Source organism: Xylocopa sonorina, chromosome 3 (genome assembly GCF_050948175.1).
Source record: "Xylocopa sonorina isolate GNS202 chromosome 3, iyXylSono1_principal, whole genome shotgun sequence".
NCBI lineage: Eukaryota > Metazoa > Arthropoda > Insecta > Hymenoptera > Apidae > Xylocopa > Xylocopa sonorina.
The window spans coordinates 995,597-1,067,685 of NC_135195.1; the positions used below are offsets into that span (position 1 = coordinate 995,597).

The following is a 72,089-nucleotide window of genomic DNA, read 5'->3' on the forward strand; positions in this document are numbered from 1 at the left end:
GTATATTTTTCAACTCATTATAAAAATTCATGCTGACAGAGAGTATTAAATACGATGACAACATATTGTTTTAGGTTTACTTTCTAGTGTATTACAATTTTCGGGTGAAAATATTGAACGTAATTATTTCTTTTTCTTTGGTATATATATTCTTGTGGTATATAGTTCCATTGTTTGTAGAAATTATTAAAAATAATATAACCGTCTGTTGCATGAATTTTTAACGATGAGTTGAAAAAAATATTTATAAAATAAGTGTATACATTCTAACGATAAAGCAATTAACGACTTTGTGGAAAAAATCGCCGTATCAAGTTAGTTTATAGAAAGTAATAAAAACAAGTTATTATATCTTTGTTTCGTATCAGTGTATCTATTTTAGAATCAAAATAAATAATCTGGTTAGTTTAATCAAATTTATTATTTGTTTATAATTTTAATGGAAACAACTTCCCCATTAGTAAATGTCAGTCTCTAATAGTGCCGTGACACGAGTGTCGCCCCAATGCTAAGCCTGTGCCGTTACGAAAGCTGAGTAGTACTTGAGTTTACAGTTTTGTTAACAAACTCGCTGTTTAAATTAACTTGGGTGACAGTTAATATTTGCATGATCTTTTCCTCTGATTTATCTGTGCAATTTGTTCCTTCTTTTCAGTTGTCATATATAATTATCCAAATCTATCTGTTCCAAATTCTCCTCTAGAAAGAAATCAGGCATCAATTTGTCTTATCAATAATCTTCCCAGACAACACAAGATAAGATGGTGGCGATACCATATCGGCACTGTAGCGACACTTCCGAGGAGTGTCAGCAGATCCGTAGTCATCTGCGTCCGTATTTATTAGCTAAAATGCCGGCACGCAGTGGCAGCACGTTCTAGTCACCAACGTAGCACGCGTACGAATGGCACTGCGCTAGCACCAACGTGATACGCGTGTCATCGTTCCATTCAAAATTTTTTCTGCATTGGCGTAGGCGTCACATTTGTTAACGGGGAACCACCTGTTATTCCGTACATATTAAATACGTAAGAGTTTAGATATCCGCATACGAGTACTGACAGACGTTTTGGTAGTTATTTGCCAACATTTATAGTTACTGAGAGAGCCATATATATTTTTTCAATTCGTCAGAAAAATTCATGCCAATAGAGAGTATTAAATACGATGACAGCATATTGTTTAAGGAAATGTAATAAATGATACATTTACTTATAAAATGTTGAACTGATTAAGTTACGTTTACTTTACTAGCTTATCACAATTTTCAGGTGAAAATATTGAACGTAATTGTTTGTTTTCCTTTGGTACATATATTCTTGTGGTAAATGGTTTTATCGTTTGTAAGGATTATTAAAAATAATATAACCCTCTGTTACATGAATTTTTAACGATGAGTTGAAAAAAATATTTATGAAATAAGTGTATGTATTTTTACGATAAAGTAATTAACGACTTTACGGAAAAAGTCGTCGTACTGAGTTAGTTTCTAAAAAATAATAAAAATAATTTCTTATATCTTTGTTTCGTGTCAGCGTATCTATTTTGAAGAATCAAAATGAATAAACTGGTTAGTTTAGTCATTTTTAGTATCCGTTTATAATTTTCCTGGAACCAGTTTTTCCATTAGTAAATGTCAGCCTACACCACTGCCACTGCATGTCACTATGGCGAGCTGATAGTGTCATTGTCACGACGATGTTGCCCCTGTACCATGTCGCGGTGCTATAATAGTGTCATGACAGAAGTATCGCCCCAATGCTAGCCCTGTGCTGTTACGAAAACTGAGAGGCAGCACCGTGCTAGCACAGTGCTTAGAGTTCCAACCGGTGTCATTAGCGCTACAATCGCTGGTTGTCTGGGTTTGTATGCTAAAAAAGAAATTGATTTGTTTATTAAAATACATTCATATATTAATTGTAAACCTTTATTTAATTATTCACACCTGAATTACATGTATAATGGGTAGAATCAGACATTCGTCGATTATTTTAATATTTTCTCATCAATTAAAAATTGATCAGTAACAGATTTACTATCTTTGTAAAATAAAAGCGTACACTGCATCACCCATTATTTCCAGCTTCCAACTGTAATTTTGTGATTCAGAACCAAATAACATCTCTATCACAGCTGTATATATAGCTGAAACAATGCGCGTGTAAAGGAATCTTAAATTGTGAGAATTATTTTTTTTTTTAACAGTGAAATTAGAAATATATATAATTTACTGCAGTCTTTGGCAAGACTGCATTCACAGTGTGGCGGCCTTCCGACACTCGCCACTAGAGGGACAGCACAGCCTATAGTTTCCTGTAAATACCCGATGACCTATCCATTCCAATATATAGAAGTTCTGACCTGCCCCTAATATCCCAGCGTCTAAGACAGAGCTAGGTAGACTTACTGATGAGTCCACTAGCAGGCCCAGGACAAAACGTTCTTTTCCTCTTTTTTCCTCCCTTCTTTCCTTTTCCATCTCTATAGAAAACTGAAGCACCTCGCTTCAACAGCAATACCGTCACTTTTAAATTCATTGGCCATTCCAAGAGCACACATTAATATTTCAAACTTGGATATTATATAAGTGACACGAGTATGAAACCATACTGGTTTAACTGTTATACTTAATGGTGGGTTGATATTCACTATATGAGGATTTGTGCCTTTCTTTAAATATGATAAGCATACCTTGGACCTTAAAATAAGTATAGTGTCATATTAGTAAATTTTATTTCTACAACTAAAACAGAACTTCTATACTTACACTAGAAGTGTTCCTCTAGTATTGATATTATTCACAAGATCATAATTTTTCATACCTATGGATTCTCTGCCTGGTTAAAGAAATAACGTTAGCATTATTAACCCTTTCAGCACTGAGTTGTACGACAAATGGTTTTGTGAAAACCCATATGTGGTGTTCATTGTTGTCAGACCGATGGAGTCATCTCTGTGAAAAGTGCTCAAACTGTTCGCAATTTTGTTTCAGCAGTGATTGAACAAATGGCGAAACGAGTCAATACATTGTGGCAACTGAAGTAGGATGTCACACAGGATGACATCTACACTAAGTTAGCATAGGTAAAATAAAGTAAAATAGAGTAGTAACGTAGGTAAAATAGAGTAAAATAGCTTCAATTTTAAGATAGTATAATATTATAATAAGAAAAAGAGATCTAGTCCTTAGCTAGTAATTCTAAGATAAGATAGTTGGTAAGACTTATGTGGATCCAGCGGCTGCCCACGAGAGCCCAAGAAATATTGGCGTTATTAGAAGATACGCCACTGGAGAAAATGGCGAAAATAGCAGACAAGTCCAAGGAATGGTCGGAGCCACCACATGTTCCCGCCATTTCCGACGCGACGCGACCACGCAGGGTCGCTATCCCCAATACACAAGATGGCGACCTCGACGCCATTACGAAGCGATTGACACGAATCGAAACGCAACTGGCGAGGAGACACCAGCAGTACAATTCTACAGGCGGAGAAGCAACTCCAGGTCGCAGGAAAAAAAATGGATTTTGTTACTACCATAACCGATTCAAATCGAATAGTAACAGATGTTGCCTGCCTTGCACGTGGACCGCACCGGACAAGAGGACTCCGGAAAACTGAAAGCAGCGTCTCGAACAGAGGCAGTTGGAGACGCGCACCGGAAACATCGCCTCAACGTCATGGACGCACGAATAGGCGTCGAGTATCTAATAGACACGGGTGCAAATGTTTCCGTGGTGCCATGGTGTCTGGAAGGTAAGAACCTGGAGGTAGGCGCACCGAAATTATATACAGCTAACGGGCAACAGATCAGCACGTACGGAACAAAATTAATTTCTCTCAACTTAGGATTACGTCGCGAATTCTCCTGGCGGTTTATAATAGCAGACGTATCCAGACCAATAATAGGTGCTGATTTTCTCCATTTTTTCAATTTAATTGTAGATCTAAGACATAAAAGACTATTGGTCGGAAATACTTTGCTATATAAAACCACGACAGTCAGTAGAAATATAGACGTGCCGACAGTAACGACAATAGACTTTAATAACGAATTTAAAGTTTTACTGACAGAGTTCAAAGACGTGACGAACCCATCCGCTAGAAAAAACGTCCAATATTCAGTAGAATAACAAATTCAGACTACAGGCCCCCCCATTGCAGAAAGTGCACGCCACCTACCTCCAGAAAAGCTGAAGTTGGCTCGAGCAGAATTCGAGCAGATGATAAAAGAAAACATTTGCCGCCCATCAAAGAGCCAATGAGCCAGCTCTCTCCACATGGTACCCAAAAAAACGGCTGGTTGATGACCATGTGGAGATTATCACAGGCTGAATGGTATAACTAAACCAGATAAATATTCAGTAGTACGTATATACGATGTGGTACATCAATTTAACAGATGTCAGGTATTTTCTGTGTTAGATTTGCACAGAACATATCATCAAGTCCCCATGGCGGAGCCCGACATCTCCAAAACTGCAGTAATAACCCCATTTGGGTTGTATGAATTCCTGGTTATGCCATTCGGTCTGTGCAATGCAGCTCAAACTTTCCAGAGGCTCATGTACTCCATATTGAAGGGATTAGACTTTTGTTACTGTTATGTAGATGATATTATTGTAGCATCCCCGCATATGAAGTCACAGCAGAAGCACTTGCGCATTGTTCTCAAAAAATTATCGGAGAACGGTATTAATATTAATACGGAAAAATGCGTTTTTGCAAGAGCACAGGTAGAGTACCTAGGTTATCTAGTTACAGATACTGGGATAACCCCAATACAGGAAAGGATAGCCTACAGCAGTACTCGAAGCCACAGACTATAATGGAACTTCGACGTTTCTTGGGAATCTTAGGTTTCTATAGGAGATTCCTTCCAAAAGCGGTTCATTGGCTTGCTCCATTAAATAACCTGACAAAATCGGAGCCGTGCTAGAACAACTGCACCAAGATAAGTGGGAACCACTCGGTTCCTTCTCTATGAAATTAGAAAAGGTCCAGACAAAGTACAGTGGCAGTAAGGCTACCTGGAGAATTCTTCACAAATACTGAAGATTCCATAGACACACACCATTTCCTAAACAAATTTCGCGAACATATTAGACACATTAAGTCACAGCCAATAGCACACCACAGTAAACACAGAATATTCGTACACAAGACATTACACATATGTACACATGTGTTTGTTCGAACCGTCTCCACCAAGAAGCCGTTGGAGCCGCCGTACGAAGAACCCTTCGAGATTATATAAAGAACAACTAACAAGGTTTACAAAATCAATCAGAATGTAAAAATAATAAATGTGTCAGGAAACCCAAGGAACGCTGAAGACGTACAAAAACAAGAAAACAGTAAGATTTGCGAGTTTGTCAACAAACTTACTCGGAGGGGAGTGGTGTAGCGACCGAAGTAAGAAATCATACACAGTGACATCTGGACTAAGTTAGTATAGGTAAAATAGAGTAAAATAGCTGGAGGGTAGTTTTAAGATAGTATAATACTAGAAAAAGAAAAAAAACTCTAGTCTTTAGTTAGTAGCTCTAAAATAAAATAGTTGGTAAGTCTTAGCATAAGGGTAATGTAGGTGTTCCATGGTACACCCACGGGTCCTAGGATGTTTTCCAGATCCCTCTTCTCTGGTCACTCAGTTCCGTTCTGTCATGCATGTTTCTGGGAAGCATACGGCTAGCACTCTGGCACCCACGAACCTCAGTAACTACCTTCGAGAGGCAGTTCGTTTAGTTCATCGCTAATTGTTTGAATTCGAGTTTATGGCCTCAACAACTGAAGGCCCACTTAGTCCGCATTTGGACTGTAGAAGAAACTCCAAGCTTAAAAAGACCAGACCTAACGCCCATTGACAATGTCATGTTTAACGACACGTGCCTGACAGAACGTAGACTTCATGGCCACTTTCTCTTTTTGGAGTACCATCTCCCAAACACCAAACACTCTAGGCGGATAACGTTGAACACTCGTCACAAGTCAATGCCAACGTTGCCACCCCTAAAACAACATCCTCGTGGTCCAATGAGGCAGAAGAACTAACCCCTCCAGGGTTAGAATCTTTCATCATTTTCCAAAGGAAGTCAGTTAAACTTCAGTCTCTCGCTTGAACGTTCATCTCTGAACCGAGTTCTCATTGAATTCTTACAACTTATTCCACCAACCATCAAAAGCGATCAAGAGAAATATAGTCGAGAAGGTACGCGCTCTCCAGGAGCCGGACTCTTTCAGCTTGATTGTCTTGTTACAGCATACAATCCTTGAAAACCCACCACATACCAGGATTGATCCCCATTCAGCAGACAATCTCTGGATCAACAGTTAGTCTCTCAATACGGTAATCTCACAGCAGCATCCAAACCATGAGATCAGGAGTTACTCCTCGCGAGAAGTCGCTGCGACGGTCGGAAACACGGACTTCATCACGAATTCCTTCAATCGCTCATTTACACACCGATCTCAACAATCGGAAGCACCGAGCAGAGCCTTACAACCTCTGCTGGTCAGTTCCCTGGCCGCTGTTGAATCACGGGCATCGCGTCGCGAGTGGTGCGAAACAGTAAGAAAAAATATGAAAAGGAGCGTCCTATTCCTTTCGGGGCTTTAGAGGTGTACGGACGCCGAGAAAACGAATAAAAAGTAATTTACACGAAATACACGTGGTAATTGTTTTCGAACAAGCTCTCCCAATTCAACGAACTGCCACAACATGCCGACGGATAGGTATTCCCATGATAAATATGCAGTAAGTTTTATTTATGTACGAAAAACACGACGATATTCCTCGTTTATAACGTTCATTTTATGCTTTACATTATTCTTTTACTGCATTTTATTTATTCTTGACGTTTTATTATCCTATTAATTATCAAATATTTGGTATTGTTGTACGGTGTTTCTGGATTAAAAATTTTTTAAGTCATTATTCATTGTTCATTATTTAATTCGTTTTTCATTAGTGCGGTTTATTCCCCAGTCATATTCATTCCTGTTTTCATGCTATGTTCCTATCTATGTTGCACATGCAGAAAATATATGTATCTCTCCCCTGTGGACTCACCGCATGTATCTTCATTTTTCTTTCTCTGTCGTCCTTGCTTTTCCTTTCTTCCTCCTTCTTATTCCGGTTCCCGTTGCCGTTCTTGTCGCTTTTGTTCCTTGGTCATATTGTTAATCTCCCACCAGGACGGTGTTCGATATGCCACCTCACCCATACGGGTATATGCCAATTGGTTTGCCCTCCACCTCCTAGTTTACACCACTTCACTGGAACGGGCGCTGGAAAAAACCAGATATGCTGCGGCACCTTTCCCGCGGGTGAGTCCATTAGTTACTCCGCCGCGATGGACGAAGTCCCACTCCGACGGGGAGCATCCACGGGAATACTCGGGAGAGCGAACTCATTACGTGTACGCCTGCACGCTCACTCTGACCCTTTTTGAATTTATATTTGGACTAGCCTCTTTGACTAGCCCAGCAGTTTTATTAATTTCGCTTTACGAATTTTATCTTGGGCTAGCTTGGGCAAATTTATAGATGCACCAAGCTACCCTGCGCCCCTTTTATTCGATTTGACCAGAGCCTCGTTAACCACCGGGCAAGCGCGGCGCCCAAATTCCACCACGAGGAGGTGGAGATGGCATTTCCTAGACACCCAGGTTCTGGAACTCGTTCCATGGTCGTATATCACACTTCTTTCCTTCTACAGCCATACCATGTCGTCCTTTGTCTCATTACCACTGCCTGCTGGTGTCGCTCTCTCACTCATGGTCGTGTACCTAGGTTGTATCTCCCTCTTTTTGTCGTTCCTTCGCTTACCCGTTCCTGTCTCACTTACTCCTCTCTGTGTCTCGGCACCACGATAGATATCGTTGCGTACGACGTTTATTATCGTTGCACTAGTGGTGCTCGTGTATTTTGTTTATTGTTTAATTGTTATGTTATATTTGCGGCTATTCTACGAGTTTCGTGTTTTGTTGCAATCATTTCATTTGGTGTTGTACGAGTTTTAGTTTCTTAGATTTTAGCGAATGATATTCTTTTATTTTACAGGTGTTCATATTCTTCTTCGTATAAGCTGGATCTGTCATCTCTCGACTGGAGATTCGTGCTTCGTGTGAGTATCGTGTTCATTACTTTTGTTTTCCACCTATCTACGTTATATATATTTATTTACACCGAATGATAAGCCGAAATTAGTTTTAGATATTAGTTTCCTATTCTCTATTAATATCTAATATTTTCGTTACTTATGTTGGTTGTTTAGGCTGAGTATATTTTAGCTACACATCAAGATCGAAGGTTTTATTTTTAATTGCAGTTCATTTCATTTTTCTTTACTTCGTTCCATTAACTGGGTATGTATTGCAATTCATTTTCAGTCGCTATTGTTAGCTATTTAGTCTTTCTCGTTAGTTGGTTTCGTCTATTTATGGGTACTGTTTTAGGTTAGATATATTTGAGATACGCATCGTGATCGGGATGTGGCAGCTACGATTCCGCGATTTTTAGAGTAGTAAATTTTCAGACAAAACTGCAATGCGTTCCCACGATTCAGCGCAGGTCTGGTCACCGTGGGTTAGCACTTGGCGACCAGGCTCGTGCACTATCCTAATTCCGACATCCGTCTGGTTTGTGCCCATCCTTCAGACCAAGCATTTGTTTTCCTCAAGAATTCGTCGTGACTGAGCATTGCCCAGTTGTGTACGGCAAATCTTACTTTGGTTTATTTATGTCCAATTTCCGTCCCTTGCGTTTTCTTGGAAACATTCGCTTTCTCCGTCCTCGCATCCATCCTTTTCCTTCTTGGTTTGGCCTTTATTATGCTTGGGGTTGCGACGATTGTTTTCATCGCTTCTTCTGACTTCTTTTCCTTTTTCTTTTTGTGGAACCTCTGGCGCTATTTTAGCAGTTTTTCCAGCCGCTTCTTCCTTCTTTTCCTGCTGAATTATTTCAACTCGGATCTTTTCTATTCTCGTGTAGATAAAGGATTCCTTCTTTTCCTTAGTTTTTGCTAAGGTTTTAACTGTTGAGGGCTTACGTCACCGTTTTTCCCTGCTTTTTCCTTTTTTTTGCTGGAATTCTCTTTCGAAGGTTCTTTCTTCTCCGTCGTTGTTTCTGCTGCTTTTAACGTCTTCTCTTTGGGCAAGTCGACTTTCTCGACTTTCCTTTGAGCAATCGATGAATAATGTGCTGGATATCCATCATGTTGATACCACGTGATTTGTCGTGTAAGTAAAGGTAACTCTTCTAGCAAAGTACCGAATGTATCCTTAATAAAATTAGCATAGATGTTGCCATTGATAAAATAAGGACCAATAATTTGATCATCTATGATACCGCACCATACATTCACAGATCATTGTTTTTGATGTTCAACCTGTTTCAGCCATTGTGAATTTTTCGCTGTCCATAAATGCATATTATACAAATTAACATTTCCGTGATTTTTGAATGCTGCTTCATCACTAAATAAAACGATATAAAGAAAATAGTCCTGAATAACATATAGCTCAGCGACAAAACTTAACGCGATTCATAAAGTCGTTCCCATGCAATTCTTGGTGAAGTCTAACATCATACGGATGACATTTGTGACGATGCAAAATGCGAAGCACGCTCCTCTTACTAATGCCAGATTCGCGTTCATTTTGTCGCGAACTAATATGAGGATTTTTAGATCCACCTGCGAGCACATTAATTTCCATTTCTTCGTTAATTACTCGTTTCTGGCGTTTACTTTTACGAGCACTTAAATCACCGGTTTGCCTAAGTTTACCACACACATTTTTGTGGATATCATTCAGCATACAAGTTTTTCACCCTTACAGAATTTTGTTGGCATTCGCCATAAATAAGAAGCATATCGACTTGCTCTTCAAATGGATACATCGTGCCGGATTTTGTCAATTTTCAGATTTATTTCTCAATGGAAGTTTTTTTCGACTGCGCGTTTGTTGTTTCCTTCACCGTGCAGAGGGGTCGATATTCTTGACATTTATCGAAATGATGCAAATTAACAATCAGTTATTTTGTGCCTGAAATGCGCGTTTGTTTTAAGAGGGTGAAATATTCGGATACCGGAACTGGGACTGGAAAGTGATGTCGCTTTTCTACATTAAATTCAAACGAATAAATTTTTAACAAATTTTTATTTTTAATCAATAACGTAATCACCCTCATTATCAACAACCTTTTGCCATTTAATGTGCAAATTTTCAAAATTCGAGGGTACGATATTGGGCGAGTATAATCGGTGAGGCAATACCTCCCCAATTCATTAATTTTTTTTAGGGTTTGTCTTACACAGTACGATCTTGCATCGTCGGATTGCAGAATAACGCCTTTTCTGTTGACAATCGCCGGATACTTTTCGATTAAAGATTGGTTCACTCGATCCAATCATTCACAATAAAGGTCTGCGTTAACAGTTTCTCAAGATTAAAATTGACAATTCCACGAATACTCCACCAAACACACAGAAGCGCCCTTTTAGGATGTAAACTTGGCTTCGCAGTACTTCGTAGTGATTCATTTGGAGAGAGCCACTGCCTTTTGCCGTTTCTGATTATCGTATAGGACTCATTTTTCGTCTCCTGTGATCAAGCAATCAAAAAACGGTTCTGTATGATGCCGTTGAAGCAATGCGTTGCATATGATGTATTGCTTGACTTTGTTCTCTTCGGACAGATTATGGGGGACCCAAACACCTCTGCTTATTTTTCCAATGCGCTGCCAATGTTTTTGAATGGTCAACCAAGGTTGGTTAAGGGTGTTTAACAGTTGCTTATTGTCTGACATAGATTTGCTTCCACTTCTGTTTTTAGCATATCATTGTCTAATGTTTTTCGTTTTCCTAATCAATAGAAGTCAGAGAGATCAAAATTACCGGATCTGAACGTAGAAAACTATCTTTAGCATTTATGAACGTTTAATGCACTTGAATAAACATCGCAAATGTTTTTGGTCGCAACTGTTGCGTTACTACCCTTGTAAAACTCAAAAAGCAGACAATGCTGGATATGCTCTTCTGGTATTTGACTGGCCATTTCACCTCAATTTGCAAAAAAAAATTTAATATTATTTAATTATTTAGAAGTGAACAAGTCACAATAACCTTAAAATGTCTTTGGCACAACTTCGAAGTACACAATCAACTGACAAAGTATAATCGAATATCGGCATGCGAAGAAACGACATTACTTTCTGGTCCCCCTAATAAGATATTCAATTTAAGCTATAATATTATATACTCTATATATTGTGATGGGACGGGCTTGTTCCTGCTTTGGAGAGATTAATTAACCAACAGCTAATTACTAAACACTTAATCTAACTTTAATTAAATGTTACAGTTGAGTTACTGAGCTCCCGCTTTGGCTAGGATAACGACGTTAAGAAACTCATCAAGCTGAAAATGAAGATCGTAAAATGCGGTTTCGACTTTTAAAATGTAGTTGGTCATGATTTTATCTTTCATCATCGATTTTAGGTTGTTCGAGTTTATGATTTTACGTATTAAAGCGATCTAGTTCGTAAGTATTGTCTGCATTTTGTATTCGTCGACAAATAGTTTGTCTATGTTTTGGTTTATGAAGTCTAAATCGTCACTATCAAGTGTTCCGAATAAGTTTTTTTATATGGATCCTACGAAATTCAAGAGTCCTCGTTTGTATCGTGTATGAGTAATGAGTTTTAGGTATTGTACTAGGTTGTCTAAGTTACTTTCACAGTTTTTAGGGAAATGAGTTCCTCGTCGTAATCGCATTGATCGTTACAGTATTTCTTCATCATTTTCCGGAAGATCTTGAGCTCATTTAATCTATAAACTATATAATCTATGTCTAACCCTTTTTTTTATCAATGGGAAATTCTCATGGATACCTCGCGGTCAGGATTGACTTCCCCAGAGGTTATGTCGGACCTCTACTGATTAAAACTCGTTTTATATGTATATAGAAGGAGGCCCGACACTAAACGTTGATAACACCAGGTCCTCCGCGCCCAGAATCTCTCAGAGATTTGGAGAGACTCTCTCCCCAGCGATTAACGCGTACTTAACGTCCCGGAGTGCCGACGTATTTTGAAAGATAGATGTGATCACGCATCTATCTTTTCGTAAACTCGCAGCATACGTGTAAAGATTCAAGGGATAATCCACGTAATCCTTTGAGCCTGCGTATTTCGAACAAGTTGCTTCCTGATGAATACATAGGTGTGCACATATAGAAAGTCCGTGTCCTTGTCCTTGTTATTAAAATCAATGCGAGAGAGGAATACAATAAAAGATGTATAAGATTCTTATTCCCGTTTACCGATTGCTGTAAAGTCCCAAAATCGATAACCGGAATCTTCCAATGTCTTTTCAGTTTCCTTATTTCCATTTACCGACTGCTGTAAAATCACTAGTCAGTAACCAGAACCTTCTAATGTACAATTTTTTGGGTTGTCGGTATCACCAACTTCCTCCGTCGGTGTATGGTAATCGACCGTCTAGCGGCCGATAACTCCCTGACTCCAGGTGTTGGTCACCAGTGGTTCTTGTCCACTCTACTTCAGGATTTTTTAAATAATTTTTCTTTTTTATTTCCCTTTTTAGTCCTCCTGGACCCTTATACATGTGTCTGGAGTATAGGTTTCAAAGTAACTTGTAACATTCTATATACCGCACTTGTGCTTATCTGTTTCTACATTATATAGTATGTAATTTCTACAGATCCTTATAGTTGTATGACGCTTCTAAGTGTCTACGTGTCAAAGTAATTGAGTTCTCAAGTTCTATACACGGCAATTGTGCTTGCCTGCTTCTACACTTCAAAGAACGTGATTTCTACAGTTCCACGCAACAGGACGGCGCTTCTAAGGGTCTATGTGCCAAACTAATTGAGTAGTAATGTTCTATACAACGAGATGGCTCTCCTCTATTCTACGTTTCAAAGTAGGTGTTAATTGCCAACATTTATTTTAACGTTGGTGTGGTTGAGAAATTAACTTTGATAAAGAATGATCCTCAACGACTTGTATTTCTTATAAGTTATATTTCGATAACTGTTGGGGGGTGTAGTAATTGATGAAACGTTCGACAAGCAATTTGGTACATGTATCTTATGATGTTTCATATGTTTTAACTCACTAACTATGGATGACGAGATCTAATAAAGATTTGCCAGTGGGTGTATTCTTTAGCTAGAACATGCGAATTCATCATTGGACATTCTACGAACTTTGGTAAGGGAAGCGGCTGTCAAAGATTATTGGTTAATGGAAATTCTGATAAAGTAACCGCCCTAAACCATCGGTCACCTACAGGTACCGAGACTTATCCTCAGGTGACGCACCCGTGAATTCCGCATGTTCTAATCTTGACCGTAGCAAGCAATAAACCCTAAAAGCGCCTCGACTTGATCAATAGGACACCGACACAAAAGATACAAAGTAAACGACGAAGACCTTTAGTAGGTATGTGTAGTAGAGAATAATTAATACGACTTCGAAAGTAGTGGCTTTTTGCATTTTATTCCTGCTCTCGACAGCTGCTTGCCAAATGTGGCTATATCCGACAAAGCAAAGGACTGATCGATAGTTGCTGTTTTATGAATTAGCGGACCTGGCTGAACCTCTCTTTGCTTTAGGCTATGTTTCAAAATATAGAATTTAATAGGTCTTAACAGTAGGTAAGTTTTAAAGTTCTGTGAGAAGCAGTAATGCTAATCTGCTTCTACATTTGAAATAGTGTGATCTCTACAGTTCCGTGCAACTGGTTGGCGCTTATAGGTGTCTACGTATATAGTAATTGAGTTGTAATATCCTATGCATCATGCAGGAACTTCTCAGTTCAACGTTTCAAGGTAAGTACATTGTAAGGTTCTACGCCATACAGTTACATGGCTCTGTAGAAATTACATTCTTTGAAATGTAGATGCAGATAAGCAATATTAGGTTGTATAGAACATTAAAACTTAATTACTTTGATACCTTGAACTGTGAAGTGCCATCACGGTGCATGGAACGCTAGAACTCAATTACTTTGACAAGAAGATAGTTAGATGCTTCATCCCGTTGCATGGAACTGTAAAAATCACATTCTTTGAAGTGTAGAAGCAGATAAGCATTATTACGTTGTATAAATGGATACCGAGCAGGCCAAGTGGTTTTCCCATAATTATGGAATATGGGAAGAATATCGCGTAGGCCGAAAAAACTCCTACCACATAGACCGAAAAAAGCCCTACATGATGGGAACGAAATCAGCAGAATACAGCCTACGACGATGTCGCCATCCGCGAGCACGAGCTCAAAACTAAATCGAATAAAGAAAGCGAAAAGGAACTTTGTGGAGTATAGTTATTCACGCACCTACTACCCATTGAACTGAAGTATTGACCATTGAACCAGATGAAAATTTCACTAAATTACTTTTTATAATTTTTTGTTGATATCCTTAATGTAAACAAATGAAGTAATGAAAATAGATGTAGGAAATGTGCGTAGTTGGGTGAGAAATAATTTCCACATACATTGATATATAAATGTATACTTTATTAACTAACAGTCAGTCTTAGTCACTAGTCGCTTTTTACTCTCTACTCGTTCTTTACTCGGCGCTGCTGCTCGCTATTCATTCTTTTCGTTGTCACTGCTCGCTATTAACTGACTTCATTCACTCCTCAGATTCAACCTGTTCTCCATGCATTCCTCATGAATCCATTCCTTAAACGCTCGCGGTCACGTCCACGCCCACTCTTATCCAAACACTCCAAAGTGTCTTCTTTCGCACCTCGGCCTGTCGAACCCGATCGCATGCAGTCACTCTACTCATTCTCTTCTAAATCATTTCAATTCAAGTCATTCACGTCCTATATAGATAATAAAACCACAGGCAAGTTCATGTAATGTAACGTATTAAAATAATTTTTGTTAACACTATGAATCCCCCGAGAAGTTATTTCTTCTATTAAAAAATCCTCTTTCAGATAATCTTCTTTTCCCTTTTTCCTGTTTCTTTAGTATGTTTACACAAATTTTCCCACATTGTTGGTAAAATTTCATTTATAACACTTTTAACGATATTTTCGAATCCAGGACACTCTAGAGTTTCTATACTATTTAATTTTATGTCCCCTTTAATTTTGGCCGATGCTAATTCTATAGGATTCAGTTTGTACATGTATGTGGTAACCGTAATATCAAAATTCTTTGAGACTTTATTAGTCCGACAATTTTAAATTCCTTCTCTTGTTGAGATTTGTTACTGCCAGCATACGAAATATCATTTTTCAATAATTATCGAAGAAACGCAATGAAAATCACGTAGGCCAAAAGACCCCTTACCACGCAGACCAAAAAGAACCCTACGTGGTGAGAATGCAAGCAGAGAAAGACACAGTCGACGACGACGACGCGAACCGAGAGCACGAGCTCGAAAGCGAACTTAATAAAGAAAAGCAAACAACAAATTCTGTGTGGTGATTAGTTAACCACGTCCCAACTATCCCACAATATTATTGATGAGTATATTGCTGACTCTCTACCGGATTATTCGGTACATTCAGAAGATTCTGATATAGAAGTTGAGGACAGCGATACTAATGTGGGTCCAAGAAGAAGATCAAGAGCCATTCCACTACAGCATTTAAGCGATTCTGATGATTCCAGTAATTGTGAAATGTTTACAGAATTGCATAGTTACAATGAAGTATGGTCAGATGTCGATAAAATTCCTAACATACCAGATTTTACTGGTGAGCCCGGCCCAAACATTTTTCCTACTGATAAGAAAAGCGTAAAAGAAGTCGTCGAATTGTTTATTGGCAATGATTTGTTTCAATTAATGATCAATAAATCCAACATCTATTATAAGCAAAATAAGGACAAGATGAGTGAGAGAAAGAAAATGTCAAAGTGGCATGATATTACTCTAGTCGAGATGAAAAAATTTATTAGTATAATTATAATGATGGACCAGGTAAAGAAAGATGTAACAGATGATTATTAGTGCTCCGAATTTTACACGAGAACACCATCATTCTCCACTATAATGCCACGCAATAGATTTCATCAGATTTGGAGAACGTGGCATTTTTCAAAACAATCAAACAATAACCGGTTCTAATAAGAGAAGATTCAGCCCATTCTGAGCTATTTATAAGATAAATTTAAATCTGTGTACAGGCCTAGGACAGAACGTTCGCTTGATGAATCTAGCATACTTGATGAAGTAGCATACTTTGCCGTATGCTATGCAAAGCTAGAACCGGATATGTTTCCAATGTAGAAATATACTGTACGGAAGGCAAAAAATTGGACCAGACAATTATGTCATTACTTGATAAAAATATATTTTTGGGACACCACTTATACATCGACAACTATTATAATAGCATTAAAACTGCAGAATTGCTTATGACAAATGGTACACGAGTTTGTGGTACAATTAGAGCAAATAGGGGTATTCCTGAGTCTTTACTGCATCTCAGATTGAAAACTGCAGAATATAGATGTAAAAGAAAGGGTGAAGTTTTAGTATAGGCGTGGAAGCCGGAAGAGAAGGTCGTATACATGGTTTCCACGATACATTTGGGAGAATTAATGAAAACAAATACAATACACTGGAAAACTAAACAAGAAATTATAAAACCTTATTCCGTCATAGAATATAATAAATATGTGATGAGTGTAGATTTGGCAGATCAGTATATATTATATTATTTCATCATGAGAAAAACGGTAAAGTGGACAAAGAAAACAGTTTTGTTTCTTTTAAATTGCGCATTGTTTAATGCATTTAGATCATATATTGAATTGAATGGCAACATTATAAAATATAAACAATTTTTACATATTGTTGGACGTCCTTAGATCGAGGAATTGGCAAATATACAAGATGTATTAAATGATACTTACCCCAGAGACTTTCAGGTGATATGAAGAAACAAAGTTACCAGAATTCTTGGATCAGGAAAAAAAACCGATACGTACATCATCTGTGTAAAGTTTGCTCTGCTGATAAAAAAAAGAAGCGAGAGTAGCTTTATGTGTGCTGAATGCTTAGTACATTTATATCTTGGACAGTGTTTCGAGAAATACCAGACTTGCCTTAAATATTAAAACTTTTGTTGTCTGCTTACGTTATATATGAGCCGTTTATTTTGAAAGTGGCATAAGTCACTTTTTCAAAAAAATCGAGTTAATGGCAACACTAAATACAATTCAACGGTATCTTTTCATTTTTAAGAAATTTGCAATCAAAAAGTTGAGAACTATTGAGATTTTGTTCAAGAGAAGTGTTGGTAATTAACGGTATAACAAACATGTTTATTTTGAAAATGGCGTAAGTCGCTGTACTCAGGAAATTAATTACGAGGTTTAGTGTGAATGAAATAGAAACATGTGATAAGTATGTGTGAAGTATTGTTTTGAATTATTTTCAGTATTTTTAAAAAAGTTGTGATTATTGGACTTATTTTTATAAGTGCGAAGGAATAGTGAAGTTTTGTAAATTATATTATAGTGACATCTAATATAGTACACATAGTTAGCATTATTTTATTAAAATTACTTTTATATGATGTTATCAGACAGCGAATCAGGTAAAACATATTTATTTTAGTTATGGAATTAGGTGGCTTTCAATGCGCATTATTATTTTATAGAAAGATTTTATTTCAACACAATCATTGGAAAAATCTGTTTCAAAAAGGACAGTAAATACAGACCAAAACAAAGTGAATTGGCTAAAAATTCAATGGATACGATTTTACCATGATATTCGCTATAAAATGTTTTATAAACTATCTTTAGATGAAAAAGATGAATTTCTAACTTTGAATTTGTCACCAAAAAGAGGGAGACCTAGGCGTTATTCACAAATAGAGATGGATCCGTTATTCGCTGGATCTCGTCCAGTTTCTTCAGCAAAATACAAAGACATGATGGACTTGCTTAATTATATATCCCCAATAATACCACAGTTATTTTAAATATTTGAAACAAAACACGATTTCCGAGAATTAATCACTCCTATTGATGACGAAAATTAAATTGAACTGATGTATTTTCATATAAATTACTTATGCTTACATATGTTTCAAAATGAACTAATTATTTTTGTATTTTATGAATATTAAAATAAAAAATACTTAAATCAAACCTTTATATTAAATATGTTGATGGTATGAATTATTATTATATATGTAAATTATTCAATAATTTTAGTAAATTACTGCTTTTCAAAACATCACTTCAGTAAAATACGTCGGACAAAATTAATATATGTCAATCATTTTTCAAAACTATTTATTTTGAAAGTAGCTTAAGTCACTTTACCGTAATAAAAAGTGGTGATTTTTTAATGTTTATACGAAATTATTTATACTGAGAAAAATATCAGTATCATGAGATAACAAATACAAGTAAATCTTCTCGAAAGTTAGCATCCATATTTTTAAACGTGTTAAAACGCAAACCCTTAAATATCTCGACTTAAAAACAAAGTGACTTATGCCACTTTCAAAATAAACGGCTCATATATGTAATAATCCACCATGAAATAAGAAATTGTATTTTTTTCTATAATTATAAATAAAAACTTGATGACAAAGACACTTACATGTTCATAAAAAATGTAAAATTTGCAATTACAAAAGCAATTTATGACTTAAACCCTCAAAAACCATAGTATACATAATAATCATCGAGCAATAAATTTCTTCCTTTATAAGGGAGGATTAGCAGAATCAGCACTGTGTAAGCTGAAAAATGGCTGAATTGGACAAAGCTCATAACATGAGGACAGAAATACAAAGATTTACTTTGTTGACTTTATTGTTAATATTTACAATGAAAGAAGTGACGCAAATGATATGTTAAATATAAATGTTATCCATGCAGAGTTCAAAAATTTAAAAGAAAACAATGTCTAGAATAATGAGACAGGCAGTAACAAGCCGAAGCTCAGTAACGGTGTAAACTATAGAGAATAAAATAAAAATGTTCATGATAATATCCAATGCTGTTTCTAGCTTTAAAAATTAAATTTGCATTTGACTGACACTTTCTAAATGATAGAGTCTATACACATATCTCATCGATGTATCGCATTTATTGCCAGGGTAATATTATAATTGTCTTTAATTAATAAATATCCTACATTACAAAAACTAAATATTCTCTGTGGAAACAAGAGTTTTTCATAGATTGTCACCACTAAATTTGGTCAAATGGATACAATTTTTATTTCTGTGTGTCGACTCCATACATTATTGTGGAGGTGGAATATTATATGTATACAGGGTGGGGCAATAATTATTAGCACCCCAGATATCTTCAAAAATATAAGTTTCATAGAAATATTAAAAAAATTGCACATTACGAAAGGGGTCATGCAAAAATCCAAAACTAATTCAACGATCTATAACATAAGACCATTAAAGGTAATAGAAAGTAAAGAAAAGCGATAATACTTACGGTTTTGGTAGTAAATAAAACATACCTATTGTAAACAGTGGAGGAGTGCGTAATGTTTACCATTTACTTCACTGTAAATAAACACTGCTTGAAGGGCATTTTAATAGTTCGCAGGATAAATTAAACACGATGCGATTAGTATCGATAAATCAATCAATCTATTTTGATCGACGCCGAACAATAAACGTGGGGTCTTCGAAAGCTGAATTTATGACGCGTTCATGACATCAATGCTAATTTTATTAAGGATATATTGGGTCTTTTGCTAAAAAAATTACCTTTACTTACATGACTAATCATGTGGTACCAACATGATGGATGTCAACATAACATTATTCATTGATTGCGCGAAGGGAAGTGGGTAAAAAATTTCGAAATCATTGGATTGAACGCGGTAGTCCAATATCGTGACCAGCTCGTTCACCAGACATAACACCTCTAGATTTCTTTCCAGAAAGTACCAACTACACCTTACGACATGCAACAGCGAATTATTACAGCCTGTGCGTCAGTAAGTTCTATAATTTCGAACACCTACTATAAATGTATGCGTTATTTACTACCAAACCGTAAGTATTATCGCCTTTTTCTACTTTCTATGGCCTTTAATGGCTTCATGTTCAGGTCGTTGAACTCGTTTTAAGATGCTCTATCGTATTGCGGAAGAAAAAATATACCGATCCAATTAAAAAGATAAAAATGACCTTTAAATGTCCGACACACCTGCACTTACAAAAAAACTATTTTCGTCAATGGATGGACCCCTTTGTACTGTACAATTTTATATCAGTAAAAATTTCTGTGAAGTTTATAGTTTCGAAGATATCTGAGGTGTTAATAGTTACTGCCCCACCCTGTATATTGAAACGGAGGAGGAAATGTGCTCTTTCGGGAAACTGTAAGTAATAATGTCCCTCTAGTGGCGAGTGTCGGGAGGCCACCACAGATTTACTCGCACAATAAGCAAAGAAGTGAAGTTCTAATACTGAAAAAACTGCAAATGCCATAGTTTCAAAATAGTTATCGCTGCTTCGAACAGAATTAAAACTAGTGACACTATTTACTAATGGACAAGAACGTCTAAGACACGGATCAGCTGAGTAGCCTTTCCAACGAGTCTGCTGTGGAAGAACTGTAATTCACTGGAAAGGCTTTATTATAATACGAACACAATTAACTAGCTATTTTCGAGGACCTTTAATTATTACTTACCTTTTCTCTTATTGCCTTAATTTTGCTAAGTAAAGATTAGACTTTAAAGATTGTTTTGAAATTTGTAACGATTCGCACCTTTAACGCCTTAACTCAATAGCTAATGACCAGCCATAAACTCAGTACACTTTTGGATCGTGGTTGCCTCAGCTTTTAGTATGTAAAATTGTAAAACAGAAGGTATTAAACTAAGTCTCAACCAAACACTACGAAACTATCCAATATTAATTTAACCAATCTAGTATCCTAACTTAAATATCACAACACAACAAAGTTGTCTTTACGTAAGGCGAAGCTAGGGACGCAACATGCTTCTATATCTCCTTTATTAAAAGAGATAACACGTTCTTTTCTATATTTCTTTTTATATGACTGCACCCCCTGACTTCTCGCAAGAAATAGACTGATCATTTTCATATTCTTTTACGACGCTTCACAAACTATTCTTACCAACTACTATACATATATATAAGAATGACTTTGTGCGTAAGGGGAACCGCGAGTTATTTTTCGACATGAGACGGGTTCGAGGAAAAATAATTGAGTATAAAAAAAAAGACGAAGGAGCTCGAGCGTAGCAACAGAAGAACGTTGGAAATCGGTAGCTGTGTAGAGTACAGTTCTCGGTTCTGCGTGTTATTAGAATACTAATTATTATTAATCTACGATATTCCCATCTATGAATAAAGAAATCCTACATCTATGCTACAAATATTACTAGATAAGGAGTAGAACTATTTCTTATGCTAACCTTAAACTCTCCTAGAATTAGCTCTAAACTATTTTATTGTGGTTTAGTTATTCTAACTTAACATAGCTGGCACCTCGTGAATTCGTCTATCTCTCACTTACACACGTTACGCGTCGTATCCACGTATTTTAACACATTTTATACTCTCCTCCGTTGGTCTACTTCTTGTGTAATGACATTTTCATTTGTTACTCTCCTTCAATAAATTCATAAATTTTACCCTAGGTTTGTACTAAGAACAACATCCAGAGTGCAGACCGCCAACACGTTTGTGATACGCAGTCACTACAGCCGTTTTGAGAAGCAATGCTTTTGTTATTCTGCATCTTGTATACTATATATGTAATTCGAGTTTTTTGTCCTCCACGTTTAACGCGCATGCGCCCCAAACGTAAATTTTTAAAGAAGTACAAACTCAAATACACATCGACAGGATCAAGTCTTGGGATCCATGTCTGGTGGAAATGCCACTTTTCATTTTTACATTTTCCACCTCCACTGACGCCACTTATTCTACACGCATCGCGTTTCGGACGCACGGAATATGTCGATGTTAGTGAATCCATCATCTAATTGCTTCATACATTGGTCAATTAACTATTTAAATAGTCTAACTCCCCGATTTTTGCACCTTTTTAGAAATTCATCGACGAGTCAGTCGGAAGTACAAACCCATACATAAAACATCTACCGAAGAAACAGGGTACTCTTCGCAAAGTCACGGGAAAACAGTATATTCTTTATTGTATTCGACCAGTAGATTCATAGCGACGGTCATTTGAAAAGCCGTATCATTTTCAATTTCGCCTAGCAATTTCGCACACCTTAGAGAAACATTATAATCTAATCTCTAGTGCACTATGGGAAATATTATCTTTTCTCTGACCAAAACAAATTCACGTTACACTATTCAGTGACATGCCTACAGCAAGCTTTTTTGTCATTTCATTAAATAACTCATAACATTTTCGTCAAATATTAGAATCAATGCATTTATCTAAATACACACCCTATTACTCCTATATCCGTAACAGGTCGGAGGATCGCTCCAAGTACTTGGATATGCTCCAAGTAGTTGAGTTAAAAGACCGAGCAGGAATTTACGATCCCTGTCGACTAACACTCTCAGAAGTTTCCCAAGTTGCTATGGAATCGCGTGCACCGCGCCGCGCCGTTAACGTGCTAGAAGTACACAACGCACAGGTATTCACTTAAAAAACAATTAAGAAAAAGAATTAAATGACAAAAACAACTTTTCGAATAATCTTACACATTTAAAATTATAATATGTACCAGTTGTTATAATTATTTTTAACGAATGATAACACTGTACTACTTCTACGTACTGAAATATTTTGCTAGTTTTATTACTCTATAACAAGATAAATTTACACGAGTAAAGCGATTACTCGCACACAAGTGTTCAAGTACTAGGGTATACGTATTTAAACACGAAGTAAATATAAATGTAAATACTTTATTTCTCAACCGATTCGTGACGAACATTTTGTTTTGTTTAATTACGCGAAACTGTAATTTTACAATAATTTTCCAATAATGTTAATCTATGGATCGTTAAGTAACGACAAACAGTAATGATAAATTACCGCTTATAGGCAATGCAACTTGATTCATTATAAGTACCAGAAAGAGACAAATCTGGAATATACGGCGTTTGTTTTCTTCTTTCGTACGTAAGTGGTAAAACAGTAGGTATTCTGTTACCAATATAATTATGTGGGTACTTTGAGAGATACGATGTTGTCATTCTTGGTGCACATTGATATTTATAATGATCGGGTTTCAAAGAGGCTAGCGCATGAAAACTGCTTGTGCGGTCCTTATATTGTCTACGATGAATTTGCACTGCCTGCAAGAGAAAGATATAACGTACTTTTGTCATACGCTGCTCTATTTATAATTTTACAGTTATAGTTCTGGCAATGAGTAAAAGATTGCATATCACCTGATACAAAGCAAATACTACTTATGTTTTCTTTCTGTACATGTATATTTAAATAGTATGGTTAGTTCCATCTTACACATATTCGATTTTTATATCGTATTCTTGTAACAATAAATGAATAAAATAAGTTCATAATTTCTTTTAACCCCGCATTAACATCGAATTCATTATCATTAGTTAATAGTTAGTTAATAGTTATTAACAATTACTTTATATTAAGAATTGTATATTACGTTATATCGTACTAATAATTTATCACATATCATATCTATCGTATACGTATAATACATCTTTATATAACATAACTATTTTAACCAATAGTTTACCACTGATGTTTATGCGCTTAAAATATGCTCTTAATATATGCAAATAATGTAAAATACGAATATTACTACTAGATAATAAACTTTTCAAACTGTCCTCTTACATGCCCTTACATCCTATTTCCTTTCTTTTCCTTCCTATTTCTTCAGTTAATCGCCTGCGATAGGGATGTTACACTAACTGGTGTTCCATTGGATAGATAAGAAGAAGAAAGTAGCCAGTTGGATGTAATAAAACACCAATATGAAATTGAGGAGGAAGAGGAAGAAATATGAAATAGATAATAAAACGGAAGAATTGAAGGAAAATTTGGTAAGTCGACAAAGAAATTAATAGAAAAATAATGCTTAAAAAATGAATGAAGCAACCAGAGCCAGTAGTAATTTCTAGACTTTGACAAGATGGGGTACCGTGGAACATATGTGCCATGTGTGACCACGGTCGTCAACTCCGTCGTTTTGAGTCATGCTGAGAAGGAGAGAAAACAAGAAGTTGGTGAAGAAGAAGACAAAATAAATTTTAAAAAAACACAGCCAGCTTTGTTTATTCCTAACTCATTATTTTCTGATTATTTACCTATATACCTTTTACTACATTTTCCTTCTATTACAATTAACACTATGCACGTAAGGGGTAATAAAATTACCTTCACCTTGTATTTCAAATGTTAAAATTAAGCGTTAGTTATTTATATAATCGTTAGTTGCCTTTAAGAGCTTTTAGTTATTTTTGGTAATTCTTAATTATATTCTCACAGCTGAATCGTTGTCTAGCACATCTAATTTTATTGATTTTCTGATATATTACTCAGGCCGTCATTCCAAACAACTCTATTCTACACATGTTGGCTGTTGCTCAATTGGCAAGGAGTGTTGGATGCATCTAATGTGACTTGCATGCATGACCTGTTAAAGTTGTAAACAAGGTATATTTCAAAGGTGTAATTGAAGTAGACGCCTGAATCTAGTACGCACGGGCGGGTAAAGTGTCATTCATAGTGTCTTTTGGATCGAATTCTGTGTAGAGGTTTTGTTGAGGAAGAGAGAAGAGGCATGGCGAACGAAGATAGATCGATAATAAAGACTGCGGACATGGTAGGAAGAAAAGATAAGATGTTGACTAGAGCGAAAAGAAATAAAAACGTAAGGTACAAAACTAAAAAAGATATTAGAAAAATGAAGCGACGATGCTTCGATTTGCTATGTAGAAATAGAAGAGGAAAGAAGGAAGGAAATAGAGGGGAAGAACGTTTCGTCCTGGGCCTGCTAGTGGACTCATCAGTAAGGCTACCTAGCAGGCCCTACCTTAGACGCTGGGATATTAGGGACAGATCAGAACTGATATATATTGGAATGGATAGGTCGTCGGGTACGTTCAGGAATGTGTAAACGGTGCTGTCCCTCCAGTGGCGAGTGTCGGAAGGCCGTCACAAAAAATATTGAAAGAATGGAAAGATTGAGACAGACGTAGGCATAGTCTTAGCATTGGGGCGATACTTCTGTCATGACACTATTATAGCAGCCCGACATGGTACAGGGGCAACATCGTCGTGACAATGACACTATCAACTCACCATAGTGACATGCAGTGGCAGTGGTGTAGGCTGACATTTACTAATGGAAAAACTGGTTCCAGGAAAATTATAAACGGATACTAAAAATGACTAACCAATTTATTCATTTTGATTCTTGAAAATAGATACGCTGACACGAAACAAAGATATAAGAAATTATTTTTATTATTTTTTAGAAACTAACTCAGTACGACGACGTTTTCCGTAAAGTCGTTAATTACTTTATCGTAAAAATACATACACTTATTTTATAAACATTTTTTTCAACTCATCGTTAAAAATTCATGTAACAGAGGGTTATATTATTTTTAATAATCCTTACAAACGATAAAACCATTTACCACAAGAATATATGTACCAAAGGAAAACAAACAATTACGTTCAATATTTTCACCTGAAAATTGTGATACGCTAGTAAAGTAAACGTAACTTAATCAGTTCAACATTTTATAAGTAAATGTATCATTTATTACATTTCCTTAAACAATATGCTGTCATCGTATTTAATACTCTCTATTGGCATGAATTTTCCTGACGAATTGAAAAAATATATATGGCTCTCTCAGTAACTATAAATGTTGGCAAACAACTACCAAAACGTCTGTCAGTACTCGTATGCGGATATCTAAACTCTGACGTATTTAATTTGTACGGAATAACAGGTGGTTCCCCATTAACAAATATGATGCCTACGCCAATCCAGAAAAAATTTCTGAATGGAACGATGACACGCGTGTCACGCTGGTGCTAGCGCAGTGCCATTCGCACGCGTGCTACGCTGGTGACTAGAACGTGCTGCCACTGTGTGCCGGCATTTTAGCTAACAAATACGGACGCAGATGACTACGGATCTGCTGACACTCCTCGGAAGTATCGCTACAGTGCCGATATGGTGTCGCCACCATCTTATCTTGTGTTGGCTGGGTAGTTACTCAGAGAGCCGCATATATTTTTTCAATTCGTCAGAAAAATTCATGGCAATAGAGAATGCTAAATACGATGGCAGCATATTAATATGTAATAAATGATACATTTACTTATAAAATGTTGAACTAATTAAGTTACGTTTACTTTACTAGCGTATCACAATTTTTAGGTGAAAATATTGAACGTAATTATTTGTTTTCCTTTGGTACATATATTCTTGTGGTACATGGTTTTAAGGTTTGTAAGGATTATTAAAAATAATATAACCCTTTGTGGCATGAATTTTTAACGATGAGTTGAATAAAATATTTATAAAATAAGTGTATGTATTTTTATGATAAAGTAATTAACGACTTTTCTAAAAATAAGTCGCTGCATTGAGTTATAGTTCATAGAAAATAATAATAAGTTTTTATATCTTTCTTTCGTGTCAGTGTATCTATTTTCGAATCGAAATAAATAAACTGCTTGGTTTAGTCATTTTTAATATTCATTTATCATTTTTATGGAAACAGCTTCTCCATTAGTAAATGTCAGCCTATGCCACTGCCACGCGTGTCACTATGGTGAGCTGATAGTGTCATTGGCACTGCCGTGTCGCCCCTGTGCTATTCGCGGTGCTTTGATAGTGCCGTGACACGCGTGTCGCCCCAGTGCTAGCCCTGTGCCGTTACGAGAACTGAGTGGCAGCACCGTGCTAACACAGTGCTTCGTTCCACCCGGTTTCTCTGGCGTGCCAATCGCTGGTTGTCTGGGCTCGTTTATAGTCGTATAGTTCATTGCCAGTCACATTTCAACAAAGAAGATTTTTTCAAAAGTGTTCCCTTTTACTATTTATTTTGAATTTTGTACCGATATGAATTCAACCGGTATTTGTGTCATTTTTTTATATGACTATAAATTTGATAATAATGCTGCAAAAGCTGTACGTAATATAAACCAGGCGTTTGGGGAAAATACTGTTAACGATCGAAAAGTGCAGCGTTGGTTTGAAAAACTTCGGTCTGGTGATTTTTCCTTACAAAATGAACCACGTGAGAGACCCCAAACGTCTATAAAAAATAATGCTCTGGAAGCATTGGTGTAAACGGATCCAACTGTATCTATAGGGGAACTTGCTAACAGAATGAAAGTTGACCATACAACAATGTTGTAACACTTTACTGAAATTGGAAGAGTGAAAAAAATGGATAAGTGAGTATCGCATAAACTGACCAAGCCAAATAAGCTGGATCGGTTGACCCTACGCTCAACATTACTAACTCGATTTCATCGAGAGCCATTTTTCGATCGCATTCTTACTTGTGATAAAAAATGGGTTCTTTATGACAATAGAAAAAGGTGTGCACGGTGGCTTGATAGAGATGAGGTTTGTGCTCCAAGGCCATCATTTCATCCACGGAAAATTTTGATAATAGTTTGATGGAATGTGACTGACTGGGGAGACAATTACAGCTGAAAAGTACTGCCAGTACATTGGACGAAATGCGTGAAAAATTGAAAATTATACGCCCATCACTTGTTACTCGGCATGGCCCAATACTACGACAACGCTCGCTTGCCGCAAACATCACACAAAATAATTGCGAAATTAAATGAATTAAAATATTTTGCAGTACCCAGCTTATTCGCTGCATCTTTCGCCACCCGACTTTCATTTTCTTAAACTTTTAGGGCAGTTTTTACGGAGTAAACAGTATGAAAATGAGGACAGTCTGAAAAATTCGATATCAGAGTTTATTGATTCTAAAGACCAAAATTCTTTTAAGACAGGTATCTATGTATTAAAATCTCGTTGGAAAAAGTGTATTGAAATAAGTGGAGTATATTTTGATTAAATAAACAGCTTTTGAAAAAAGATATGGAGTTTTACATGTTCACTTAAAAATCCGTCATTGCATACCCATCAACGTAATAGTTTAATATGAAACAAAGATATATGATTACTTTTTTTATTATTTTTTATACACTAACTCGACGCAGCAATTTTTTCCGCAAAATCATTAACATTAAATCATTATTGTATGTTTGTTCTTATAACTCAGTTCATTGTTTTATAATTAAATATATCTCAACATTCCACCACCGTATTTAATATAAGCAGTAACAAACAAACCATGGACGCTGTGGAAGTGTTACTTCCCTTGTATTTTATAAAATATAAATACTAAATACATATTGTGCAATTTGAATACGAAAAGAACTTTTAATCCCCTATTGCATGCTATTTTATGACAAGTTAAACAAAATATACATGGCACAACATACTTTCAGTAACTATAAATGTTGGCTAACAACAACCAAAATGTCTGTCAGTACTATATGTTGGACACCTGGTGACATCTGACTGTGGCTATGTGCCAAAGTTGTATTCTTTGGGCATTTCTGGGCAGTTATTGTCCGTAATGGTATTGCTAGAGTACTTTGTTAAATTAACTTGAATAACATATGTATATATATTATTCAAGTTTGCAGTTAGAGGTAGGACTCCTACCATGTCTAACGATACTTTCTCAAGGGCACCAAGAGTTGTGTAGCAGTTATTATCATGGGTCTTTTATTTTTTTACCTAACCCAACTTCACCAATATGATTTTTTAACAACTGAGACATGATTTGACAAAATCTGTTATTTCCTTTCCTATGTTTTTTTAATAATATGTATATGTCCTTAATCCTTAGGTATCGTCTGTTTTATTCCTTTATGTCCTCTTGTAGGTATCTCTCGTGGTTTTCTACTGGGAGTAAAAACTCTAAATATTCTGCGTTTTCCCGTCTTGATTTGGATTAAGTCTCCTATATTCAGTAGAGTTGACAAATTTTGCATAGTGTTTCTTTTACGTTTACTTATATTTTTTGCTACTTTTTGAAATAGTTTTCCATTATTATCTCTTAATCTTATATTCTCATTTCCAATGTTAATATTATTAAAATAATATTATAAAATTCTTCTCCATACACGCATGGAGTTCTCGTTCCGCCGTTGAATACCATGTCTCAACATTATGTATTTAGGATTCTTGAACCATAAGTTACTGGTTAGATATTTGGCTTAACACTGCGCCTATCACAATTTTTCTAGTCTTTATCACAAGATTCTATTACAATCTGCAAAATTGGTTCTTTGCAAAGGGAGCTTTGCTCTTGCTCTTGGGAGTTTAAAGGCGTATTGTTTAATCTTGTAATCATTCAAATTTCTTATCTTTTTTTTGTTAAGTCTGAAAGTGGTCTTATCATTTTAGAAATGCCTGCTATAAATCTTCTGTAATATAATTGTTCACAACAAGATGAGTATGTCACCCGCATTGGCGCTACTTATTAAAGGGTCTTTCGACCCCTAGTAAATAGCCATTAGTTTTAGTTCGGTTCAGATTTGCGATAATTATTTTGGGATCATGGCATTTCTAATTTTCGGTATTAGAATTTCACTTCTCCGCTTATTATATAATCCACTTATCCGCTGATTTATACTTTCGTCGTCCCATGTATTTCACAGCTGAAGTGTATCTTAAAGTTATCGCTGATTACGGTCGTTGATGGAACCACGGAATTTCCGCGTGCGTCACTTAAGGGCAACTTGGTACTTGAGAGTGACCTTCGATTTGGTGGCGGCCCCATAGTTCACATTTTTGTCCAATAGCGTAATTCGGCCGTTTCCCTCTCCACTTGGTATAGTTTGGTTTTGGACCTATCCGTGTGTCTCAACCCCCACAACGATGTCGTTGAGAACTATAGTTTTTTGGATTTTAGTACGGATTCATCAGAACTAACTTAGAGTTCCAGCGCCCAACACGTGTAAATAAATAGTAGTAACTGTCGCAGCTATCACGCGGAATTTTCCCGTCGTTGATTCCTCTCCGAGGTTGTAAGGCTCAGATCGAACGCGGTTGCTTGCGACGCTGTCCGCCAACTTAATATTGGACAGCTTGTTCTAACTAAGTTTCGTTCGTTTACGTTTCTCTCACAATTCGACCGTTTTTGTGAGATGTTGTTGAGCGACTGTCGTTTCGTTCGTTACTTGAGTGTGACTGACGTTTTACTCGTTAGTTTTTTGGGAGTTTGTCCGCTGCTCCCTTCACCGTGCAGGGGGTGGACACTGTTGGAATTTGCCGAAACGATGCAAATTACCAATCAGTGTTTTCCTTCAAGTATCGTCCACACCCTCTTGTGCGTCCGAGGCGCGCATTCGTCTAAAAAGGGTGGGAAGATACCTGCATGGACGTGGAACCTTCCAAGTCCCCCGGTGACGTTTTGGGAATTTCCTAAAGGTCAAGATTTCGGTCTGGGCCCGTTAAGTGCACGGTTCGATGTCCCACTGCGTGCACATGTTGGACCGACTCTTGAGAAATCACTCGTTTACAACACACGATGGCTATTGAGGACGTTAAAATTAAATATTCTAAAAACCATTCTGTCGAAGGTCGCGAATGTTCACGAAATTACTTAAAACGTCTTAATCTCAAAAATAGCCTTTTCGTCACGAACGTGTAATAAACGAAGTCTTCGAAGACCCCACGTTTTATTTGTTCCGTCGATCGGAACAGTAACTTGGAATTCTTAGTTTATTCCTTCCTCCAGCAGGAAGATGGTCCTTTAACCCTTAGAATATAGTTTTTTAGCGACATACCGCTGTGCGAAATCGGCCAAGTCCGAAACATCGGTATTCAACCCGTGGACAATACCGAACAATAATATTCACATAATCCCCGAAATTGTTTTATGTTTCTTACAGTTTTCGGTATCAGGAATTTTGCTACAGTTTTTGATTTCATTTATCGCGTGTTCTGAATATGAGAACTTTTTTTAATAGAATATACTTAGCTATCTGGGGTTAAAAATGTAAATTAGCTTCAACAAATTTTTTTGTTAATCTTGAAAATTTAATTTTATGTTCTTTGACTGCACTTGCATTATTCACTATATCACTATTTGTCGAGATAAAGGAATAATTCCATTTCTTACGAGCCTATCAGAACTTGGTCTGTTAGGGGTTGAAACGTAACTGATGTATTCTTGAATTCGAATGGCATTCGATTAAATTCATGATGCCCATATGTTGTTGAAAACGTTATTTTGTACTTGTCAGTACAACGGTAAATAGAAGTATGGCACAAAAGGAAACAAGTGCGGTGCATATGAAAAGGGAAAACAAGTGCAACGATGAGCGTGTTTTATTGTATGTAAACGTGCGTGCAGAGATTGCAGAGAGCAAAAAAATAAAACTAAACAAGCGATAATTATAAAAATTTGAGATTACATTATTATTTGTTTAAACAGTTGATATACTAGTTTTGTATTAATATCTCTCTTTATTGAATATGTACTTTTGTATATACATTTGAAAATATTCTTTTAATTGTTTCTTCAGTATCACATACATATACGTAAAGAGTAAATGAAGGGAAAATATAACAGCTAGTGAAAATTTTCAAATAATCATATCAGAAGAATGCAAAAGAAGGAAAATGTGGCAGATGGAACAAGTTATTGGAATAAAGTAAAAACATTGCATATACCTGAGATATATATATAATATACGTAAAAATACCAAAGAATGCATATAATAAGTAATAAGTACCCTAGTATTCTGCTATGACCTTAAAGGAAGAATATTTATAGGCAGTATTATGAATTACACAGTAGATATATCAGAATAGAACGCTTGGAAAGAGTCGAAGAAAGTGCAAATGAAATATACAGAATGACGGTTTGGATTTAATAAATGAACGTTAATTTACAAAATAAAAATAATAATAAAGTGGTCATATTCGAGAAGAAAACAAAAGTAAGTAAAAAGCAGAAAAAGTAGAAAAAGACGAAAGGTAACCGCGAGAAAATAAGAACGAAGGTCAGTAAGAAAGAAGGGTGTGGAGTGTCAAAAAATAAAAAAGACAGTTACAAGGGGGCTAATAGAGGTCGAGAATAGATGTAGGGAAATAAAAGACTAAATGGATACGCGATCAAACAGTAGGAATAATTGTTTCTGAGATAGGTGGAAGAGTTAGAATTGGTAGGAAGGTGAGAAGGGAGATTCGGAAGGAGGATAACAACTAGAGTAAACGAAAGAGGGAAGGATGATTACAAGGATAAGAAGCGGAATCGAAAAATATCAAAGAAAACGGACGAGGAAAGCAAAGAAAAGAAGCTCATCAATGCAAAAGGAGCAGGAAAAGAGGTAGAGGAGACAAAGAAATGTGAAAATACAAACAATTTGTAAATTGAGAAAAAAAGTACTGCAAACATTTATCTTAAAAGGAATACAGAAAGAGTAACAAGAGAGTGAAAAGATAAGAGAGGAGTTTAATAAAAGGAAGGGAAGAGAAAATCTGGAGAATAGGATAAAGCAATAGAATGGCAGAATTGAACTCATGGAGCAGGAACGAATAACAAATAATAAGACAGACGCACCAAAGACTACTAGAAGGCATAAAGTTAGTAGAATAATTACTACATAAGAAAGACAGGAAAAAAAACAAATATAGTAACATTGTGATAAGAACACTGGATATAAAGAGGTATAGAAGGGATGGAAAAAAATCGCGTAGGAATAAAACACGTGGATCTTCAGAGCAATCTCAAAACGCGTATAACCGACAAGTCTCTATAGCAAACACATATAACTTCAGAGAGCAATTATTCAAGCCCACTTCCAATCATTCAGGAAACAATTAGCGACTTAAACAATTATTCAAGATTATGTTATCAGGAACAATATCATAAAGAATTCCGTCTCGACGACACGTCATACATATCTAAATGAGTTAAATATTTATTGTAAATTTAAATGGGTGCAGAAAGCAGATGACGAAAAAATTCCAATGGTGATAGCTCAAGTTAATAAATGAAAGTTAATAAATAAGTTAATAATAAGACGAGAGGAAAAGAAAATTTGTATTTATCACGAGCAGCACGACGAGAGAGGAAAGTGTAGGAGGAAGGTAGCTTTGGGACAAATGGTAAGAGATCAGAAAGGGTAAAAGGAAAAATAGGAAGGGAGAGTAGTGTAAGAGAAAAATTCAGTATACTTAACTTTTTTGGAATGCATCAAGGATAATAGCTAAGGATAGAGAACAGAATTTTGTACGCTTAGTAAGAGCATGCATGGACCAAGAAAAAATTTAAAGAAAATTAAATATTAAATGCTTCAACCGACAAAGAGAAAGTGGAAGAAAGGAAGAGCAATAGGGGGAATAGTAATAGGGGTAAGAAACACATGTAAGGCGAAGAAGACAAGAAACAAGAGAAGAGGAAAGTTTGGTAGGAAGGTAAACGGAAGGTCAAAAATAAGTAGGGTCACTGGATTCTAAAAAAAATGTATAAAAAGAAAGAAATAGGGGTTACGTTATGAAAGAAAGCAGTATTAGAGGAGCAATAGAGTAGCTAAACAGAAACAGTTATAGTCCAGTAGAAATGGATCAGAGAAAAATAAAGTGAAATAACGAGAATCAGAGGCGATGGGTAATTTAATATACATAAACAACATTAATATGTCACGCTACAAGCGGGAGATAAAAATGGAAGAGAGTCAAGACTTAATGACGAGAACAAGGTACAAGAATATTGACGAGATAAACAGGAGCAAAAGTATGCTATATGCGAATCAGAGATAGGACCGATGAAACATTTGGTCGTAAATTTAATTAGTAGTAAGTATGGAAAAAATGAATTTAAATGTGAGCGAATACAAAATAGTAATGAAACAAAATAGTAGATATGGAAAAAGAGTGAACAAGGAAAGCAATAAAGTTAAAGAAAGGGAGAATCAGAAAAAGCGGCGGGTATAAATGTATCGAAGAACTAAGAGTGTACAAGGGAGTACGCATGCGAGATGCGTGTGTAAAGCAAGTTCAATTTCTAGATCGTGATGTAGAATAAGTAATTACAAATAAAACTAGAGCGATAAAATTATAGAAATTAAAAGAAAAATTACAAGAAAGGTTACGTTCTATGGGTAGAACGTGACAAGACCAGCTGAAATCGACAAAAAGGATAATGAAAGCTGAAGATAAAAAAGAAAGAAACAATATAATAGTAAGAGAGTTATTAAGCGATACAATATTAAGAATAAATAAAGAAATCAGGAGTGAAACAGAAAATGTAAGAAAATTCATAAAAAATGAATTAAACATGAATTGTAGGATAGAGTAGACAATGATAATGTGAAAGAAGGAGAATATAATAATTCGAAGAATCGAAAAAAAGAATAAAAAATAATTAATGAATAAACAGTACTGGTAAAACGATAGTAAAATATTTGTAAGAAGTGGTACAAAAACAATAATAAGAGAGTAATGCAAAAAGAATGAATGAAAACAACAACGAAAAGAGAGATAGGGGAAGACAAGCGAAAAAATGTTATCAGATAGTTATGGATAATATTAAATGAAGTGTAAGATAAGAACCAGGAAAAAATTAAAGGGAAAAAGGTAGTACTGTTCTTTTATACGTAACACAATGGTGTGTACTTAACACTACTGACTGTTGACTGTTTATACTATTTCATTAGAAATGAAGGTAACCAATTCCTACGATAATATTTCAGAACAACAGTTTCAAAAATCAACCCAAAACTAATTTCATTTTCAGTTATAGCGATCTAAAATATCTCCGAAAAGACAAAGTCGGACGTAACATTTTACTTAGTGCGAATACACAACACTTTATCCCCCTTTTCATGCGTATACTCACTCGACACTTCCAAGGATATCAAGTGTCAAGAAAATCGTCGAGGAATCTGAGGCACGGTGATTTGATGAATCTGCGTCCGCTTAGAATAGAGAACAGCAGTTAGGATATAGTAAAATATTAGTTGAAACAAGATTATGGCGAGAGAATGTTGGTTGTCAATAATCGGCAAGAAAACTGGCGTTGATGGCACTGGGGAGAATCGGAGGCTCCACCACTGGCGTCGGCAATCACAGAGAAAAGAATCAGGATCAATAATATGATGCGTGCAGTTTTTGTGCGTCATTCTTTTCGTTTACGATCTTCCATTTCCCATTCTCGTATTGCGTATCAAAGCAATAGTAAAAATAATTGTAAAAAGCCGTAGCGATCGGGAATGTTACCGTTGTACTCCCTTCTGCATCCCCCCTGTCATAGCCGTATGATTCTACTCCAGACAACAGTAAACTGTGCAAATTTTGTGTTCCTTTTCCTTTTACGCAATTTCCTTTGTGCAATTCTAACAGTCTTGTTTCTACTTAGTATCATTTTGTTATTGTGTAAAATCTCTATATCGAGTTACGTATATCCGTGTACTTACCTTCTTCTTTTTTGTTTGTACGAATAAATAAAGCTAAGAACAATTTTAGCGTTACAATATACAGTATGTATTGAAAGCATGTTAAAAATAATATGGTAATGCTGTATGACTAATGAAAAACACTGCAACACAGTTAGTGCAGTGACACTATATACTTTGTAAAACCCTGTTCGATATAAAATAAAAATACTAGTACTACTACCATTACCACTTATATTACTGCTATTGTTACTAAACAGTACAATTATTATTAAAAGAACAAAATTAAAAAACGCAATAGTTATGTTAAGAAATAGAAGGAATTAGTACAAAGCTTTTTTAAAAGCATAAAATGCAAACAGATTTGGGAACTTGATTACCTCAAACAAATCATCTACTTCTTTCATACGTATCGGATTTATTGTTGAGATATCATTTGAAGAGATGTTTAGATCACGATTGATATTACAGCGATTTATATTGACAGGAACATCAGATTTTGGACTATAAGGCGTACTTTGCATTGCCCATTTGTATGGTAATATCTAAAACAAATGTGTTAATGTGTACACTTGTGTGTAAGAAATTAGCTACAGTACAGTGTGAAATTTTTAGTTTGTAAACAGTATAAAATTCATATGTAAATTATTTGTTATTTTATGTTATTATATGAGTTAAACAATTTATGAGAATCAGCATATCTTCTTAGTAGTACAATATATAAAATATTAATTTCTTTAATATGGAACTAAAATCAGCAAAATCGGCACAAGAGCTATAAATTGTATAGACATTTATGTAGGAAGAGGTAGTAATAAGGTTGAGTCTATATGTATTATATGAAAGAAAGACAAATATTGTGTAAAAAATCCGACCCGGCCAAGGGTCTACAAAATTCTGAGGCGAGCATTGCAACGGACCCTGGCTCGCTGGCGACGCAACCTCTATAAATTTCCGAGGCCCACTTGACTTTTCCGGGAAAGGCTGAAGATCGTCGTCTCGGAATTGCGCGGAGAATACGGCAGTATTTAACGAACACCGCTAAGAATCGAAACAAGCGTTGGAGCTGAATTAAAATAAATAAAGCCTTTATTACTTTAATTTTGACTCCGTTTTTTGTCGCTATTCTGACAAATTAGAAGTAGGATTATTAGCCACATGTGCTAACACCGTGGCGGGATTACGACTAAGTAACTACTAAGGTGAATACAACTGAAGGGAATAAAATAAATATCGATGAACAATTGAACCGTTTTCGTTTTACTGAGAAATTTCCGGTACTTTTTAAGATATGAACCTTAACACACAAACCTATCCCCTTTTCTTTAATGGTATGAATAGTTTCGGTAGAAAGCTGCTCTTTCACCATTTGAGTGGAATGAACTCCCACGGCAGGGACATTACATTACTTCCTAAAATAAACAATAATATCGTGTTGTAAATATATGACGTTACACTACTGAAACGTATGGGTAAAATAAACACGCGCAACACACGGTTTTCAACACTCAATTTTAATAAATACATCACGTAAACAACGAATAAAAGCCGTGATTGAACAATAACGATAACAGAAATTGGTGCTGTTATCGGTGAAAACGGTGCTGCGACTACGACACTTTCGCTACACTAGTCAGCTGAACGCTGTCACTAGCTACGCGTAACTTGTAACTGATTGACTGATTGAATTGGTTGAATTGAACTCAACTGACTGCTCTAAACAGACCTGATTGACGTGAGTGCGAAAAAGGCGCTTCTTAAAAACGCGTATGAAAAGAAAAGGAAAAGTTGAGATGGAAGGGGATGGGGAATGTTAGGGACCTGTGGAACTTGGAGTACAATTGAAGGATTCTTGAAATTCTTAAGAGCGGACAAGATTCGCGATAAAATTCGGGAGAAATTTAAAGTGATCCAAGAAACCTAAATATAATAATTGCATGGCTGCGGAGCTGTAATTGCCACACCGCTATTCGGTGGACCGCATGACAAGGAAAGACCGTGACGCAGATTTGTGCCCTTCATTGGCTTGATCAGACCGAAGTACAAGACACGAACGACTGTAATTTTTAGAAAAAAATTCTTTGGACAGACGACTCAAGCTTCGATAACAGTATGATGCTAGCTCTTCTACGAGTAATTTGGAAATACATAAAAACAGTTGAATAAAGAAGAAAAACGAGATAAATATATGTAGGAAAATCTCACAGGTGTTCGGAGGAAAAATGATTTTTTATTGTCACTAGTAAATAAGTATATATTTTATTAACTAATAGTCTTAGTCACTAAATACTTTGTACTTGCTCTTTATTTAGTCGCTACTCGCTAAACACTCCGATTTTTACCTTATCACTGCTCACTAAATACTGCTTACTTTCGCTCCTCAGATTCACCCTGTTCCCCATGCATTTCACATGCATCCATTCGTCAGACGCTCGCGGTCACGTCTACAACACCATTATCATTCTCATTCACACGATCCTGTCACCTCGAATCCAATCATACACAGTCACTTTGATTATTACATTCTAAACATCCTCTACTTTGTTAATTAATTATTCTAGATCACGATTTCCGTAATTTTGGGAGCTCGTTCGGGATCTGGTCGAATTTAGAAATCGCTGAAAAATCTAAGATTTAGAGTAACGTTTTAGAATAAACTTTTCCGTCACTGAGTGTTCCGCGAAAAATTATATATTTGTTCCATTTACAATTTTTGTTAAAAATAAAATGAAAAGTGCAATAAATGCTTATCTTGTTTATCTAATATATTTGTGTTATCTTTTATTATAAGTAAGAATCAAAATATACTCTAGTGTTTCTTAACAATTGTAGAATTTCAAAATGTTCCGCGGCAGGGTAAGCTTGATCAAGTGCTATTAAAATGAACATGGGCACAAAAAGAGGTCGGATTTCTGAGAAGAGATAGATGTTGACTGCTTTCAAGTAGGAATAAAAAGAGAGAATAAAAAGAAAAATTCACATATATCAGAACGTGAAGATTCGTGGTAACAGACTACGTAATGAAGATGAAATTGACCAGGAAGAAAATGTACTGAAATGAAGAAAAGGCAGATCATGAAAAGAATGCAAGAATGTAAAAAGTAAAGTAAAGAAGGTATATATAAAATGGAAAAGTAAGGAAAATGAAATACAGGATTATTTAAATCAGAAGAGAGAAGGAAGAAGTTCATAGAAAAAGATAAAGGAAAAATGAGAAAAAAATTATAAACGGAAACTAAAAATTCAAGGATACAGAAAAAGCTATGGAACTGAGTTAATAAACAAAATAGTAAAGGGAAAGTGATGTATAAAAACATACCTAAAGAAGAATGATTGAACTATTTTGTAAAATTACTAGAAGAAAACAAACGAAAGACAACAGGCCAACCTAAGATCAATGGATATTTATAAAAGCGAGGATAAACAGATAAAAGACGAGGAAATACAAGACCGAATAAGGATTTTGAAACAGAATAAACATTGTGTATGAAAAAAATACTGAGAAAATATAAATATGTAGTAAGTAACGAAAGCACTGGACAAAGACTAAAAAATATAATAAAAGTGGTATAAAACGGAAAGGTTTCGACAAAAGAAATGGGGAAAAATGGTATATAAGTATACCGTTCTTCAAAAAATGTGATCTAGAATCAACAGAAAACTATAGGGATATTATACTGTTGAATATCGCACATAAAATACGTGCAGTAGTAATCTTAAATGAAAATTGTAGAGAATAAAGAAACAAAAATCACGCTAAATAGCACGTATACAAATTTCAGAAAATAAAAAAGTGCAATTGATAATACTTATATCTTGAAGATGAACATGACAGGGAGAGTTAGCTAGAGAAGCAAGAAAAATGTGTATCTTCTTCGTTGATTTGAAGCTTGCTTCCTACAAAATAGGGAAAAAACGTCTCAAGTTCTATCTTATTACAAATTTTAGACCTTAAGTTCTATCTTATTAAGAATTGAGAATGAAAAATATTTAATACTATCATGTACAGATGATACGGTCTAGATAGCAAATAAGGAAGAGAAAATAAAAAGAATGTTATAAAACCTAGACAGATATTTCGGATTTCTTGACAAAAGAAATGCAGAGAAATCGATAACTCTAATACTCAGGTTTTTGTGAGGAAAAGATTTCAGCGAAATTGAGAACAGGAAGAACATATAAAGGATAAAATTAAAAAGATGATCGTTACAGTAAAAGAAGTTAAGAAATAAGGGACTTTTCATAGATAATTTCATTAAAACCACAGTTCTCTTTGATGCTTTAGTGGCAAGTATTTATATTCATACGGTATCAAAATGTGTGGGTAATGGGATATAATAGAAATGAAAATGATACAGATTAAATATATTAAATGGATGTACACAATGGTATATTGTGCTGGAAGACATGAAACAAGAAAAAATAAGGGTGAGAGAAAGAGAAAACATTGTAATTTTGAAATAAATACGTCAAAGTTAACATTAAAGAATAAAAAAACAATTAAAATAATGTATAGGTAATCAATATTTAGGAAAATAAACGATGTAATAAGAAATTCAAGAAAACGGCAAGTACAAACTTCTAAAATCAAGAGCAAATGTGTAGCGGCTGGGAACGAGGTATTTATTAGTCGATGACACCAGTAACACATGCGGACTCTATAAATCTAGGATTTTCAAAGGAGTCCTGGCCGACGGTCATGTGGCCGTAATCTTGACATAAGGGGTACCTGACCCAGTTGAAACTCTGCTACATCGCCAAATGTTTATTAGGCAAAGACATCCAAGCCAAACGCGCTGCCGCCTTTCCAAAGAAACGTGCTGAAGGGGTAAAAAGAGGCAGCACCAAAAAATAAACAAATGTATGATTGACTAATGCCAAAGCACTGGCTTAGCCAATCACACGAAGGACGTCTCTCAGAAAATCAGTTGATCGGAGAAGTCCTTCCTAGCAAGATATCAAAAGAAACAGTTTCAAAAAAAAGTTTACATATATTTAATTCCGCGAACCTACGATCACACTTAACCGAATCTTCACAAATGAAATATAATAGAACATTTCATAGTGGATATAATAAAGGTTGTAAATATGTGAGATAAAAATCAAATCAGAGTATCTAGGAAAACACAGTACAGGTGATAGTCGAAACATTATGAAAAAATAGGGAGGTTGAAAAGTAGCATGAAAGCAATTGGAAAAGTATAGTAAATAAGCTTAACCTTCTTGGATTGGTTCCTTAGAAAACATGAGAAAAGAATGTAGAATATTATACCAAAAATGGGAGTAAACAGTAAATATAATAAGTTAGAGAAAGAGATATGGTTGAAGTATACGTGAGGATTTATAACACTTAACTGTGTAACAGAAAAGATGAAGTGATGGGTATATAAGAATAATTTGCAATATCAAATCCATTTAATATGATTGCAGCCGTCGAAATTAATAAATATTACATGCAATAGTCAAGCACACTATCCCAGACAATATAGCGATTGACACGCCAGTGGCAACGGGTGGACCGCATTCCGTAGCAGAACTGTACTAAGACAGTGCTCCTACTCAGCTCTCGTAACGGCATAATCTTGGCATTGGGACGACACTCGTGTCATGGCACTATTAAAACACCGCGATATGGCACGTGGGCAACATCGCCGTAGCAATGACACTATCAGCTCACCATAGTGACACGCGTGGCAATGATGTAAGTTGACATTTACTAATGGGGAAGCTGTTTTCGTAAAAATTATGAACGGATATTAAAAATGACTAAACTAAGCAATTTATTTATTTTGATTCTAAAATAGATGCAACTGACACGAAACAAAGATATAAGAACTTGTTTTTAACATTTTCTATAAAATACCTCGATATGGTGATTTTTTTCCGCAGAGTCGTTAATTACTTTATCGTAAAAATATATATATATATATATTTATTTTATATATTTTTTTTCAACTCATCAAGGTTCCTCAAACAATATACTGCTATCGTATTTAATACGAATAATAAATATCGTATTTAATACGAAAAATATAATATCGTATTAATGACGAGTTGAAAAAAATATATATGGCTCTCTTAATAGCTATAAATGTTGGTAAACAACTACCAAAACATCTTTCAGTACTTGTATGTTGACACCTGACCTCTGATGGCTTTGATTTGTATGGAAACACAGCTTCCCCACTAGTAAATATCACCCTATGTCACTGTTTACAACAATTCATGATTGAACGTATAACACGTATATCTCGTTGATGCTACGATAGTGTTGATACGCGTGCCAACTTGATATTTAGAACGTGCAGTGACATCTGATAACAGCATACCTCAAGATAACAACAGCTGGTAAACATCCGGGGCATATAACCAGAAGACTTCAATACCACATAATCAGAACACTTCAATTCCTACAATTCATCCCCTCCAAACAAATTGTGAAACATATAAAAGATGGCCTCAAATAAAGAGAGTTCAGTTGACTACTGGACCATTAACTCGGCAAAATTGCTTTTAATCATATTTTCCCATGAGAAAATTTGGCGATCCTGTCAGGATCCACATCGTGAAACTATCTCAAGTGAAACAAATTCTTCAACTTCCACGGACGTCTGACGATTTGGGTCAACTCACATTAAAATGTAAAAATGTCTAAAACTCAAGAAATTAACATTACCGAAGCTTTAGAAAAGATTAACACAGTCCAAGCCACCATATTAAAGCAAATAGGCATAATACGAGACAATTCAGTCAAACTAAACGACCGTATAGACCGTATGATCGAAACACATCGTAAATTCAGAGAAGAGATTAACACAACTATTACTAAAATGGACAAACGGTACACTGAACAGCAAAAGGAACTGCAAAATTTAGCCTCACTTCCCAATAACACGTACCAGCGTTATTAATACAGAAACTTGGTTACGGACGATGAATCGTACATCACTGGTGTTACCGGCTATCAAACTGGATTGAACCAACCAACAGCCCCATCAAGCCACCCATTTGCACCCGAGGCACCACGAGCTACCAACTCAGGAATTCAGCTCTTGGAACCAAGTAAGGCACTCCGAAACGTTGAAACACTAAATGGAGTAAACGACATAGAAGTAGAAGAATTTATTAACAGCGTGAGATTCGCAAAAAGTCGAATTAATGACCCTGTACTCTTATTAAGAATTATAATTACTGAAAAGATCATAGACCAAGCTATTCGATTTTACCAAATCTCATACTTCCAACTCTCACACTACAACTCATACTTCCAATGAAACCAAAAACCCTCAATTCAGCACAACAAGAAGCTCTCAATCTTGAAATATGGCTAAATAAAACAGAGAAAAGGCAACCTATATTCCGCAAAACCATAATCCCTCCTAATAAGTATCCTTCTAGACCCCAAAATCAACTAATTAAGTTCGTAAATCCTCCTTATAAATCCCACTATCCCACTAAATAATGTGAACATTGCAAAAAATTGGGACATGATAAATCACAATGCTATTTGTTAAAGAGGACAAATTTTCCCAATCAACAGTCAGGAAAAATCCCACCTTCACGAATATATCATCTGGAAGAGACCCCGGAAGAATACTAACAAGAATACATTACTGCCCAGCAGAACTTCAATACATTGTCACTAAATTCCCAGAAACAAGAAGAGAAGGAAGATACCTCATTGACACAGGAGCTGTAGCCAACATCATCAAACGAGGACTGGTTTCAAGAATACTAAAGACTTCTGAAGCCAAAAGTATACAAATCGATTCACAAATACACAAAAGCAACGATATTTTAACATTCATACATTTTAACACTATCCGGCATAATTTCTTAATAGTAGAAGATAACTTTCCACTAATGGAAGATGGCATAATCGGCCTACCCTTCCTACAAAAATATTCCTACACTTTGACTAATGATAAACTCAAACTAAATACACTCGAACTTAACTTACAGACTACACCCATGAGAAGTATTATCCCACCAGGAGAAACCAGAGAACAAATCATAACTCTCGACAATGAACCTACTCGGTTATGTTTTATTAATAATGGTAAGCAACGAATTGATTTTGATTCTAAAAACTTTAACATAGACCAAAAAGATCAAATTAGAATTCAAGAACTCTTACAAAAACTACGTTTAGAATTGATAAAAACATTAGAAAATCCTTAACGAAAATCATAAGTAGTTACTATGAAATTTTCAACCTTGATACTGACCCCTTACCCTGTACTAATTTAACCGAACACAGTATTTTCGTCAAGACCGACAAACCAATTAATATGAAATCCTATAGACCTCCGGAATGCCATAAATTAGAAATAAAAAAACAAGTACAAGGAATATTAAATAAAGGAATCATCGAAAACTCCGACTCACCATACAACGCACCTGTATGGGTAGTCCCTAAGAAACCCGACAGTTCTGGAAAACAAAAATGGAAAATTGTAATAGATTTTAGAAAATTGAACGAAATTACTGATCAAGATGCTTATCCTTGATGCTTATCCGAATACCGATGACATTCTCACTCATTTGGCCAATGCTAAATTCTTTAGCACTCTCGACCTTTCTTCCGGATTCCATCAAATTTTCATGAATCCTGACCATAAGAAACACACTGGATTTAGCACAATAGATGGACATTTTCAATACAGACGCATACCTTTCGGACTAAAAAATGCCCCAATTACATTCCAACGAACGATGGATAATGCATTACGCGGACTAATAGACAAATATTGTTTCGTATACCTAGACGGCATAATAATTTTCGGAAGTATGTTAGAAGAACATAATAGAAACCTGGCGATAATATTCCAACGACTAAGAGAAACTAACTTAAAACTGCAAGCTGACAAATGCGAATTCTTAAAACCCGAACTCGAATATTTAGGCCACCTCGTAACATCCGAAGTAATCAAACCGAATCCAAAAAAACTAAAAACAATCCAAGATTATCCCATCCCTAACACCGTAACAAGAATCAAAGGTTTCCTAGGACTAACCGACTATTAGAGAAATTCATTAGAAACTTTGCTAAAATTGCTAAACCCTTGACAATCTTGACCCAAAAGATGAACCCTTTAGATGGACACACGAACAACAAAACGCTTTTGACACTCTAAAGAATAAACTCTGTGAGCAACCCGTTCTTTGCTACCCGGACTTCAATAAGACTTTTGTATTAACGACAGACGCCAGTAACGACGGATTAGGAGCAGTACTTTCACAATGCGGCCATTCTTGTAACTTCATTTGACGTACCCTTAATTCAGCAGAAAAATACTATATAACCACTGAAAAGGAACTTTTAGCAATAGTATAGGCTAAAAAGAGACTCAGACAATATCTATTAGACAGAAAATTCATAATACAAACAGACGACCAAGCTTTAAAATGACTGCACAACGTCAAAGACCCCTTCTCTAGACTAATGCGATGGAAACTCAAACTCGAGGAATATGATTATGAAATTGAATATAAGACAGAAAAAGATAATGTAGTTGCTGATTCCCTTTCCGGAATGTATCTCGTACAGATCATAGACGACAAGCCAGTAAAATTAAAAATCAAAACAATAGTTAGACCCGATGAACTCTTAAACGAACCAGAAACACCCGAAACTGACGACATAGAGACCCAAATAGACGATGAAAACGAACTCTACGAACAATACATTGACTGGAAAACAAAATCTATCTCCTTTCCTCTAAAAATAGAAGCTAACAGACCTTACTGAGAACAATTATCTTATGATATTTTAGATAAATATGATGAGAAGGATTGGTTACTTAAATTACACTATCTTACTAAGTCTATCTAAAACAGTCAAAGTATAAAATTTGGTTTAAAACATAATTTTCCAAGTTTTGAACTTGTTAATATTCAATTGATGCTCAGAGTGCTTATGAAAACCTATCCCGGTAGAACTCTTAAAGTTGCCAAAAAATAAAGGAATATACCCAAGACGAAATTCAGAATATACTAAAAGAAAATCACAATCTACAACAACACCTAGGAGAAAATAAAACCACTAATAGAATAAAATCAAAATATTATTGGAAAAATATGAACAAAGACATTACGGAGTATATCAAACATTGTGACACTTGTTAAAAATACAAACTAACTAGAATCAGACCCATGGAAGAAGCTAAAATAACAGACATCTCAGAAAATCCTAACGATAAAATTAACATAGACATATTTGGTCCCCTTGTCCTAACAAAGAGTAAAAATTTATTTATCCTTTCCATCCAAGATTGTTTAACCAAATACCTAATACTAATCCCTCTCCAAGACCAAAGAGCTATCACAATTATAAATGCCCTCGTGGATCATTACATCTATATCTTTTCTTCCCCAAAGCACATCCTAACTGATCAAGGACAAAACTTTGTGTGTAAACTTATGCAACAATTTAAACAATTATTCAAAATCAAACATATTAAAACTACTAGTTTTCATCCCCAATCAAACGGTAATTTAGAGAGAACACATAGTACAATCAAAGATATGATCAAAACCAATATTAAGAAAAATAACTCCGAATGGGACGAACATCTAAAATTCATTTCGATGGCATATAATACTTCCATACACTCTAGCACTGGTTATACACCTTTTGAACTCACTTTTGGATGTGAAGAAAATTTACCTTCCTCAATAGCTACAACTAGTAATCTTTCGAAAAATGAACTTATATCATTATGGAAACGTAGATATCAATTGATATCTACGTTAAATCATATATGTAAATCATATATGATTTAACTAAATTCCAACATCAATTAATACCACCCAGACCTGAGAATTTCCAGATAATAATTGATATTAGTAGTTTAACTCTTGTTACTTTACAAGACACCATAATTTATCAAATCAGAACTCGGACTCTTAATAATCAGGAATGGAACTTAACTAGGAACTATATATCCTATACCGAAAAAATATAATAATGTATTCGTCCACCCATCTTTGACCATGAATATGTAATTTCACAAATAGACTCTTACATTTATACCGACCTTCTAGCGATTCAAAGAAATTGTAAAATGACTCCAATAAGAAGAATATGTAAACTATCACAACAACCTGTAAACCATGGAAAATTAGATTTTAATTGTAACAACAAATGTAGTACTGCAATTTTTAAAATTGGTTATTTAGTATTCATACCAATGTAACAACATAATAAGTATATTGTAATTCCTCAAAATACAGCAACAATTAACGCTTTATGCGAGAAGACAGAGGTTTTAGAAATTATTCAACCTGTTATATTAACCACAAACCATTCTTGTTTATTAACATATGAAAATGATGTGATGAAAATTGAAGAAACCATACAAAATAGCACTATTATTGTTCATAATTATACAATCCCTTTAGAAATGGAATTAACAGTGGATAATATGTTAAAGAATATTGTACCATCTGTACCTAAGATTTCTCCAAGCTTCAATAATTATAAAAACACTTTAGATCAATTAGACTCACAATTAGACAACCTATGAGACGAAAAAAGGAAACTACCAGTCAAAGAAACTTTTACTAGTATTCTTACTTATACTGGATACGCGGCTATAGGACTTATAACTTTATATACACTATATAAAGTGGGATTTCTTTCTCTTATTGCAAAACGTATACCTAAAAATATTTGTATAAAAATTTGTTGTAACGAGAATACGAATGTGAACGAATCCCAAATACGATATGCAAGCGAAAGACTAAATCAAGAAAGAAGAGTAACATTCAGCCCAGTTATCCAGGAATTAGACACTCCTCACACATCAAGCGAGCACCTGCCCATAACAATTAACATGGAGATCGTACACTTCCCCGGAGTGAAAATGAAGCTAAGAAGGGGGGTGTGATACCACCTGATAACACCATACCTCAAGATAACTACATCTGGTAAACATCCCAGACAACACACGATAAGATAGTGGCGATACCATACCGGCACTGTAGCAACACTTCCGAGGAGTGTCAGCAGATCCATAGCCATCTGTGACCGCATTAGTTAGCTAAAATGTCGGCACACGGTGTCAGTACGTTCTAGTCAACAGCGTAACATGCCGTCTGAATCGCACAGCGCCAGCACCAACGTGACACGCGTGTCATCGTTCAATTCAAATTTTTTTTCTGCATTGGCGTAGGAGTCACATTTCTTAATGGAGAACCCGTTTTACCATACAAATTAAATCTGTTATAGAGTTCAGATGTCCACATACGAGTACTGACAGACATTTTAGTAGTTGTTTGCCAACATTTATAGTTACTAAGAGAGCCATATATATTTTTTCAATTCGTCAGAAAAATTTGTGCCAATAAAGAATATTTAATACGATAGCAGCATATTAATATGTAATAAATGATACATTTACTTATAAAATGTTGAACTAATTAAGCTACGTTTACTTTACTACGCCATTGCCACTATGCTGAGCTGATAGTGCCATTGCCACAGCGGTGTAACCCCTGTGCTATTTCGCGGTGCTTCAATAGTGCCGCGACATGCGTGTCACTTCAGTGCTAAGTGCACTGTCCTAGCACAGTGCTCCGTTTCACCCGGTGTCACTGACATGCCAATCGCTGGTTGTCTGGGGAGTTAAAAGAAATATGTGTGTGTATTTTAATATCATATAAACTGACATCTTCTCTACTATATTATGTACCAGAAAATTTAACACTTACTGAGAATGTCGATAACGTTTTGTTTCTATAATTTTGGAAATAACTAGTAGTTCCACTTTCGTACAACGGCATATTAAATTTGGGCACGGGACAAGCATCCATGAAAACTGATATTAGCGAAGGTGGATAAAATGTTGGCTGTGTTTCCGACATTTCCTTGTTATCTACGATCGTTTTCAATTTAATCTTTGCCTGCAGTAACTGAAGAAGAATGCTCTTATTTTCATTTAAATAAATTTTTACAAAAAAGGTTATCTTCTTTCCAATCCACACACACATACACACAAAATCACACTTTTGAAAACAAATGAATAAAATCCTTTCTTTTGCCATATATTCAAATAAATAAGGAGTGATAACATTTATCTATAAAAATTAGTTTGTAAATGGGTTGTAAATGTTATAGTTCTTAATAAATTATACTTATTTTGTAACAAATAAAATTGAAATCTTTTAAATTGTACAAGCATGGCATATTAAATCACACTGCTCATCTTTACATGTAATGATAACTAATATAATTCCATATACAACACATATATTACTACAACAACAAAAATATATATTATAGAAAATTACAAAAGATATAAAATATAATTTTAATTATTCGTGACACGCGTGGCAATGATGTAGGCTGACATTTATTAATGGGAAAGCTGTTTCCATAAAAATTATAAACGAAAATGAAAAATGACTAAACTAAGCAATTTATTTATTTTGATTCTAAAATAGATGCACTGACACGAAACAAAGATATAAGAACTTGTTTTTATTATTTTCTATAAACTAGTTTGACACGGCGATTTTTTCCGTGAAGTCGTTAATTACTTTATCGTAAAAATATACATTTATTTGATACATATATCTTTTTCAATTCATCGTTACAAATTCATGCAATAGAGGGTTATATTAAACACGATGACAGCATGTTATTTAAACAATTACACAACGCGAAGTTGGACGCAACAGTATGAATTTTTATTTTATAAGTAATATTTTATGTTATAAATAATATATTTATTTTATGATGAGTTGAAAAAAATATATATGGCTCTCTCAATAACTATAAATATTGGAAAACAGCTATTAAAATATCTATTAATACTCATATGTTGAACACCTACTGACATCTAATGGTTTTAATTTGTATGAAAACACAGGTTCCTTGTTAGGAAATGTAACCCTACGCCATTGCTGAGAAGATTCATGAATGCAACGCAGATACGCGTGTCGTGATGGTGTTAGTATTGTGCGATTCACACGGCGTGTTACTTTAGTATCTAGAATGTGCTGGTAAAACGAGCTGACATTTTAGCTAACGAATGCAGTCACAGATGGTTACGGATCTGCTGACAGTGCCGGTATGGTGTCGCCACCATCTTATCGTGTGTTGTCTGGGGGTTTCTTGTAGGAGTGGGCATTTGTTTTGGCTTGAGATCTATTTTGTGGAAGCAGAGGTTAACAGGAGGTTTGGACCTTTTAAAATGATTGCATTCATTAGTTCCCAAACAACACACGATAAGATGGTATAACGACACTTCCGAAGGGTGTCAGCAGATCCGTAGCCATCTGTGACCGCATTTGTTAGCTAAAATACTGGTACGCGGTGTCAGCACGTTCTAGTTACCAGTGTAACACGCGTGTGAATCGCACAGCGCCAGCATCAGCGTGACACGCGTGCCATCGTTCCATTCAAAATTTTTTCTGCATTGGCGTAGGCGTCACATTTGTTAATGGGGAACCACCTGTTATTCCATACAAATTAAATACGTCAGAGTTTAGATAGCCGCATACGAGTACTGACAGACGTTTTGATAGTTGTTTGCCAACATTTATAATTACTGAGAGAGCCATATATATTTTTTCAATTCGTCAGGAAAATTCATGCCAATAGAGAGTATTAAATACGATGACAGCATATTGTTTAAGGAAATGTAATAAATGATACATTTACTTATAAAATGTTGAACTGATTAAGTTACGTTTACTTTACTAGCGTATCACAATTTTCAGGTGAAAATATTGAACGTAATTGTTTGTTTTCCTTTGGTACATATATTCTTGTGGCAAATGGTTTTATCGTTTGTAAGGATTATTAAAAATAATATAACCCTTTGTGGCATGAATTTTTAACGATGAGTTAAAAAAAATATTTATAAAATAAGTGTATGTATTTTTACGATAAAGTAATTAACGACTTTTCTAAAAATAAGTCGCTGTATTAGGTTATAGTTTGTAGAAAATAATAATAAGAAGTTTTTATATCTTTCTTTCGTGTCAGTGTATCTATTTTCGAATCGAAATAAATAAACTGCTTGGTTTAGTCATTTTTAATAGTCGTTTATCATTTTTATGGAAACAGCTTCTCCATTAGTAAATATCAGCCTATGCCACTGCCACGCGTGTCACTATGGTGAGCTGATAGTGTCATTGGCACTGCCGTGTCGCCCCTGTGCTATTCGCGGTGCTTTGATAGCGCCGTGACATGCGTGTCGCCCCAGTGCTAGCACTGTGCCGTTACGAGAACTGAGTGGCAGCACCGTGCTAGCACAGTGCTTCGTTCCACCCGGTGTCACTGGCGTGCCGATCGCTGGTTGTCTGGGTTAACTTGGCATTTCAAAAATGTACTACAAATATCAATAAATCAAAATTAAATAAATTCATGGGTTAATGATGTCACGAATGATGGAAAATACATTTACTATTACAGAGACAAAATTGAAATTTTTCTCACTGTTTTGACTGGTCATAAAGAAACTTTTAGCAGGCCATTATTTGCCCACCTCTGACTTATTGAATTATCCCATAAGTCGTGCGGTTTCTTTTTATATTTTTTTAATTTTTCAAAATTAAGATAAGTAAAATTTCTTTTAATTTAAACAGGAAAGGAGGTTTGGTAGACAGTGTTTTCAATGCTCCTCTTTCAAAATTCACTTGTTCGCGATAAGAAATACTCTTCCAATACCGTCTTAACTTCATTCATAGAATTAATCTTTTCTATTCAAATAATTTTATAGACTAAGGTAATCAGGTAGTCCAATGTCTTGCGAATACTGTGAGTGGGGCATCATTTCCCATTTAAATTCTTTCAGTTTTTCTGATGAATAGACTTTCGTCTTGAAACCAAAGATGGTCATTCTTCATCTACAGCTGACTTAAGAAGCTCAGACTGCTTGCAGTATAACTCCTTTGTTATCGTTTGGTTTGGGTTTAAATGTTCAAAATGGGCTAAATCTTTCATATCCCATTTGATAATAACACCTTATGTGGATAAACACCGTCTTTAAATTGGGGTGCCGGTGTTACTCCTTGCTATATTAACTGTTTATAATAAAGACTAGACATTCGCTCTCTGCGTGCAGTTAAACTCGAAAAGTTGGTGAGAAAGTTATTAATCCAATTTGGTGACTTTTGCAATAACACGCAGGTATTGATGAATAAGGTAAGTAATATAAATCTCACTTATATAAATTCTATCCTTTTAGTTACTTCCTCAATAGTTACCATGGGATTCTGCTTCACCAGGATTGGCAGGGTGTTCTTGTTGAGTTCTACAAAGCTTCCAGGCTGAGGCTGGTTTTTTGGGCCGTAGTTTCCGGTTTGGAATTTTTGGAATCACTTTGATACTGATTTACAGTTATTATCCCATCTCCATATACTGCATTAATGTTTCTCGCATTTTCCATTGTGTTGTTGTCTTTATTGTTGGTCGATGAAAAGACAATTTCAACGGTTTATAATATGACAACTTTGAGTTGATATTGAATATGATTGAGTTCATATTGAAAATGTAAAAAATCAGTAATTATTTTGATGTATTGACTTATTTGCTAATTTCTGGATGTGTAATAAAGAACGCGGTGTTGAATAACTTTCTCCTATACATATCTAAGCTGTCGGTCTGTTTTAACTTCTGAGATATTCATTAAAAAAAATTACTACCATTATAATAAATTCTACCCATAATTGTACATTCGTGAGACTTACAGTTAAATGTATAAAGAAAAAACATTAAAACCGTGCCCCTGACTATATATCTAAAAATGATCAATTAATGTAGATCCCAGACAACCAGCGATTGTAGCGCCAATGACACCGGGTGAAACTCTAAGCACTGTGCTAGCACGGTGCTGTCTCTCAGTTCTCGTAACAGCACAGGGCTAGCACTGGAGCGACACTGCGTGTCACGGCACTATCAAAACACCGCGAATAGCACAAGGGCGACATGGCGTGCCAATGACACATATATTTAATAATCCTTACAAACGATAAAACCATTTACCACAAGAATATATGTACCAAAGGAAAACAAACAATTACGTTCAATATTTTCACCTGAAAATTGTGATACGCTAGTAAAGTAAACGTAACTTAATCAGTTCAACATTTTATAAGTAAATGTATCATTTATTACATTTCCTTAAACAATATGCTGTCATCGTATTTAATACTCTCTATTGGCATGAATTTTCCTGACGAATTGAAAAAATATATATGGCTCTCTCAGTAACTATAAATGTTGGCAAACAACTACCAAAACGTCTGTCAGTACTCGTATGCGGATATCTAAACTCTGACGTATTTAATTTGTACGGAATAACAGGTGGTTCCCCATTAACAAATATGACGCCTACGCCAATGCAGAAAAAATTTCTGAATGGAACGATGACACGCGTGTCACGCTGGTGCTAGCGCAGTGCCATTCGCACGCGTGCTACGCTGGTGACTAGAACGTGCTGCCACTGTGTGCCGGCATTTTAGGAGTGTGCTGACACTCCTCGGAAGTGTCGCTACAGTGCTGGTATGGTGTCGCCACCATCTTATCTTGTGTTGTCTGGGATGGTAAACTTCTAAACACTTGTTTAAAAATCAAACTTAATATCTTTGTTTCAAGTATGTGTTGACGTATTCTATTGCCCAGAAGTTGTCTATATAATTTTTACACTATAGAGTACAAAAAAAGAATAATAGCGGAGCACCGTGGTCATGTGATTCATTTATCCTCATTATTTCTTCTGTTTTCGAATAATATACTGATTCATTACAAACAACGCATAGCGCTAAATTGTTTTATTTGCTAGCAGGTAGAGATTACATTGTAACATCTCATGAATAATTTCATTTATTTTTCTTTGTGTTTATAAATTATTATTTTCGATTTACTTACGATCACTTACACTTAACGCCGCCCCCCCCCCCCTCCCGCCTTCTTCACGTACGCATGCACGCAATGTTATTGAATATATCTTTACGAATACTAATAACTTCATTTGACAAATTTTTAACATTTTGATAATTGAAATTGAGTAAACAATAGTAGGACAAAGGATCGACAACATATGGTGGCTTTAAAGAAGTAAACAAGGCAAATTTTTTGTGTGTTTGCATTATGTATAGTCAAATTTTTACTTATAACATAGAATTATTCAACTATTAGGTTCTATAGGATAGGATTCGGATTGTCACGCCGAAAGCGAGATGTCAGCATGATAGATATAATATTTTTCAATAATAAAAAAAGATGAATCTGAAGGTAAGGGAAGAGAAACAAAAAAAAATTATGTTTGGTTCTCAAAACCATTGCTTCAAGGCTCAATCCATGCTCAATCAACGAGATTAACAAACGATACGCGATTTAACACATATTTTGAATTCTTAAATTTCACTATTTGTCTCACAAAGATACATCGCATATAGCGTATCATAAATTTTAAAACTTTCGACAATTCTTAAGATCGACCAGACAGACAGTGACCACATGAACATTTCCAACGGACTAACGATGAACTTTGCAATTCTTCACGTTTCTCGTTCATTCCTTCAACTAGTTTGGCACATCCTGCGGCTATTATATTTTACCAATCACAGTGACCTCCAATCTTCACTTCAACCAGTCCAGCGCCACTTCTGATAGCTTCAATGCAACTCCTATAATCATGAGCATTTTCATTTTTGGTAGTAGTTTCGTTAGCAGACTAGCATCACATTTGACAATACCTTAACTAAAAAACATTTGTAAATACTTGTATAGCGTAGAGTAATTTTCAAATATGAATTGAATTTTCAGTCAGATAGTCGCTTTAATTGAGGATTATCGAGTACCCAAAACTAGTACATAAGTTGAGCGGCATAGAAGTTACAAGGAGATGAATGGAACAAGAAAAACGTAACGATTAAAATGCAAGAAAGACTAAACATTAAGTATGATAAAACATGTTCTATTATTTCCATTTATCATTAACATCAGTTTTATCTTTTAAAGTTTAATTTATAACACATTTAATAAATATTTTACAGTTTTGCAATTTGTTAAAGAGACCAAAGTGATTACGTTGCTTAGTCCGACCGTCGCATCCCTTATGAAGATTGTGATTCAATCAAAATCACATATAGAAAGAATACGTAAAGAAAAATAGTTGATCGTAAATCATATACATGAATTTTTTTATTCATTCAATTTACGTAAAACTATTGACATTAAACGCTTTAGCTATCGAAACTATTATTTCTGGAATTTGTTCCACAGACAGCACTACTATATTTTAGTAGGTATTTAAGAAAATAAAAAAAATATTACGAGTATAAAACAATTTAAGCATTTTTCTCATCTATACATATTTTTAACGTTGCGTAGTAGATGTTTTAATAGTTGGTAATAAAAAATTCTCAAGAATGAATCTCTGAAAATTAATACAATTTTTATAAGAAATTATTAAATTTTATAAGAAATTTTAACGACTTCAATAGCTACTTGTATTTAATCCCAATCTTACACTATATCGCATCTGAAAGGCATTGCGATATGCATTAGAGTACGTATTGAAATTGTTATTTCATACATCGTGCGTGTACGCGAAAGTGTGATGACATGATATTCTGAATGAATAATATATTACAATAAAATAGAAGTATGTTTTTCAAATACAATTACAAGTAACAAAGGGTGTACTGTCAATCTATTATATCATTAGATTATCAAGAAGCAACCGATGAAAATTTTATCCCCTCCTCTAGTTTAAATCCTGTAGTATCGATAAGAATATACAGTTATATTAGTATTGATTTACTGATAAGGCTCGATCATCGCTATTTAATATGTTACCTATGTCTCGTTCCTTTGTTACATTTCTTTCCTTTTCGTGTCGAACTTTCCAATAGTTAGTTTTTCGAACTAAGGTCGCTTCGGAAAGGAGATAGTGTAAGTAGGAAAAGTTACGGAGGAAATAAATGATAATAAAGACATAAAGGAAAAAGGAAAGACAGAGAGAGTCTCATCGGTAATTAACTCTTTTTAATCTAAATTACTCTCTTTGTAATCCGAAAGAAAATAAATTTTTAAAAAGTTGTACGATACAAGTTCGTTTTAAATTCTTATACGTACATTGAGATTTTTTAAGAAAAAAAAGGAGAGACGTGATACAGTTCTATGTTTTTAAAACAAAAATTGAATTTACATTGTGACAATGAAAGACTAATATAAGATTGCGGATGCATCTTGTTACATTCGAATCGTAAAACTTGATATTATGTAATATACAGATGAAATAAAAATTGTTTCCAACACAGAATTGTAAATATTAGGGATATCACAGTAAATGTGATATATTAGTGATAAAATAGATTAAATGATAATATTATCGTTTTATATAGTTTTATTTAGTTGGCGATTGCTGCAATATTTTTTAGAATTATACTGTTCGATAAAATTTTACAATTATTGGTATCTCGAAGTAAAATATAGACATGCAATGTTCCAGTATCACTCTAGTACATTATCCAATACTATTTGGTCAGATTTTTAATTCCCCTTTACCAGATACAATAAAAAATTCAATCATTCGTGGTACGATAACGCCTTGAATCGAACAATCAAATCGATATCTAATTATTAATTTATCAGACTTCAATTGATCCCTCTTCAATTGCTTGCTTATTCAGATAATCAATAATCGACAATCGATAATCGGCAATCGAGCTTTATATAGCTACACATATAGGTAGTTTCTTCCGTGCAAGCAATCGTTTCGCTGTTTTTTATTCTCTAATAAAAATACATTCAAATTTTGTTAATTTCAAAAATTGTAGAAATTAGTCTCACGTAACAGAAAATGGTTCGTCTATATACGTGCGTGCAAATAATTTTGTTCCTGTGTCAGTTCCTACAATTAACAAAAGCAGATTATCGCTTGGAATCGGTGCAAGTTGTAAGTTTTTCTTTCTAAATATTATCTAGGTAGAAATAATGTAAACACTGGGATGTTCGTATCGCCTTTTGCCCGATACACGTGATTTGATAGCGTTTCACTTTTAATTAGTGAAATGTGCACAGGTTATCAATATTTTTAAGAACCAATATTTTCACGCCATGATGATAAATTTATCATGTTCATGCATAAATCATTTTAAATCTTTCTTTATACACGGTTTTATAATCCGATTTCTTTTCTCATTATTCCTTCATGATCTCAAGATTCTCATAATCATCCGAACCATCACCAATTACTAGAATAATTTAAATAAAATATAACACATCGTATAAATCGTTCCCCCGTCGTCATGTAATATGGGCAAAACGCAGAGTAAAAACAATTATATACTAACAGACTTACTAAACAACTTTATCAACACTTATAAAAAGAATTATTAACTTATTCTTGCTTGTTAGAGGCAGCAGAATATCATTTTACGTAAAAATTATGTAAAAATTCTTAATTAGTATAGTATAGTATATTTTCATTTTGTATTTAGCATTAGTGCGTATATTTCCGAGTACGATAAAATCAAAAAGAACATTATATTCTCTTATCAATTTGATCATACTTTCGCCTTCCAGTGCGCACGTGTGTTTTGTTTAATCTTCACTTTTCGCAATAATATGATCGCCAGACGATCGGGATCAAAGAGAAGCTTGTAGGAGTATCTGCTTATTCGACTGTGCATGTTACGTATGTTACGTGTATATGTGTATGTTACGAATAATCCTCGGCACTATATCGATGGAATTATTGAAATTGTTGAGAATTACATGTGGTATACCATATAAAGAAGTGAGTCAAATTTTGATCATTATTTTTTTAATACTAGCCTATTGATATCAATAGTATTATCGCCCAGTGATGCCTCTGCATTGAATATTTAAATGAACAACGAATACAGAAAAACACAATAGGAAATCAGTTGGCCAATATCCACTTGGAAATATTTTTCTTTATAAATTCAACATTAGATATTTATACTTAAAATTTTTCATGACATGAAATCAATGTGTGGGCCATTAAAAAGCCTTCGTGAGTCAGTGTCTGACCTGCGGGTCATAGGTTCAACACCACTGCCCTATAGTAATAATGTTAGAAATAGATATTAAGAAAAATATGTTAGAGCGATATTTTTCTAACAACATGCTAGACGCATGCAATCGTGACAAGACATGCATCGGTATTGTAAAATGCCTATCGCTTCCCGATTTGTCTTTTATTTATATAGCGATATTAACTGTCCAATTGTGAATATTGGACGAAGGTTGAGTTACTTTCCAAATTTATCAGCCGCGGTATCAGGACCGCGGGTCACATCATATTGTAAGATTGTAACAGATGTACTTCTTCCGTCCACCAAAACGAAAACTATGTTTATATAACTAGATTACAAAAGTTAAAAGCCAAGAAGGTTACTTTTCTGCACGTATCTTGCACCTTCACAATAGTAATTTCACCGTAAAATATATTACATTGTAAAAAGTTCAACTAGAATCGAACAATTACTGTGCTTCAAATTTTCGATTTGTACGTTCAAATAGAAATATATATGTATCTTTCTATTTTAAATGTTCACGGTTGCAATTATTGTACAAATTTTTTTTTGTTACCGGATAATGGAATGGTTATTAAAAAATATTTTTCAAAACCACTTTTGTTGTTTTCGAGAGAAAGATGCATAAAGATTGAAAATATTTGTTTTCGTCACGATATAACATTTCGCTAACGAGAAATTATTTTAGTCAGGTACCATTTGCAAGTTGACCTTGGATAGATATCAAATCTAATCTGTATAAAACAATGAAAGAGTGGGGGACTCTCAGTTACGAATTACGGACGAATGCAGCCTGGAGATAATCAGTTTATTTATATTTCATTTGAAATACATTCTGTCCGAGAATGAAATCTTGGAATATTATGTTTTTCTTGATACATATTGAGTGTAAATATTACATTCAATTGTAGCTGTGTGTATACGTGGTGTGAAAACATCACTTTCTCTTTGAGTGAAGGAGCCCCCTTGAAAAATTCGTGTTTCTCAAAGCCAAGAATATTTAAGAATATTATACATATCGATATGTAAACAATACCTCTCTTTTAAATACCAGGTATAAGAGCAGCCATTATTTACGCTGTTTTTTTAAATTATTTCTGTTCGTGACCGAAACAGACGCGACTAAATAAATGAGGACAGTAGTAACATAGAATTGGTAGTATGACACAACGATGGCTGAAACGTTAATAGGAGTTTAAAAATCGCTTATTTTTTATTACCTCAAGTTGTATAAGTTAAAAATATTAAGATCAATTGCCTTAACATTTGCGTGTTGGTGGAGGAAAAATTCCAAGTTACCAAATCTAGAAAGATCGAAATCGGACAATACGAAAGTGTTTTCGGAAAGCGTTTTAGTCCTGGGAAAATAATTAGTGTATATAAATATTATTTATATATTTTTTTTTCTTCGCATTTGCCTATATATATATCCTGGCAGGCAAATGCGAAGAAAAAATGTATGCCACCCAATATAGATGCAACCGACAATGTTCTAGCGAAAAGGTTTGCAGCTGTGTAAGCAACTAAATAACTTCTAACATTTAAACAAGTTCTATCGAAATCATTTTATGAACCTAATTAAATCGGAATGCACAGAAAGTGAGAGTGTTTTGCGAAAAGTTATTTTTAGTAGAGAGCAAAAACTAAGAACATCGCAAAATAGCTTTATTGACAAAATTAGATTGAGGCGTATGGGAGTAAAGACGACACTCAACTTTTCGCTTTCAACTTTAATATAACAATCAATATAACAGACAACGATAACAATAGTGGTGTATATGTGTTACAAAATGTTCTTTATCGTGGGAGCGGTGCTGTGGCCACGATTCCTTCACGGCGCAACGCTACTCTACTGAAAACTCTAAACGAATTCGCAATTCTCAATGAATGTAATGGTTGTTCTGAACGAACCAAATGTTCTAGTCGAACTGTTCTGAATGAACCAAATGTTCTAGTTGAAGTGTTCTGAACGAACCAAATGTTCTAGTCGAACTGTTCTAGCCGAACTGTCGCGAGGGCGAAAATGTCGCCCCTTAAAAATGCATACGGCAAAGGATGGAAAAGTCAAGAATGAAAAGGATAGATGCGCGGACGTGGAAAGCGAACGCTTCCACGAAAACGCAAGGGACGGAAATTGGTCATAAATAAACCAAAGTTAAGGATCTAGTAAGGGCAATGCTCAGTCGTGACGAACTCTTGAGGAAAACAATTGCTTGGCCTGAATGATGGACACAAACCAGACGGATGTCAGGGTTGGGAAGCGCACGGGCCTGGTCGCCAAGTGCTAACCCGCGGTGACTAGACCTGCGCTGAATCGTGGGAACGCATTGTTATTTAGCTCGAAAATTTATGGCTGGAAAAGTTTATATTTTTATTATTTAAATAATAATTATTTTTTATTAAATCGATCGAGCATCATTTGCATTATTTTTATTAGACTGATCGAGCATCATCTGAAACGGAATAAGAAATTTTCACGTTAACCTTATATTATTATTGTATAATATATAGGGAAAAGGAATGTTTTCTATGTTGATAGATTGTAAACAGACATATATGTTCGTATTTACATGTACAACAATAGTTACTTATAATTTTTCCAAATAAGTTTATCTGTTTTTGTTGTTATCTGTTTTATCATCTGTTTTTGAGTCACACGCGTAATAAAGAAATTTGCACGCGCGAAAAAGTCAGGTGTTTTATCACGTTGTACATTACGGTAATAATTGAGAAGCCGCATTGCGATCGGAAAATCCTTCACCCTGAGCTACTTTCGTTCACGTTCCTTCCTTCACGTCCTGAATCCCGTATATTTTGTCCATTGCGTTTTCCTTCCTAATCATTTCCTCCTTTTTAGTTAATGTTAAAATAATTTTCTAGTACAGTTCTCGTCCAGTATTATATCGTTTCTAGTATACATATACCATAATTGTGACATTAAGCATACTAAATATTCTTGACCACCTTTTGTAGGATTACCTTAAACATAATATGTACTCGTGTCCGTTTGTTTTCGTAGGAGACTTCGCGGAATAATTTAGATTTTGTTGGTCTAACGCAAACAATGGTCACGAAGCGTTATGTTGCGTTACGAAGAACATAAAAAAGTGAAAATGCGTTTAATGCGTCGGCGTAACGTTTCGACCAACTTGAATGGTCCAAATGTTGATTTAATGAAAATGAAATATGGAAGAAATAATATACGATTCGACTTACAGAAAACGCGCGTTTATATTTTTCACAAATCGTTACTTATATTTCGTACAAAAAAGTAAGACTGTAGAAAAGTAAACGGTCTTATAATCCGTCCCAAGAACTAGCTTGCACGCAACACTGTTGCATAAGCTGACCGAATTGCCATACCTACAAATATTAGTCATTATACTTTTACTTCTTTCACTCACGCTAGACTCCTCACCTTTTGACTCTCTTCTTAACCCTTCTATATCGTTATAACTTAAAATTCATATCACCTAAACTTTTAAATAGCACATATTTCGTCATTCTTCACCTTGTCACGCGCACTTTACAAACTTGTAATTCTTGTTTGAAAGAATAAAGTATTGTTTTTTACGAAACATCGACCCTTTATTGTCTTAATGTATCTGTTACCTCAAAATGCGCTTAAATCCCGAAGCATTGAAGCAGAATCGAGCATCACAAGACTTTTCCAAATTAATGTATGCATTTTTGATCGTCCAATTCATTATACATATGTTTTCTAATACTCGGTATGCATAATACTTGTGAAAAATATCGGAAAACAGGGTGTACGAGCGGCCAACCGGGGGCCATGTGCATTTCCTTGCGGCATTGCCCCTCTTTGCAGCTTTGTCCAAACATTCGGATGAGCTATGGCATTGGGATGCCTCGAGGATAATACGAACGGCCTAAAGCATTCTTGTACGAACCTCCAGGTTATGAGCAAGCAAATAAAATATAGGTCTACGAGTTATTTAGTAATTCCATTCCCATTTATTTTTATAACTTCTTACACACACAATACGATATTATAATGAAATCTAATTCGTATCAGAAAGTTTGTCGGTGCATATGTTATTCGATGCGGCTAAATGTCCACTAAATTTAACTTAACCATTTCAAGAATAACATTTGAATCATCAATTTGTATTTCATTATGTAACAGCTATTCTTCGAAAAGAAATATATAATAACTTATAATTAAAAAAAGGGAAACTCATAAACGAAAAGCATCTTCTGATGTCAGCGTATCATCGGGCTTCTCCTTTCCGGAAGAAATTTATTTCTGAGATTAGTTTAATTCCGAATCAACCATTTACTTTTTCTTCAAATAATTAATTAGCCAAAAATATGAAAAGTGACGGTAAAATTTATAAAACAGACTGTTTTCGAGAAAATAGTCTTGACGAAGCAAACCGACTCCGCATACAATATACTGAATATGTCACAATAACAAGCGGGCGATCAACCCGCTATAAATAATCTAAAACTCTCTCATTAAATCGAAGAACAAGTAAAGGAAGAATATTTGCAATCTTATACTGGTTTAGTTACTCGTGATATTTTGTGCTATGCACAGAATTTTCATCTGTATCATTATTAATGCAAGTTTTAATACCAATCGAAAATTTTTTTTGCTACACTAAAACTCATATTTGAAAGTAAAATTTAGAAGAATTTTGAAATAATGATTACAAAAATATATAAATAAATTAAAAAAGAGCTTCAAGACGTTGGTACAACAAATTCGAATGTTCCAGTTGTGATTGTGGTCTAATATTTCAAATAATTTTAATATGGGATTGTAAGGTTTTACTGAAAGCAAGCGTAATTGTAATTGAGTGGGAGTTGTTAGGTTATTTTTATTAAACACACTACTCCATTGTTTTGTTAAACTTATATACATTCACTCATCGAACATTCTCGATTCTTTTGCCCGGATTTCCATTCAGTCCCAAGTTTTTACAGGCACTGACATGTAGTACACGAACATACATACTCTTATGAATATAGTTACACTTTAGGTTTTCACGCATATTTAATCGCAATTAAATCAATACATTACAATACATTACAGTACAATACATTTGTATGCATTGATGTATATTACGCGTACTGCACATGCATCGCGATGTATGGTATTAGAGCTTTTTTACGTTTGGCAAGTAACTATAACGTTCGTACCAATAATTTCCTATGGAAATTTTCAGGTATTCAGACACGGTGACAGAACACCAACTAAGGAAGAGATATATCCGAAGCTTCCGCACAACCCTGTTTACGACTCACTTGGTTATGGTCAATTGACCGAAGTAAGTATGCATTATATCTTAAGAATACACGAATATAAGATAAGCGGTATAGTTGTTTACCTTCTGTAACGTCTCTACCGAGAGAAGTCACTGCGTTCAAACAGTGGTAGAGCGGCTTCCTACCAGAACGGCTCGTATAAGAATTAAAATTCACAAGACTAAATCCTTCTCAATATAACAATTTATTCAACAAAACTACAACTACTGAAAATTACAATATATGCAGGGTCTTCGGTAACTGGTTTTTAATTGATTTTAAATAAAAAACTTAGTCGAAAATATAAAATAACAGTTTTTTGTCCGAGCCTTTGTTTTCGAAGAAATCGACTTTAAATTTTCGCCGGGTACGGGTGCACTTGATCATATCTCGATATAGTGGATCTCAATGTAGATCATTGTCTCAATTGAAGTTATGTTGATAAATACCTACAATATCACAGAAATATTTTCCTTGCTTGAGCAATTTTTTAAACCAACATTACTAAGATTGGATTGGTCCTGCTAGAACTATAGCTTGGCCATCACGCTCTTCTGAGCTTAACTCCACTTCACTTTTACTTACGGAATCATATAAAATTGATTGTGTATTCTGAAAAAATCACAGGTTGCGAGCAATTGAAAGAGAAGATTATTGTAGCCTTTCATACATTGAAACAACCTTGGAAAGTGTTCATAAGAATTCAATTAGAAGAGCAGAATTATGTTTTCGGCAGGATGAACATTTTCAGCAATTTCTTTAAGAATAAACTTTGTTATAAACTTTAAACTTTGTTTCATACATTTTATTTAATTACATGTTCGTAATTGACGTGTCCTATCGAGACAATTTACAGTGTTCTAACGAGACGTGATCAAGTGCACTCGTATCCGGTGAAAACTCCAAGTTGATTTTCTCGAAAACAAAGCTTCGGATGAAAAATTGTTGTTCTACGTTTCGGACTTATTTTTTCATCTAAAATCATGCCTGTTTCGGTTGTACCAACAGTTACCAAACACTCTGTATATTTAATTAAAGCTACCATATACAGGGTGGGGCAGTAACTATTAGCACCTCAGGTATCTTCGAAACCATAAGCTACATTAAAATTTTTGCTGATATAAAATTGCACAGTACAAAGGGGCCCATCCGTTGGCGAAAATAGTTTTTTGTAAGTAGAGGTATGTCGGGCATTTAAAGGTCACCTTTATTTTTTTAAATGGATCGGTATGTTTTTTCTTCCGTAATACGATATAGCATCTTAAAACGAGTTCAACGATCTGTAACATGAAGCCATTGAAGGTCATAGAAAGTAAAGAAAGGCGATAATACTTACGGTTTTGGTAGTAAATGAAACATACGTATTGCAACAGTAGAGAAATGCGTAATGTTTATCGTTTACTTCACTATGAATAAACACTGCTCGAAGGGCATTTTAATAGTTTGCAGAATAAGTTAAACATGATAAGATTAGTATCGATAAATCGGACAGTCTGTTCCGACCGATGCCGAGCAGCAATAAACGTGGGGTCTTCGAAAACTGACTTTAAGACGCGTTTATGACATCAATGCCAATTTTACATTAGGTAATTTGCTAGAAAAATTACCTTTACTTATGTGACAATGCACATTATTCATTGATTGCATGGAGGGAAGTGGATAAAAAATTTCGAAATTATTGGATTGGACGCGGCGGTCCAATATCGTGGTCAGTTCGTTCACCAGACATAACACCTCTAGATTTTCTTCTGTAGGGAACACTAGAAGAGAAACTGTACAAAAAAGTACCAACTACACCTTACGACATGCAACAGCAAATTATTGCAGCCTGTGCATCAATAAGTTCTGACAGGAATGATCATCATTTCGAACACCTTCTACACACGTATGCATCATTTACTATCAAACCGTAAGTATTATCGCTTCTTTCTACTTCCTATGACCTTCAATGACTTCATCTTATAGGTCGTTAAACTGGTTTTAAGATGCTCTATCGTATTACGGAAGAAAGAACATACCGATCCACTTAAAAAAATGAAGGTGAATTTTATGTCAGCAAAAATTTCTGTGAAACTTATAGTTTTGAAGATATCTGAGGTGCTAATAGTTACTGCCCCACCGTGTATATAAAGTATTATGTCATCAACGGACTTTTGATTACAAATCGACTTACTATAGGTGTAGTAGATGTATTTTATCAGTGAGCTTGAATATTATTGAGTACAGATCGCTATGACCTTCAATGACTTCATCTTATAGGTCGTTAAACTGGTTTTAAGATGCTCTATCGAATTACGGAAGAAAGAACATACCGATCCACTTAAAAAAATGAAGGTGAATTTTATGTCAGCAAAAATTTCTGTGAAACTTATAGTTTTGAAGATATCTGAGGTGCTAATAGTTACTGCCCCACCGTGTATATAAAGTATTATGTCATCAACGGACTTTTGATTACAAATCGACTTACTATAGGTGTAGTAGATGTATTTTATCAGTGAGCTTGAATATTATTGAGTACAGATCGCTAATATACAATATATGTTGAACAGAATAGGTAAATCTATTGTCTTTGACCATTTATGACTTTGAAAGTTTCGGTTGATTTAGAATTTCCTTTGGACAGGTTACTGAATCTATTTCACAGCTTAGTGAGTCAACGTGTAAATTGACGATATTATTTATAGTAGTTTAGCTAACTAGCTACTAGTATATCTAAATTACTATTTCGAACACGTTGAAGCGTTTTGCTCGGTTTGCTGTAAAATAAGTGTAAGAGAGGAAAAATGGAAGAAAAGAGAGGGAAGAACGTTTCGTCCTAGGCCTGCTACTGGACTTGTCAGCAAGGCTACCTAGCAGACCCTGCCTTAGACACGGGGATGTTAGGGACAGGTCAAAAAATTGTATATACAGAATATGGCGAAGGAAAGGTGCACTTTCGGGAAACCGCGGGTGTTGCTATTCCTTTAATGGCGAATGTCGGAGGACCGCCACAATGTTATAGGATGTTTTAAAATGATAATATGTCGTCTGCATCCCACTGCGATTCGTAAATCTCTGGATCGCTATAGATTTCAAAAGAAACTTACTATAAAGTTAATTCTGAAAGAAATCATGAGTCGCAAGTAAACTGTTCTATTCGAGCTTGACATTGAAACTCCCACAAGTTAATAACTACTTACAATGATTTAAAATGATACACACCTCACCAATTTTAATGAATTTAGGATGTGTTATAGAGTACTATTCATTATCATATTATTATTCATATAACTGCTTATTTCCCTCGGTTCTCGCCAGTTCACTTATCAGTGCAGTTAATTCTGCCTGTAATTATGAGCCGATGACTTTGCGGCTTATCTTTTTGAGAACTTACTGTAGTGTGGTAATGACTTCATTTTGCAAATATTTCGAAAACATGGGAAGATAGAATTAGGTTGTATGCAGAGGAAATAGCTGTTCAGAATGATCTATCCCACAACATAGTTAATGATCATCGAAATCGATGTCTAGGGTATTATTGAAAATAATTATTAAGCGATGAAATCTTTAATATCAATTTCTAAGAAAACGGCTCGTTTGTGACTCACAGTTCTTTTTAAAGCCTTTACATGTATCCTCAAAAAGTAATAAAATATAACGCTGCAATAAAATATCTTGAAATTTATGGCCATGGTCAAGGTCAATGTTGAGGTTCGCGTTTTAAAGGAATCTTCACGGATCCAAGCATATATACATTATACATTCTGAAAGTGTAATCCTAGTATATTCTCCTTTCGAACATATCATTTATTCTTCAGAAAAGGTTTCCAAATTTTTAGTTTAATGTCTTACATCACGTTATATGTTCTCCATTGAGATCTTCGACAATGATTTAACAATGAGTTTTTGCAACTGCCTGTTATAAATTCGTTTCCATGATTGTTGTCCCTGTAGTATGTGTTAGCTGTTTGCTATTGCACTGCGGTGATATCTGCTTTACATTTTATCAAAAATTTGTATTACGTTCAATCATTTTCTATTTCTTTAAATCTATTATAAAGATTAGAAACAAAATTATTGCAAATGTATGTATCTAGTATATATATTGTATATTGTATGATATTTTTATTTTGTTTCTTTCTGTTCAGGTAGGAAAAATAAGAGAATACCGTCTTGGGACAATATTGAGGCAACGGTACGGTAAGTTCTTGGGTGATGTTCGTAATTACAATGATGTTTATGCTGTTACTACGGACTACGACCGCACTAAGATGTCTCTCCAGTTAGTTTTGAGCGGATTATATCCCTCCGATCAAACACATTTGAATGCAATACCAATAATTTATGTGCCGAAAATTGTGGACACGACAATGTTGCCAGTGTCTTGTCCAATGTAAGTATACAGACCCTTTCAATCTTTCATTAATATCTATCTTCTTATTACTGTATATAATTATTGGTACAACGAGAGAAATTTAGAGGGAAGTTATTAAGCTGTTTGCAGAATTCCACATATGCTTGTTTTGTATTCAAGAATCTGTCTCGCTATATCTGAGAACCTCAAAAGTACATATATTTTTGTATACTCTGTATGTTTTGCATATATTTTTGATTCATAAAAATAACAAATAGTTCTGATATCTACGCGCGACATAAAACATGCAAATAAGAGAGATTAATTACAATAAAAAATCACAAATCTGGCACAAAACATCTTGACCATTTTGAACCATCCCCACATCGTTGATCGTTCCGAGCCTATCAGAATATACATATCATACATGTGTACATCCGCTCGGCAAGCAATTGGTTCTGTTTCGATTAACGCTAATAATGCTAGCATTGATCGACGCGACAGTGCCGGAAAAATTGGAGTGCAGCTACCACGCGGAATTTTCGCGTCGTTGATTCCTCTCCGAGGTTGTAAGGCTCAGATCGAACGCGGTTGCTCGTGCCGCTGTCCGCCAACTTAATATTGGACAGCTTGTTTTAACTAAGTTTCGTTCGTTTACGTTTCTCTCACAACTCGACCGGTTTTGTGAGAGGTTATCTGTTCGTTGATCCTCTGTGAGTGACTGCCGTTTCGTTTACGTTTCTCTCACAATTCGATCGTTTTTGTGAGAGGTTGGTGAGCGACTAACTTCGTTTACGTGTCTCACAATTCGACCGTTTTTGTGAAAGATTGTTGAGTGACTGTCGTTTCGTTCGTTGATCGAGTGTCACTAACGTTTGACTCGTTAGTTTTTTGGGAGTTTGTCCGTTGCTCCCTCCATCGTGCAGGGGATGGACACTGTTGGAATTTGCCGATTTTATTTGTTCCGTCGGTCGCAACAGAGTACCAGCCTGCGGTCTCGGACAGTGAAGTTTGGATACGAATAGTAAAGAGGGCATTTTACAAGCCGAATTGATCTAGACTCCAGTGTGAGCGATCACATAAAATATCATTTCTGTCCAAGGATATACGAACATAACGTGCGAAGTATGCGGTAAAGTGAAGCGCTAGAAACAGCGAGCAATGCTGGCTGGAGTTGCACGCATAGCCATCCGGATACCATTTTCGGAAAAGGACACAGTTCGTTATATCTGTAATCTCGCAAGATTCGACCGGGTAGCATCATGTTAGTTGCAGTTTAGAGAATAAATACGGACGGGCATGTTTATGGGCACAATACTGAATCCAGCAATGTGTGACACGTACGCTGAAACTTTGAAGACAGAGTTGATCCATCGGTTGTGCGATTCGAACAAAACGAGCAAGTATTTAGAAATCTCTGTGGCTGAGTCACCTTCCAGAGAGCGTATAAACCGTGCCTGTGGCGCTGAAGAGGATGGAACTTCATCAGCAGAGCTTGTTACGAAATAAGCTTGTTAAGAAATGAAAATTTCTTCTAAATTAATGTGCTATTAAGTGCAAATCGCTTTAATTGGCACTTTTATTAGTACTTGTACGTAGGGTATGAGCTGCGTTGATTGATATAGTGCGTGTCATGCAGTGTATACTGAGAGAAAAAACTACCTGATACAAAGTAACAGATTGAAAGGAACAGTTGAATATGATTTGAATAAAAGTGACTGGCAGAAAATGCCACGAAACAAAATGAAGGATTCAATAAAAAGCGTAGAACTAACATTGAATATAAGGAAGGTAATACAGTTTACATAAAACCGGTGGACAGTAGAAAGGAAAAGTTAACGGTTAAGTACGTAGGACCGTTTTTGATCTCGAAAATTCTACTAAATGATCGTTATCAAATAATCGGTAAAACCGGCTAGCTACAGATTGCGCCCAAAAATCGATTACGCCTATGGAATGGCTTGTGGTCTGGCGACAGTAATGTTAACGATATTGGCGATGGTAGTGAGGACGACAGCACGGATGAGCCGTATTAACGTAACTGATTCGTTGTCATGATCGTGTCTTTTTGTACGCGTGACTAGTTTGTTGTCATGATCGTGTTTTGAAACTCAATTAATGATTGTTTTGTACCCAATGAAGAAAAAAGAAAGGAAATGCTTCAAGTTATTGAATTTCGGGAGCATTGTATGTAAGGTGGCAATGTTATGTACGAAATAGAGTAATGTTATGGGTTCGAGAGAGACTTCTATCATTGGCGACAGTAAGACCACAGATTTGATACAGTATTCGAAGGACGACGTTTGAAAGCTACACAAATTGCACGAATGTTGTTATTGCGGATGCACTTATGAATACCATCTCCTGTCACAGGAGTATTTGGTAATACTGCCTGTTGGAAGGTGCGCTTGCAAACGACGTTTGTTGTAACACGCTTGCGAGCATTGTTGCTGCAGAAATAATGGTCGCGAACACTTTTCTTACGAAGCGTTTGTGAATGCTTCGGCTGTCGTTGAGGGAGTATTTGTGAATACTACTTGTGGAAAAGTGCACTTGTGAGTACTTCTCATTGTGAGATAAATATTTGGCAGTAGCAGCAACAGAACATAAGTGTTATATGGAGTTGCGATGTTACGACGTCTGAAGGCATTGTGTTAGAAGTGTTCGTCAATAACAATGGCGACGCGTAAGGAACATGAGATTATTAACTGTTGACAGGCAAGGGCGATTGCATTGTGTCGTGTATTGCCTATAATTGTTGTTACGTTTCACTTGTATGAATGGATGCTTCCCGAGAGCGTGAAACATGTCTGCGTTGGCGGTATTAACGTCGATCGTTGCGAAAGGATAACACACGTGTCAGGGTCATTATAGGGGCATCGGTCTCTTCATCAGGAGGCTTGGGGTGCCGATAGAGGGGACCTATATATTGGGCCGAGGTATACTTTGAAGCAAGGGGTGCAAGTATGCTACCAAACCTGTAAGGCATACGCGTATTCTTCAACCTGGACCTACGTCCCGGCTAGCCAATGCTGCCGGTAGGGGCCAGGACATGCAACACATTTTCGTCATTTGAAACGAGCCACCTCTCATTTCATCCGCCCATGCACTGAATGTGTTCTTCATCAACGTAGATGAACTTCATCAAGTAGAAGAAGACCTCTTTAGTTTTGACTCTTTTCCGGCTGTAAGGAATTGTTATTTACAAATTGAATGGATTAGTGGTGTGTTAACATTGAGATTCCACAACTTATCCCATTCATATTCTATAATAGGAGACCGCGGTCCGTGATTGGACGGACTCACGCAAGAGTCTCCTCGATTTGCATCAATCTGAATGCCCGTAGGCACATTCCGGAGGGACCACGTGGAGGTTTGATGCGAGGCTGAGGTAGGAGAGGCTAGATTTTGTGTATCACTACCCTGTGACCTTATCCCCTTGACTATCGCTATTTTCGGATACTAGACACCAACGGACCGTCCGACGCCTACGAACGCGTATAGTAGTTTACAGTGCACCCCACTCCAATCGGGCCAAGGTAACGCGACAAGTACTAGGAGTCGCGGATGTTACGTTTAAAGAATCGGATAGATTTCTATTACGGACCGCCGAGACGCTGCCCCGTGGCCAATGACCCGACGTCGTGAAGCTCCGAGGTATGGTGCTTATGAAGTACGTGTAGAGTGATAAATGCAAGCTATGATGATTTCTTGGCACATACCCCAAAACCTCAAATTAAACCGCACACGCCAAAAAATTAGAGAAAGTTTCAGACAGGTCAAATTGTCGCGTACTGTCAGACTCGTTCGATGCAAAATATTCGCGTAGGACACCAAGATCGTTCAAACTGGTGAACATTGTGCGTGGGCGGACAGTTATCCAAGGATTCTCGTGCCCTCGAGCTCGTTATTTGCAAATCGCGTCGTTTAACATTAAATAAATTAATTATACCTTCTGTCATCCAAATTAAACTATTCGTTTGTTAATGTGTGAAGTAAGCATACAGGAATATTTTTTCATGGAATATATTTGCATACGTAATGCGATTATGAACCGTCTCTTTTGACTGCCTTTCTTCTTGCAATTCTATTATAATCCTGTGATTAGGTACACCGGCATATCATCGTGTTATCCAATATATATTTTTGTTATACTTTTGTTACCGCCTCTTCTTTTGCCCTTAACATGTACACTTAGAAGGGCGGCTGCGAGTTTGGTTGCGTGTATTTGCCGACGAAAAATTTGACAATGCAACAGAATATCCGCTGGGTTCTGGTACTTCTACCGTTACTTACCTGTTACAACATACTTGGAAAATATTAGAAGCTTAAAACGGTTCTTCGAAAATGACTTGATGGTCGCACATACCATAGCCGTGCCAGCTACTTCTAGTGAAAGGTCTTCTATTATGCCTTGTCGTTTGAACTTACAGAGAATTTATGATATGATTTAAAAAGAAGAATAAGGACAATACCGATAAAGAACAGAGGAGGAGGATAAGGAACAAAAATTGCATGTCGTGTAAGAGAAAACAAATATACAATAGAATATCTTTAAAAAATTATATTTAGTATGCTAAAACTATTAAAACACGTGATAAAACAAGAAGTTTAAAGTTTAATTTTAGTTTATACTGTATTAATTATGTATAATGTATATAAAAATGTGTAGGATATTTACTAATTAAGGACAATTGCAAGATTTCATCAATCTTTATGAATAGTTGAATAGTTCTTTACAAGTGAGATATTACTCTAAAGACAGATGATGCACAACTGATTCGTTTTAAAACATTTATGCGAAAAACTCATTTGATCTGCACATTCGCTCTCGCTCGCATTCTAAAATATTCCACACACACGACATTTGAAACCCTAATTATTAATTAACTTTTAATAAAGATAATTTCATTATTCTTCAAATGTATAATATATGAATATTTTTGCAACACGAAAAATGACTGTGATTTTATCTAATTTATAACTGAAC

The 72,089-nt window shown here is 35.3% G+C and overlaps 3 protein-coding genes and 1 pseudogene across 3 annotated transcripts in view; 2 read left to right on the plus strand and 2 right to left on the minus strand.

Moving 5' to 3' along the window:
• The first annotated feature begins 3,680 nt into the window (after nucleotides 1–3,680).
• On the plus strand, nucleotides 3,681–5,257 carry LOC143422379 (uncharacterized). The gene is made up of 5 exons (XM_076892958.1): nucleotides 3,681–4,124; nucleotides 4,169–4,283; nucleotides 4,354–4,692; nucleotides 4,737–4,888; nucleotides 4,994–5,257. Exons 1-5 carry the CDS (start codon nucleotides 3,681–3,683, stop codon nucleotides 5,255–5,257), a joined length of 1,314 nt encoding a protein of 437 aa, XP_076749073.1.
• Nucleotides 5,258–10,613: 5,356 nt separating this feature from the next.
• Nucleotides 10,614–11,211, minus strand: LOC143433536 (uncharacterized; annotated as a pseudogene).
• An 11,831-nt stretch (nucleotides 11,212–23,042) lies between these two features.
• LOC143422315 (uncharacterized) lies at nucleotides 23,043–48,324 on the minus strand. The gene is made up of 3 exons (XM_076892882.1): nucleotides 48,187–48,324; nucleotides 35,853–36,017; nucleotides 23,043–23,309 (listed from the first exon to the last, which is right to left on the minus strand). Exons 1-3 carry the CDS (start codon nucleotides 48,286–48,288, stop codon nucleotides 23,043–23,045), a joined length of 534 nt encoding a protein of 177 aa, XP_076748997.1. The 5' UTR covers nucleotides 48,289–48,324.
• Nucleotides 48,325–56,237: 7,913 nt separating this feature from the next.
• LOC143422324 (venom acid phosphatase Acph-1) overlaps nucleotides 56,238–72,089 on the plus strand; it is a 23,578-nt gene continuing 7,726 nt past the window's right edge. The window contains exons 1-3 of the mRNA XM_076892893.1: nucleotides 56,238–56,390; nucleotides 62,688–62,789; nucleotides 66,894–67,138. Of these exons, the coding sequence (XP_076749008.1) occupies nucleotides 56,295–56,390; nucleotides 62,688–62,789; nucleotides 66,894–67,138 (443 nt within the window). The 5' untranslated portion in view covers nucleotides 56,238–56,294. The remainder of the gene's footprint in view (nucleotides 56,391–62,687; nucleotides 62,790–66,893; nucleotides 67,139–72,089) is intronic.

Excerpts from the sequence above, each read along its gene's own strand:
- LOC143422379 (XM_076892958.1), top strand. The coding sequence starts at position 3,681 with ATGGACGCACGAATAGGCGTCGAGTATCTAATAGACACGGGTGCAAAT. Across the intron at positions 4,125-4,168 it reads GAAAAAACGTCCAATATTCA|TGCACGCCACCTACCTCCAG; the intron begins GTAGAATAACAA and ends CATTGCAGAAAG. Across the intron at positions 4,284-4,353 it reads GAGCCAGCTCTCTCCACATG|ATAAATATTCAGTAGTACGT; the intron begins GTACCCAAAAAA and ends TAACTAAACCAG.
- LOC143422315 (XM_076892882.1), bottom strand. The coding sequence starts at position 48,288 with ATGGATGCTTGTCCCGTGCCCAAATTTAATATGCCGTTGTACGAAAGT. Across the intron at positions 36,018-48,186 it reads AAACGTTATCGACATTCTCA|ATATTACCATACAAATGGGC; the intron begins GTAAGTGTTAAA and ends CATTTGTTTTAG. Across the intron at positions 23,310-35,852 it reads AAGTAGATGATTTGTTTGAG|GCAGTGCAAATTCATCGTAG; the intron begins GTAATCAAGTTC and ends TTTCTCTTGCAG.